Source organism: Bolinopsis microptera, chromosome 12 (genome assembly GCF_026151205.1).
Source record: "Bolinopsis microptera isolate Bmic1 chromosome 12, MBARI_Bmic_1.0, whole genome shotgun sequence".
In the NCBI taxonomy this organism is placed as follows: domain Eukaryota; kingdom Metazoa; phylum Ctenophora; class Tentaculata; order Lobata; family Bolinopsidae; genus Bolinopsis; species Bolinopsis microptera.
The window spans coordinates 6,730,198-6,802,286 of record NC_087083.1 but is presented as its reverse complement, the minus strand read 5'-3'; the positions used below and the strand labels follow the sequence as shown (position 1 = coordinate 6,802,286).

The 72,089-nt window shown below is 37.5% G+C and overlaps 2 protein-coding genes across 16 annotated transcripts; one reads left to right on the top strand and one right to left on the bottom strand.

Moving 5' to 3' along the window:
• The first annotated feature begins 15,770 nt into the window (after positions 1 to 15,770).
• LOC134824014 (fibroin heavy chain-like) lies at positions 15,771 to 44,786 on the top strand. Of its 14 annotated transcripts, none has more exons than XM_063835649.1 (12): positions 15,771 to 16,808; positions 17,584 to 17,616; positions 19,659 to 19,692; positions 20,670 to 20,757; positions 21,105 to 21,187; positions 39,145 to 39,239; positions 39,441 to 39,550; positions 41,154 to 41,268; positions 41,486 to 41,779; positions 42,535 to 42,689; positions 43,793 to 43,895; positions 44,160 to 44,786. In XM_063835649.1, the coding sequence occupies exons 1-12, from the start codon at positions 15,791 to 15,793 to the stop codon at positions 44,351 to 44,353; spliced, it is 2,322 nt and encodes a 773-aa protein (XP_063691719.1). In that variant the 5' UTR covers positions 15,771 to 15,790; the 3' UTR covers positions 44,354 to 44,786. The 14 variants fall into 14 exon arrangements, with proteins under 14 accessions (XP_063691719.1, XP_063691717.1, XP_063691724.1 ...); XM_063835647.1 differs by having other exon boundaries at positions 41,486 to 41,800; XM_063835648.1 differs by having other exon boundaries at positions 15,777 to 16,808; positions 43,784 to 43,895.
• A 5,471-nt stretch (positions 44,787 to 50,257) lies between these two features.
• On the bottom strand, positions 50,258 to 59,714 carry LOC134824012 (uncharacterized). Of its 2 annotated transcripts, XM_063835645.1 has the most exons (19): positions 59,564 to 59,709; positions 59,368 to 59,471; positions 59,092 to 59,236; positions 58,782 to 58,915; positions 58,070 to 58,236; positions 57,794 to 57,887; positions 57,404 to 57,589; positions 57,169 to 57,265; positions 56,962 to 57,049; positions 56,696 to 56,813; positions 56,238 to 56,340; positions 55,756 to 55,841; positions 55,547 to 55,656; positions 54,666 to 54,853; positions 52,564 to 52,710; positions 52,220 to 52,340; positions 51,766 to 51,977; positions 51,326 to 51,526; positions 50,258 to 50,913 (listed from the first exon to the last, which is right to left on the bottom strand). In XM_063835645.1, exons 1-19 carry the CDS (start codon positions 59,681 to 59,683, stop codon positions 50,890 to 50,892), a joined length of 2,445 nt encoding a protein of 814 aa, XP_063691715.1. In that variant the 5' UTR covers positions 59,684 to 59,709; the 3' UTR covers positions 50,258 to 50,889. The 2 variants fall into 2 exon arrangements, with proteins under 2 accessions (XP_063691715.1, XP_063691714.1); XM_063835644.1 differs by lacking the exon at positions 50,258 to 50,913 and having other exon boundaries at positions 51,102 to 51,526; positions 59,564 to 59,714.
• Between the last annotated feature and the right edge of the window lie 12,375 nt (positions 59,715 to 72,089).

Sequence of the window (72,089 nt, the reverse complement as noted above, 5' to 3'; positions counted from 1 at the left end):
GGTGAGTTGTCACATCACTGCAGACTGCAGAGTGCAGTGATATAATAACTCACATATTAGATCATTGCAGTGGTATATTAAATTAGCTGGTTTTGACACCGTAACAGTGTCACACACAAGACGTGTACCTTTAGTAACGGTGTCAGACGCAGTAACAATATTCTCGCACTTTTTACGTTACAAACTGTAGCACCGGCTGAAAATTCTAAACTTCTTACATGATAGTAGTACAAGTGAAACTTTATCTTTTCTTATCTCATAACATGAGAAGAGAAAAAGATAATGTTGCATTTGTAAACTATCATTATTATAGATTATCATCATCCGCCCTACATAAATGTTGCACCCCAACCAAATGATCGTTCTTACGTTTATCCGGTTCTACTGATTACTTTGTCCCAAGAGATATAAATAGTGTGCTAGTAAATGGCCCTCTGTACCACTCACAATTGTTAACTTTTTCAATCTTTGACCATTATTTTATCTTGATTTATGACAACCGTAATGTTTTTGTTGAAGTGTGAAGCCTTTTAGTTACTCGGAATATTTCGTCATTCGTGTCGATCGTAACTTCGTATAACAACACTTTTTAGTGTAACAGTACTACATTTTATATTTTACAATCCTGTTCTAGCGTTCTGTTTTAGGTTCACAATATGTAATCTATCTATTTTTTTATGAATGTGATTTGTTATGTTTGGCCTGCCCAGAAATGATATATACTCCTTATTGCTCTATTGGCCATTATGAGCTTCCAGGACATTTATGAAACCCTTCGTGTTTAGTAACTATTCTGAAACTAATATACACCAATCATACCCTTATATGGCCATCACGTGATATGATCACCACGCGAAGGAGATCTCAGCCGCGAGTATTTCAGTCACGCGACGTACATAATTCAGTCATGTGACATGAATAATTCAGGAACTGTATGAGTCGTAATGTGGATATAAGAGAGACATCATGAACTCAAGCTGTCACACACTCACATGAGACAGGTTCAGCTTCAAACCTATTAATCTGCATATAAACCCACGTGTAAGTCTACGTGTCACGTGACAAAGCCAGATTGTCACGTGACAATCTAGCTTTGTCACGTGACACTGATACTGAGCTCTGATTGGTTGAGATTGCAGTGAAGCGGCTGATTGATATTAGTGTTCAGGCTGAGTGAGAATAGGGCTGGAAGGTCTAATAAACATGTGTAAACTTGTGCGTTGTTGTTTACATGGTGAGAATACTGTTGTTTTGGGTACATTATTTGAGCGTGTTGCTGTCACGTGTTAAAACAAAATGTGATTTGCCCCCACAACATGTTGCTATAACAGCACACTGCTGATTTTATTACACCACATTTTGTAGTTCTCTACAGATTGAGGAACTTGTCCCGTCATGATTCGTATTCAATCTTTAAAAGTAGGAGCTTGTACAGTAGAGTACTAGTACTACTAGTACTCTAGTAACTAGTAGTCAGATGATAATTAGATCATTGGAAACATGTTAAACAATCCCTTGTTAAACGTCGAATTAGTCCCATTAAAGTGCTTTACCACAGCCGAACTATGTGTTACTATATACTATGTTTATACAGTAAAACTCCCTACTTTAGGGTTGTACTGTACTTTAACAGATTCTTCTTTAACCGATGACTCCCTTTATTGCTTCTTCAAAACGTTTCTATTCACTTTTATTCTAGCGTGACTCTCTTTTACTTAGGTTTTAGTTGAATAAAGAATAAATTTTAAGTATGACCCGTAGTATATTCTCAAGGCTGGCCCTACAAAACAAATTCTGGGTTGATTACAATATGCTCTACAAGAAAACACTTCCCACTTGTCGAATGTGAAGTCTGGGGTAAAATATACTTGTCCAAAGCTGATCACATAATCCCACGGTGATTTCAAATATTCAGCACCCACTAATTAACTGTGTTTGAACTAATCGATTCTGCCCTGCGAATCCCAGTGCTGCTAGACTGCTAAACACCGCAGAGGACTGACTGTTGTTTACTCCTGATTGTATCTAACTACGAGAGTCGGCTTCTTCTAGTGGAATGTATGTAACATATAGTTACAAATAAGGTCCGATAAGGTAGTTGCCTCATTGCAGCGTTATTGCACACAATGTGAGATGTCTATATGTGACTAGAAATGAGAGCAATATACCTTACTAGCTGGGACGATTCAGCCCCGATACCAGCACGCACCACAATGGTATCAGTCACATGACTAGAACACGTGTCTATCACGTGTTAGCCACGTGACTGCGGAGTTTCTGTCACGTGACCTGACTGTGACATAAGCTCGCTGATTGCCTTGCAGCTACATTTGTGTTGTTGTAGTTGATACTATATGTGCCCACTTAAATCTGCTTCTATTTTAGTAAATAGTAGCAACCCTAATTGTTAACATACACTGTCCTACATTGCTTACTAGGTAACATAACAGTTACCTAGTAACTAGTCCTTGTTCTACATTACTTATTTCATAGGTAAGTATAGGTAATTGTTAGCTAGCTTATAGTCCAATTCTCTACACAATCTCACTTAGAATTAATAGCTTTAATTAACATATTTACATACAGAACCCCCTCTAGGCACAGCTTATAAACAATCCCTTCCAAATTACTGGCTAGTTATTGACTAATTGATTATTCGTACACTCGGGGCGCACATAAACTTGTAAAACAAGCTTGCACCAGCATGACAGTGTACATAAGAGCTTGTACATTTCTGGATTATTAGAAGATTTCGGTAATTGGGCTCGGCACCTGGGTGCGATACACAAAGTACCGTATTTTGCGAGTGAGCCACTGCCTGGTAAAGCACCGTATACTCAAATATAATATGTTTGTACTGATCCACTCTTAGCCCTCATACTTTATGCTGACGTTAAAATTAAATGTGCAACGTTATTGTTATAAAATGGTTTTATTGTTACAATTACGTTACCTGTTATATTTCTAACGTCTTTAAGATAGGTATAAGTAACGCTCTAGTAATTACGCTCTACGAGTGTGCAATCAATCTTTTCGCTTGTGAGTTGATATCAGTTGTCTCTTATCAGTAAATAGGTAATTGCACTGCCTTTTACTGTGCAGCTTTGCTATACACGAAGTATACACAATATGGAATTTTCGGTCAGTACACTTCACGAACTGGAGAAACAGATTGAGGACTTATCAGACTCGGTTTTAGCGAATCTTAATTGCAGGAAACTAGAGGACCTCACTCATGACTTGTTCAAGCCAAAAGGCGTTACAAAGGATGTAATAACCGAAATAGTTTTGAAGATGGGGTCTATGATATGTAAATCGAGAAATGTTTTGAGATCAGCAGCAGAGACGCTTGACCAACAGAAATCAGAACAGATAAAAACTCAGAACGAGCTCATCCAATGCAAATCTGGTAAACTAGCTTCAGTGAAGGAGACAGTGAAAACAGAAATGAAACTGTTTACAGATGTTGTGAAGAATAACAGCGTAGCTTCTGATATCTCTCCAGCTAAAATCAAAATGGCTGTGAAATCGGCGATTACAGAAGATGATCGGTCGAAAAACTTTATCATCTTCGGGGCCCCAGAACAGCTCGAATGTGAAGAGCAAGAAATGAACGAACGGGATCTCGTGGGTGATATTTGGGGTTTTATGAAGTTCATTGGAAGGCCGACTATAACAAACATTGAGAGAGTGGAGTAAAGAAGTCTGACAGCCCTCGATCACGGCCGATAAAAGTTACTTTGCGAGATCCTGAAATTGTACGTGAATTTCTGAGCAGAGCAAAAGTCTTGAAATCGGTTGATGTGGCAGACTACAATTTCAACTACAACAAACTCTACTTATCTCCAGACAGGTCGCAGGATGAGCGAATCTCTCGCCAAAAGCTCGTACAGGAAATGAAAGAGGGAATCAAGAAGGACCCGAGCAAGAAATATTACATTAAAAACAACAAAGTTTGTGTCGCTGAGTGACTAATTATTTGAGAAAGTCAAGCATTTGTGTATGTGTGTGACGTTAATTTCATAGAGTTAAAACTTTTTGTATAACTGAGAACAGAGGTTAGAGGAACTACTGATAAGAGTATGATTAGACTGTGTTGCGTTATCAGTTGACTTTTTGCATCACTCTTCTAGATTATACGTAATAGGGTAACTTAGTTATAGAATAGGATTTTAGTTGTTGCAAGCATTGCACTAAGGTTTTAAGTTAGGTAAGTAGGCCACGAACTGTTGAGCAAACTGGGCTGGAAGCCCAAGCAATATGCAGTTCTGGTCTTGAGGCTATTTTACAATGTTTTATAACATGTGCTTGCAACTAGATCTTGAATGTCGCGTGCCCCACGGGGATTTGATTTATTCATACAATTTATTATATATTGGTTCCAAAGCCCTTATGGGTACCAGCAAAAACTGGTTTTCAAACAAAAAAAAAAGGAGTAAACACTAGTATACTAGTAAGTGTTAGTAGAGTAGTGTTAGAAACTAATATCAGTAAGTACTAACATTCTCTCGCAACTACTCAACTAGTACTATCGTTAGTGATTATTTGCGTGGCAAGATTGAACGAGTTTATAGCTGTTAGTGTTGATTATATAATCTCCCAATACATCCTAGTAATAGGAGTATTAGCTCTGTCATTGGTAAGTAGTGTTACACTAACCGTCCAAGAATTTGTACAAATTGACTAATCATCCAGCGAATAATGTTGATATTTGATTAAAGTAGGAATAATAATGCCGCATACTTGCATATCTCACGCCACTACTCACAGTAACTGTTTATTTTATACTAACTGTTAGTCTTATCATTACCTTATTTGGGCATCACGTGTTTTTATTAGCTGGAAGTGGATATACAAATAAATACCATTTCCCTGCAACACACACGATAATAGTAATACACGGCTAGATATGGTGCTTTTTAAGTTTTTAGCACATACATACTACTTGTTTGTCAAGTACTCATCAGGTGTTACAGAGTTGTTACAGAGTTGTTGCACTGTTGTCACACTGTTGTTACACTGTTACCTGTCATTATAAGGACCGGGGTGTGTTCTGATTCGATCTCTGCTAATGATCAGAAGTTGCACCTTAAGTTCTAAATTCTAATTTACATCCTGTTTGGTAGGCTCTATAGAAGCTATGTATCTAATTTCAATATTAACTCCTTTTTATTCATACAGCAACGTATTGTTCTGCTGTAGTAACGTATTGTTCTGCTGTAGCAGGATATGTCCAATAACTGCACTAAAATAGAATCCTCGCATAATGTGCAATAGTTTCACGATCATAGCTGTGACTGTGATCGTCGTTATTTCTTTTTCCTTTGTCAGCTTCGCAAATTTTTTGATACCACCATCTTTGCTAATTTTAATTATGCCATATGACATGTAGTGTTATATCTTCAAGGATGCGGGGTACAATAATTATGTAACTTTAAAACTCACGTTCTCTATACCTCCATGAGGATCCCCACCCTATCAGTCATTCGGAGAAAGTGGGCTGATATTACGAACATGACGTCATCACACTGACACGTGACGTCATCACACTGACTACTGACGCTAAGTTAAACGCTTGACTGTTCTGCACAGCAAGTATTTACTCTCCTTCTCCGCTGTACATGCTGCTGTTAATTGAATAGTTTCCGCCTCTCTCCAGTGATTGTCCAGAGTGTCTCATTTTAGTGACGCTTGAAGACACCACAGTGCTCATTTTAGTATAACATCACAGCTTGGTGACGTCATATTTAGACTGGTGACGTCACATTTAGCTTAGTGACGTCATTGTAAGATTATGTAATTTTAAAAGGGTTTCTTAAACCGAGAGTTGAATTAAAACTGTCTCATGAATTAGGTTGAACAAAGAATACCGCGTAGATTAAGAGGGCTCCGTAGACTGTAAGGTCCATTTAGTAAAGTCATATAGGCAGAGCAGAGCAGTAAATAGAATGAGAAACCATGTCCAGGTTACATTAGTCAGAAGGGATCAGTACTCTTGCAATTAACTCGGAGAAAAGACCTACTACAGCTCTAGTGTACAGTCCTACCAGTACTACTGTTCTACTGTTGGTCCAATGTTCATGTAATACCTCGTTTATAGGGCTCTCTGGAGCTCGTAATCATATTGTGTTCCCAACTCTGTAGTTGGTGGTTGTTAGAGGGTGTTTCTACTGTTTACCGGGTCTCTATAATAAGGGTTCTTTCTCCGTCCGACTTTGGTTTTTTCAATATATGTTACAGAATTTACACAGTTACAACTGCGGTTATGTTATTTTACGGTGATAAAATTTTAATATGAATATTATGTTGTTTTGGATGTTGTGCCAGTGAATCCTATTTCTATTTGGGTAGTTCTCATTTGCCCTCAAATGAACATTTATTCATTACCATATCTAGAATATGTTTTTGAGAATTTCTGGTTTTTCCCCTTCTTACTATTTGACTGCTGGGGTTTCAGTTTTTCATTGCAGTCATTCGCCTCATTTTGTAGTTCTGTGCCGATGTTAATTGATTTTTTTTCATTTGTCCGTATAGCCAGGGATCCCCTTTCAGCATTGACTATACCTGATCAGTATAGTCCAGTATAGTACGTGACCAGTAACACTAGTAAGTGACCAGTAACACTAGTAAGTGACCAGTAACACTAGTAAGTGACCAGTAACACTAGACAACTACTGGTTACCCTTGTTACACTAGTAAGTGTTGATCGTCCTTTAAAGTTGTTTGGTCATTTGCTTATTTACCACATTGAGACATTGTACATCTTATCATTGGTTTTAGTATCTGGTAACGTGCGTTTACTGTAGTTCAGTAGTTGTCTGGTAGTTGTCTAGTGTAACCAGGGGTAACGAGTGTAGTTGTCTAGTGTAACCAGGGGTAACCAGTGTAGTTGTCTAGTGTAACCAGGGGTAACTAGTGTAGTTGTCTAGTGTAACCAGGGGTAACTAGTGTAGTTGTCTAGTGTAACCAGGGGTAACTAGTGTAGTTGTCTAGTGTAACCAGGGGTAACTAGTGTAGTTGTTTAGTGTAACCAGGGGTAACGAGTGTAGTTGTCTAGTGTAACCAGGGGTAACCAGTGTAGTTGGTTAGTGTAACCAGGGGTAACTAGTGTAGTTGTCTAGTGTAACCAGGGGTAACTAGTGTAGTTGTCTAGTGTAACCAGGGGTAACTAGTGTATTTGTCTAGTGTAACCAGGGGTAACTAGTGTAGTTGTCTAGTGTAACCAGGGGTAACTAGTGTAGTTGTCTAGTGTAACCAGGGGTAACTAGTGTAGTTGTCTTGTGTAACCAGGGGTAACTAGTGTAGATGTCTAGTGTAACCAGGGGTAACGAGTGTAGTTGTCTAGTGTAACCAGGGGTAACTAGTGTAGTTGTCTAGTGTAACCAGGGGTAACTAGTGTAGTTGTCTAGTGTAACCAGGGGTAACTAGTGTAGTTGTCTAGTGTAGTTTCTAGGGGTTCCCTTTCATGCCCAGTCTGCTTTTGCATTTATTAGTCAACGCTGATTTAGTATTTTGTTTTGGGTATTGTTTCAATCTAGTGTCTGGTTTTCGGCATTTTTTTGCCTTCAGCAGGAGACTGGAAACTCTTCTTGGTGTTAAGTTAGTGGTTTGAGTTAGTAATTTTCAAGACACTTTATCTTTATTTTCAAGACACCTTTAATTCGATATTTGGCAACTGTGAAAGTCTGCCATTGATTTAATCAACATTAAAACGAGGAGTCAAATGTTTTCTTCGCTGAGTCTTAATATACCTCTAGTCGAGATGTCATCATCAGTATTTAAAAGTCTGAATAACTCTTCAACTGCAGTTTTCTGAAGAGACTGACAGACTGAATATACGTCAGTGTATCTTCTCTGACAGGGCTCAAGGTCAGTTCAGTGCTCCTGTACTAACATTAAACAACCTGTTGTACAGTTAGAGTCGCTCCTGGACATCACTTCTACTCCAGTTATAATACAGTCGTCTCCTCACCGATAACAACTGCGTCATAAAATTCAATAAACTATCGAATGTAAACCTCTGACTAGGAGGAGTAGATTAGATACTAGATGCAAGTTAGGGGAGATATCTAAACCTGCGTGATGTGTCACGTGACAACCCACGTGATAGCCCACGTGTTAGCCCACGTGCAGGCTCACGTGGAAGGGTAGTATAATTGGGTGACCATTAACACGGTCTTGCCCTGTCAACTGCAGAGCTCTCCTCTTCTTTCTTGACGTTGCACACTCCGTTTAACACTTCTCTCTCGTCGAGAACTCAGAGTATAGTTGGAGTCATGTGACTAAAATTCTCCTTTATGATTGGCTGGTTTGAGTCACGTGACTAGAATACAGCTTCCTGATCGGCTGGTTTGAGTCACGTGGCACATAAGAACGGTTTTGACATGTTGATTCCTCATTGTCATACCGCTTAAGACGTTTCCTTGTATTTTCTTATGAGCATCGGGGCTACTGATTGGTATTGTTAAAAGGGCTAGTGATAAGTGGCCATTGGTTTCTCTTCCTTTAAATAAGTTTCCCTTCCTTAAACCTTCCAAGGGGGCCACATTTCATCAAGAGAAGTGTTGGCAAAGCATACATATCGTAATATTGCATAATTATGAATAATTATGTGGACCCTACAGTCCACACCTAACAACAGTACTATCAGTGGATGATATAATTATGAATGTACCAGTTAATATCAGTAACAGGAAGGATTGTGTAGTCGGGCTTCTGGTTTGAGCATGAGTGTAGTGCTCCTTCATAAATATCTTAGATACTTTGGGTTCCTTTCACCCTATCATGTTATCGTCTACCGTTCATGAAATGTCGTAAAACCGCTATTTTGAGGTTTATCGGCGCCGATTTTAAACTGCAAATTGTTCGTCTAAAAACACTTTAAAATTAATTTGTTTTGCATTCGTTCTTTTAATTTTTCTAAATCGTATTTCTGTAGTATGACGTATGTTGTTTTTAATTTAAATTAATTTTTTACAAATCTTTGTTTAATTTCCGTAAAAGGTTTGAGAACGTGCATTATAGATCTGGAATCTGGATACTCCTGAGGAACTGACACGTAACAACGACCGCTTCCAATATCGAACAATTAAAACTCAGAATCTTTCTCTGTGTTAAAACAAATATGGTTTCCCTTCCCACTAATATTCAGTTCTATCGAAATCGATCAAACTTCACTTCAAATAACACTTTGTGTTTGAGCTGGGAGATGTAATATTCCTCCAAACTTTATCTGGCCTTCTTATGGAGTTACCAAATTTGTCAGAGCCTTTCGAGATAATCCGGTAATCGGCCGATTTTTACAATTTGCGAATCAAGAATTAAAAGTAAAGCCATCGTGCTCGTGTGGGGAGCCCTGTGGGCTTGGTTTAATGCTGTGGTGATGAGATGCTGTCGTTATGCGGTCCGGTTACTTAGCTCCTTTATAAATATCTTAGATACTTTGAAAATTCGTTAAGTTTCCAATGTTCGGGTGTGTTTGGAAACATTACTAATTCAGGAACTATTCATTTCTTGCGTTTGTCATCTGGAATGCTGAATGCATGCATCCTGAACGGTATTTAAACGGTATCAGGTATTTACTATATATTATATGTTTACTGTCTCTATTCGCTGCATTTATCTATTTGCTATAGTCTCTATTCGCTGCATTTACTTATTTACTACAGTCTCCATTCGCTGTTTTTAAACTCTATATGTATTCATTTCTGGGTGAACTCTCTATTTTGTACTAACCTCATTACGCTCATTTGAAAATGTAGTGATTCAGTGTCGGACAGATTCGATCTAGTTTTTCTAAAGTTTGTACACGTCTTATATATATAAGTACACGTACATATTTATTCGCGAGTCATGTTCTAATTTTTCCTTCATCGTGATATTTATGAAGGAGTTGAGTGGTTTAATGGCTGCTTGATTTGAGTAAACGGTATTTATTGCTGATTGGTATTTAGCAGAGATGTCATTAATTTGCAAATGGCTTATAACGTAATAATTTGGAGGTATTGTGAATTAGTGACATTTTTGCTGGCTATTTCCGTTAGTTTAAAGTTCTTAAAGCTATCCTGATCGCGACTGCTTTTACTCAATGTCTGTTGTACGTTGAGACGGAATAACATTTAGCCCTTTATGTAAAAAAGCCACACTTTTTTCTGGCACTGAATAAAGAGAAACAGCTGACTTCTGCCAAAGTTTTCAATATTAATACCAGCTGCACCTATATACTATATATTGCTAGGTAATTGACGAAAAAAACTGTACTAATTTAAATAATACGGCTTCGGAAAATAATCTGTAATTTCTGGCTAGGTTTGCACTTCTTGAACCGCCCTATTGAATGAAGCACAGTCTGTTAACCACTAGAGTAGCTGGCAACTGCACGGTACACTATTAGTGTACAATACTAGTGGGAGAACGAAGAAGTTTCTCCTGCAGTTCTGCCCAGTTGTCCTCTCAGACGTGACGACACTGTGGAACTAGCCCTCACCCATCTCCTTATATGGGCATCACGTGGTCTAGTTTCCACGTCTTATTTGCCAAACTTGACACCCGTCTACTTCTCACCACTGTGGGTTGCATGCGGAGGTACGAGACTTTCTTCCTGTCTAATAACCCTGTTTAACTCATGTTTAATTCTTGTTTTATTCCTCTGTCAATTGTTTAAGCGAGATCTTAAAGAATAACAACAGGACTTTCTACAATCTTCCTGTCTATTGTCCTTGTTTTGTTCTTGTTTAATTCTTGTTTATTCCCATGTTTAATTCTTGTTTAATTCCTGTTTAGTTCCTGTTTAATTCCTGTTCTTTTGTCGACTGTTTTAGCGAGACCAATGAAAATTTAAATAAACCCATTATAAGCAGCTGAAATAGAACCGACCATTCAACCGATTTCCTACCCTGGCTATAGCTATTTGAAATTTGCTCGTTAGTCTTTGGTTACGTTCTTTAAAACGGAGGTTGTTAGATCATGCGGGCACTGTACAATCTAAACTATAAAATCATACATCTGAATATATTGTCAGGTGATAGATTCTAATTATTAACCGCTAGAATCTAGATCTGGTCGCGTGATATATTCTAATTATCAACCAGATCTAACGTTATATATTTTATTTACTCTAGTAAAACGTTAGATCTGGTGCAACCTAATGCTTCGTACTCTTGATCTCGCTACTCGAAGTCTAGATCTATAGGTTTCTATAAATACACTGTATAACTTAAGAATATACACTAACAGCCGCTGATCTGGGTATTTGTATCGTTATGTAATGTTCGGTTTGAGATTTTAGTCTTATTGTTGTCTAGAATTACATAATTATCCACGATTATTGTATCATTTTTCCATAAGGATGAGTACCACCGCATTATCTTAGAATACTTAAAATTAACGTAATACTTGAATACAAGTTATCATTGCTCATGACCTGTTAAAAATCAAGATAAGATGTTAAAAATTAATGGTTATTTTTCCCAAAACATAATTAATTGGTAGTACTCATAAATTGACGATAATTAATTTAGATAAGGGGCCATCTACTTAGGACGTCCGACAAATAGCGAGAGGGGGGGGGGGGGGGGCGGTTTTGGAATTTCGGACAAATTCGGACAGGGGGAGGGGGGGGGGGGTGGTTTCTGAAAATCAGGACGTCCGGAAATTTTGGAAGAATTAACGTCCTAAGTAGATGGCTCCTAACATAATTATATTATGTACCTCATGGTACTGATAATGGTGACGCCATATTTCATACCTTATTGGATTCTACTCTGAAAAATTCGAGTACGTTATTTGGTAGCCGTTTTCGCGGTATTTTTTCTATAAGCTTTGTGGAGTACACGTATATTTGTATTTGTATTTGATGCAAGATATTATTTTTATTGGTTTGTCTCCGTCTCCTGTCAGCACATGTATGTATCGCTTGATAGAATACAATATATACTGGCGGGCATTTTACCAAAAGTTGTGGTTGCCAGTATTAATTAGGAATGGTTTTTTTGCTGTTGATTTGTAAAACGGCTTGGAACACGTTTTTTTGGCTACCGTCTAACTTAAACGTACCAATATTTGTGGGATTCTCTCATTAAAACTCGCGATTTACAGCCGCACTTAATTCGGTATAACGTATGACTTTAAAGCAACCAAGAAAATGGTTTTCAACAATTAAATCCAAAACAAGAATCACTTCCGCAGAATACGTCGCATCAAATCAATTAACCAAACGTCTCGCTAAACGTTTAGAATCCGTTAGTTTCCTGTAGTGTTAGTCACTAGTTATTAGTTTTTATTGCATCACGACACTTGGGACTCAGTAAGAAACACGTATCAGCGCTTGTGAGCTAGATCTTGCTGTCTTGTTAGTATTAGTACTCAGTACAAGTAGTAGTGATAATGTCACTGCCTGGCTGGATGCGAGGGAATAAAGAACGGAGGGGAACAGAGACACAGAGACACATGAAGAGGAACTCAGAGAGGAAAGTGCGGGTGGGACTAAAAGTGAGACGAGCCCGTAAGTACATTCTTTGTGATAGCAGCTAGTTTAGCCATCGTGACGTCATCATGCATCAAGTGCCGTCATCACACAACTGCTAGTTTAGCCACTTACTCAGGAGAGATTCGTAGATTCCTCTACTGGGTCAACTTACAGTTCGACCGCTCTTGCAGTATCGCTGCTGCCTTATTCATACTCCAGTCCAGCAAAAAATCTCCATTAGGGCAGCTGTAATTGCTCACAGATGGGTTATCTGAAAACAATCAACCTGTTGTAGAAAACAAAGTTTACCGTGTTCCCTTAATCTCATAATGAAAATTGTGCTCTTCCTAATATCTTACAAGGATACATGCGTCAAGCTACCTTATATGGGCATCACGTGTCAAGCTACCTTATATGGGCATCACGTGGTCTCCCAATATTGTGTAATGCAAAACAGCGCGCAATCACCTACACTTGAACATTTTCTCTTAGCTCAGACGTTCAACTGTTTATTGTGAGCGAACTGTGCGTCAAAAGGTTTTCTGATACGTCAAAACATTACGTTTGATTTTTGGCTGTCTCTTGACCACGTGATGCCCATATAAGGATATGATTGACTCTCTTGTACCAAATATGGAGCTACCAGCATTAGAACATGCGCTTTATCGTCAGCTTATTAGTCAAACTCGCCACTATTCGCCAACATTTGCCTTGCAGCTTGTGATTAATGATATGTTAGCAATATCTACATATTATATCTAGTGTGTGTGCAACAATAAACGTATCTAATTAATTAGGAAGTTACTCACCAAATCAGCAGTGTTGCAGAGCACACTATTGACTCCACTGCTGGAGTGTTGCAGAGCACGCACTATTGGCTATTGACTACACTGCAATAGTATTGGAACAGTCGCACACTTCACTGCTTCAGTTCTGGAACTTCAGTTCTGGAGCTTCAGTTTTGTGTGTTTTACCTGATCACGCCATGTAACTGTAACTGTAAAGTCTTTACTACATTCTGCATTTCCCTGGCTTAGTTCACACTAGCAATGTGGGAGGGAGGGAGGGGTGATCTTCTTCACACATTCCTTATGGAAACATTATGTGTTATGGAAACGTTATGTGTTATGGAAACATTATGTTATGCTGTTATGGAAACACACGCACTAATCAAACCCACATTCCTCAGTTCCACTGTTAGTTAGTTGGGTCTGTATCTGTGCACGTAAACAGGTATTGCTTCTAATAGTTATACAGTTATCTTCATATAATATTAACTTATTGTTCATTATCACGCATGGTGTGCACTATACGGTAATTCGAAGTAAAGCATTTTGTTTGTATGCGAAACAATTTCCAAATGGATACTGCGTAGAAATAAAATGAAATTACGAATACGTTGTTGTCCAAACTGGCTCTAGATCGTGGATTCGATTTTTCAAAGATCAGTTATTTTGAAAATATTTATGAAAATATTTATTTTATTAAAACTCGATTGGCGTTCTTCTCTCGGAGAACAGGTGGCCTTCTAACCCTTTTAAGCTATTTACACGGCGTTATGCCTGGGTCAGAGTATTATTTCATTAACAAATTTTTTTATTTACTAAATTCTAGCTGAATCATTGTTGCTGTAATGGTTTAATAGAATTATAGTCTAGGTGAGGATTGCTCTCAATCTACACAGCCACAGCTTGATATACCAAACAGTCGTACCCTGGAGAGAGAGAAAGAGAGAGAGAGAGAGAGAGAGAGAGAGAGATAGAGTTATTATTATAGGGAGGGAGAAGGCAATTCACAAGTATACGTTGTTTGGGCATTAGTTGAGAGCCAGACATCAGTTCTCCAATATGCCACATTTTAATACAAGTCACTACTTGCCGTGTTCGTTATCAGTTTCGAAAGTAATGAATTATTGACACATTAAGAAATCATATTACCAGTTTGCTGATTATTTTATCTAAAATATATTATTATTTCATAATAAACACGTCAAACTGTCACAGCTCCTTCACAAATATTTGTATAGAACCTTATAACGTCTATACTATTTGTCAGTTTAAACCTTGAACGTTTAAGTGGGATTAAATACTGCATACTATATACTATATACTATTCAGTATATAATACTGTATACTTTAGCTAACCCCAGAATATAGTTGGCTTGTCATTTTGATCTATTTACAAATATCATTTGATTGAGTTAGTTTAGTTTATTCGGTATAACGTCTGACATTTCACACACTATGTAGGGTATTACGTCGGAGTTTGTATATAATGGTTGCTACGTTAGCATATCATACAGTACCTTAGTCCGCTAATATTGGGGCGTTTCTATCGTTTAGTCAATCCTACCAATTGGAAGTTGACACTAGACACTAAACGCAATAATCAGTTGCCTGTTAGATCATAATATTCTTTTGAATTTTGAACAGCTCTCGAGCAAAGCAAAATCGAGCTTTTTTATTTTATTCTCTTTTTTTCTTTTATTAAGCTAAATTTACAAATAATGTTGTCTAGAATGTTTTTCTTGCCGTAACTTGACGAAAGCAGTTTATATTCTGGTACATACCAATTAGCATGAAAAGCCAGTTGTACGGTATATTACTATCAGTGAGGTGTGAATATGTAAGGACAAAGTTTGTTCTATCTGCCTCGAAGTAGTGAGTTCGTTAATTTATCAAATTAGCAACTTCTCGGCTTCCACCACACTTACCACCATGTAAGTAAGTTTACCTGTCAAAATACAGACTTTTCTCGCTGAAACACGTAGCTCATTGCATTCCATTGGTAGACCGCTATAAATTCCGCGTTTTACGTGTTTTAATTTTTACATGCTCTGAAAAGTGCTGACTTTTATAGGTTTGTATCTCTAACACGCACTACTCCACATTGTGGTCTGACTTCATTGCTGTCACAACTGCTCTTGACACACTTGTCTACTTATATGGGCATCACGTGGTGATCACGTGGTATACATAACTCCTTATATGGGCGTCACGTGACTCCTTTTGACAGACTTGCTGGATCTTGGTTTAGTTCTATCGTATAATCCTCCTAATATAATTAATACTAATAGTTACTGGTCATGTAGTGGATCCTTATTCCTTGTTAGCTGATATCGTATCACGCGCTTTTAATTTGTTTGTGCTGACATAAATTTGTCAAAACTATTGTGATTCTTATCCAATCTCAATTACGTTTTAATTTTCCTTCCTCGTTTTTATATTTGATCGGTTTTATGTTGCTTGATTGAATACGTTTGGAGCAATGTTTTGAACAGTTTGATTAACCTCCCTTACTTCACAGTGTCTCCTGATGTAAGTGATGGTATTAGGAGCTGGTGGTAAGAATGACAAGAACGCTAAAGGAGGAGGAAAGCCTGGTGGGGTCGGAGCCGGCAAGGGGGCGGCCGGCAAGCAGCCGGGGAAACCTGGCGGTATAGGTGCCAAGTCTGGGGGAATGGGTTCTAAATCAGGTGGAGGAATGGGCTCTAAGCCCGGAGGAGGGTTCGGGAAACAGTCTTCATCCTCCTCAAAACCAGGAGGAGGTCTTGGTGGAAACAAGTCATCAGGAGGACTAGGATCTAAACCAGGCGGAGCAGCAAAGCCTGGAGGCTTCGGTGCCAAGTCATCATCCGCAGCAAAACCAGGTGGATTTGGTGCTAAAACTCCTGTAAAACCTGGGTCTGCTGCTAAACCTGGTGGCCTTGGCGGTGCAAAACCTGGGGCTATGGGTGGAGCCAAGCCTGGAGGCATTGGAGCTGCAAAACCTGGTGGCCTTGGAGCAAAACCTGGGGCTTCAGGATCAAAGCCAGGTGGCATGGGTGCAGCGAAACCCGGTGGGATCGGTGCAGCGAAACCCGGTGGAATGGGTGCAGCAAAGCCTGGTGGAATGGGTGCAGCAAAACCTGGTGCAATGGGTGCAGCAAAACCTGGAGGAATGGGTGCTGCAAAACCAGGCGCTGCTGGTGCCAAGCCAGGAGCAATGGGAGCGAAACCAGGGGCAATGGGAGCGAAACCGGGAGCGATGGGAGCGAAACCGGGATTAGCGGGCGCTTCAAAACCTGGACTTGGTGCGAAAGCTGGTTCTAGTAGTGGGATTGGTGCCAAAGCTGGCTCATCAGCAAGCAAACTTGGAGGCGGAGTAGGAAAATCAGGTGGTCTCGGGGGAGCTGCTAAAACTGGCGGTATCGGCGCAGCGGGTAAAGCTGGAGGTCTTGGAGCGGGGGCTAAAGCAGTTGGAGCTGCTTCTGTTCAGAGTACTGTAAGAACTGCAGTGGCTCTGAAAACAGCACACGATGTTACGAGGGGGATGGCTCCGAACAAAAACAACGGTAGTGGAGGTTAGTGATCCTTTCTATATAATAGTTTATCAAACTTTACATATGCAAGCAGCTAAACACTTATTTTAAAGGTTTTTTACTGAATAGCTAAAGTTAGACATTAATTTCTATACCTTATCATTTTGTATTATCTTCAATTGAGTCTTCAACCTCCGATTTTAACGAATTTTATAGCTGAAAATGATTTTGCCGACCTTCCATTCGTGGATCTGATTACAGCTGAAGATACTGCTTTTATATTTTGATTTGATCAAATAGTAGAGATACTGCAAGTGTGGTAGTTGTGCTGGCTTTGAGAAGTGTGAAATTGAAAGTGAGCAAATTGAACAGAAATTATAATATAATGAGAGAATGAGTCCTTCGAACACAGCAGAAGTTTATAGTAACCCAAGCCAGTGAGATACGTTTCCGACAATTGTCCGGTTTGTATCCCTAGTTGCCCCTACCAACCCCTAAAAACCCTTAGGAACCCCCAGCAATCCCTAGCAACCCCTAGGAACCGGCAGCAACCCCTAGGAACCGGCAGCAACCTCTAGAAAACCCCCAGCAACCCCTAGCATCCCCAGCAACCCCTAGGAACCGGCAGCAACATCTAGTAACCTGTAGCAACCCCTTAATACCCCTAGCAACCCCTAGCAACCTCTAGAAAACCCCAAAGCAACCCCTAGCAACCCCCAGCAACACCTGGAACCAGCAGCAACCTCTAGTAACCTGTAGCAACCCCTTAATACCCCTAGCAACCCCTTGTAACCCATTGTGAAGATGTTGTAACCAGGTGGAGGGTTTGGAGGACGAGGTGGTGGTTCACGTAAGTTCGCTCCTTATATGGGCACCACGTGGATTGTGTGTAGCTAACAGTGGCACTAACAGTAGCTTAAAACAGAGCAGAGTGACTGTTGCCACTCTTAATGTAGCATATATCTAACAGCAGCCTTTATCTCTTTAATATCTAATATCTTATAGCTATACAGCACTAGTATGTTGATTTAATCCTCCAGCCGAACCTTGATCTATGTGGCAAGTTTGCTGTTCAACTTCAACTTATAAACAAAACCAATACATAAAATATTTCTACATTAAAGACATAGAGTTTCATTAAGCTAATATAAAATCACACTGCAGCTTTAATTTAACTTCTTTAGACCCTAATTTAAATTCTATAGTTTATTATCACCAATTATTATAGTACACAAATTATATATCGACGGTAAATAACCACAAATTATCTAAATGTTTTGTAGTACGGAAACTTCCCCAGATTTAAAACACTATAAAATAATTGGGATGTTGCCAAGGCGCCTGAGCGGTAATGGTTAATTAATGAAACCACAACACTTATATCAACTGTTAATTAAAAATGAGTTTAATTGATAATTCGTCACAGTTTCTCCCCTAACCAGTAGGCGGAACATAAATAGTAGAAAATGCTGGTAGACTACCAAACTGTGTTGTTTATTTCGTCTGCATATTATAACTTGTATCCCTTGAATCAGTTATGTGAGATGTTATCATGCGGTCATCTCTTTTTCTTTACACAGTTTCTAAGTCCAGAGATCTATCCTACAACGAGAGGTCGTCAAGAGATGAGCGTAGTGGTCACGGTCACCATGGTAACCAAAGTAACCGTGACAACAATCGTGACTCTAACAATCGTGTCTCTCCTGGCGGGAGGAAAAGTGAGTAGTCAGTGAAACGCTTCAAAGTGAAATCTATAGTGAAATATGATAGTCAAAGTGAAATCTACAGTGAAATAGTCCTGAGTGTGGTTCTGTTGTGATCATCATGTGTTAAATGTGCATCTACTCATTTAACGGTTGATATTCGTAAATTGTCTGTTTCGAGACCGCCGACGAGTCCAACTCGGCGCGCGTCTTGGTAGGTTATAAACCTACAACTACTCATCTGCTATATACTAAGTCAGATAGTACTGAGAGGAGCGTGTTATGGTCCAGTATCTGAGAACACTAACCCAATATGTGACCCTGTTGAGAATGTGTGACCATGTTGAGAAGTGAGAACACTAACAAACTATAGAGGTGTGTTGAGAATCAGGAATACCGTGTTGAGAATCAGGAATACCGTCCTACTAAAAGTAAACTAACTGTGATTTGCATGGAATTTGAAAAACTGTATTTGAATGCTATGGAAACATAGAAAATAATGTACAAAAAAGAAATCTAATCGCAGCATTTATATAAATCTCACAACTTCCCTCATATCTGAAAGTGTAATTCTGATTAATATCCCTAATTGGATTGGTGGTGCACTTAGCACCTATCTTATACAAACCTTATATAGCGCGGCGGGTATATTCTTATTGTAATCACAAAGCTCGCTACAACGTTTTTACTTTCATTTATTCAGTGTAATCATTCAGCTCGCTACAACGTTTTTACCTTTATTTGTATACTTCACTTGCAAGCATCGTATGGGTAGTATTTTGATTTATATACTCATCACTACTAATTTTTACCTGCTTGTTCCTTACTACACTGTAAAAAGCCCTCCGAAGACCGAAGTAAAATGCTTTATTACTTCATGGAGCTGGAAACCCGAACCTGTGATGGTAAAATGTTTCAGTCATCACTTTTACAGCATTATACAGTTATGGATTCATTTCTGGTTACAGAGATGAAATAATTGATTCAATGTAGCATCTATCTAATCAGCTAATTAGCAAATACTCTGAATAGCTAATTACCTAATTAGCTAACAAGCTTTTAATCGTCCTTTTTCAGCTATGATTGTTCACTGTTACTTATACTTTAATATACCAAAGCAGGTATGAACTAACTAAGCATTACTAACAAGTTTTTACTTTTTATTCTAAGATTGTGTTTTCTTTTTCAGACGAGAGAGACGAGAGAATGATGAGAAATGCGAGGTTAGTAGTATTTATGAAGGAGCACACGTTTTATTTGTTGTAGTAGTTGATCTAAAGGACGCTGGATTACTTATATTTTAGTGTCACTGTTCAGAGCGTAGAAATTAGTTTACCAATATTATTATACTCAGACACTGTGGAATTTCTATAAATTCTGCAGATTTATCACTTCTTGCTAGACAAAATACGGTTCAATGATACCGTAGAACAGTAGAAAAGTAACACAGTAAAACAATAGGACGCCCTACAAAGTAACAGGATAACTTACAAGACAGTAGGCTCACAGCTTCAAATAAAGCTTTAAAGCAGACAATAGACTTTAAACATTAATTCTATTAGTATAATTCCTTATAGTCATATAATAATCAGAGAGTATTTATACAGACCACACTTCCCTACTTTGTACAGCTTTATCAGCTTTAAAATTTAGAGGCTACAATACGGCTACAGCTATACGAGTTTAAATATAAATAGTAAATAACTTCGATTTACCCGGCATTTTTAGATAAAAAATCGCATGGGCGTCGGTTGATCGATTCGTGTGACAACCGTAATTTAATTTGTAGTTAAAAAATAATTTAGGTGTTAAAAAATAATCTAGAAGTTAAAAAATAATTTAGTAGTTAAAAAATAATTTAGTTGTCAACAAATAATTTAGTAGTTAAAAAATAGTTTTTCCCTAGTTTCACTAATGGAATGTTCATGGGGGGAGCTTTAACAAAGTTACTGTGGAGAACTAGAAGGAACGGTAGATTGACTGACGCTCCTAACAATCCGCTGGAGAGATACGACTTACACGACTTACCGTACGAGACTTACAACAACTAGAATTACACATTACTTACGCTGACAACTTACTGAAACCTTACATTTGATTGCTCCTCATGCTACAATTACTAAGCTGACTTTCACTAAGTAACAAATAAGACACTATACGACGCTCTTGTGACTGTTTTATTAACCTCCTATATTTTCAGTCAGAACTCTGGTGGTAATAACGATATGCCCGGGGGCACCTCTAGAAACATTGCACTCTCTCAGATGGACCGATTAGATCTCACAAAGGTAAACAACTTTTATCAGCTACCATGATAATCAGTTACCATGGTTATCAATTACCTTGATAATCAGTTACCATGGTTATCAGCTACCATGGTAATCAGTTACCATGGTTATCAGTTACCATGGTAATCAGTTACCATGGTTATCAGCTACCATGGTAATCAGTTACCATGGTAATCAGTTACCATGGTTATCACTTATCAATTACTTTGATAATCAGTTACCAAGGTTATCAGCTACCATGGTAATCAGTTACCATGGTTATCAGTTACCATGGTATTCGCGCCTGATTAACTTTCGTCTGTTTCTAATCTCTAAAATGTTGTATCTCTAAAATTTCGCATCTCCAGATGACTCCTAGAGAGCTGATGATGTTAGAACGTCAATACGGATCAGGCTGGCTGAAAACACTTGCTCCAACTCAGTTTAATAGGTTTGTGATCATACTTGAATAGTTAGCATGATTTTTTTATTCATTAATCAATATTTCTATTTAATGAGAGAAGCTATTACACTGGGAATATTGGAGACTCAAGTTGCAAGTTGGGAGAAGAGAGCTCTTCAAAACTCCACATTCCACCTTTTGGGAGTTCCCCTTAATTTCCAGAGAAACACTAATGTGTAGTCATGTTATAGTGTAGAGTGTAGACTAGTGTTATACCCGTAACAGTGTGCATGCTCGTCACAACATGTCGACAAGTCCATATTAGAGGAACCAACAGTTACTCGAGGGATCAGCTTTAGAAGACAGTTATAATGTTGCGTGTGGTGACGTCATAAGTTATGTGACGTCATAAGTTATATGACGTCATAAGTTATGACATCATAAGTTATGGTGACGTCATAAGTTATGGTGACGTCATAGGTTCTGACGTCACTTGTCTATTGATATTAATATTATTAGGTCATAATTACTGATACAATGTTCTACTATTGCACCAAATTAAATTGGCGAATATTGTTAATTTTGTAGCTGAAATCATCAAACAACTTGCATCATGCCCGCGTGCATTCACATTTTCGAATAACGCGATCAACCGCGAACGCGAAACAAATTTTGCGTCAAAAACAGCCTTTTAAAAATGTTTCACGTTATAAGCGCGTGTCTACAAACCTATTGAATGGTCTAAAAGTAAACATCTTTATGCAAGAGTCATTTTATATAATTTTAAAATTAAATCTTATGACAGCGATAAGCAAAACCCCGAATTACCACGCTCAAATTTACCGCGCCCGATTTACTGTACCCCGATTTACCTCGTTCCGATTTACCGCAACCGATTTATCACGCCATAATTAAGTGCGCCCCGATTTACCACTTTCTCCAAATGCGGGCTAAATAAAACCCAATACGTGTACACTGTACAATTAAACCAAGATTTACGGCAGACCTTGATTAGGTAATACTGCGGCTGTTTCCTTACCTCAAATACCTCAGAACACGCATTGTTCTTTTTTCAACGGGGTTATACTAATGATGACAGCGGGAACTACTAAATAAGTAAATACGAGTTTGGTAACCATGGTAAATCATTGGTTCTAGATCCTTTGCTGATAGTCAAAACTTATGTTACAGTGCAAATATGATCATATAAAATACAGTTTACATTCTTCGAAATTTAATTTATATTTTCTTTGATCGGATCACAATTTTTCGAGTGCTAAAGTTAATATTCAATCTTTGTACATGTTTTCATAATTTCATTTTTTTCGTGTCATATCTACAATAATATAATTTACGACATTCTATTTTGTCGACTGTTCATCTCATTTTGTGTAATCTGTCCTAAGGCTAAATAGAATAGTAAAGTCAGTATAGTACTAGTAGAGTAGTAGCTTAGTAGGTAGTAAATATTAAATAGTAACCACCCGACGGCCGACACTCTTACTACTGGTTACCGACACTGTTACTACTGGTTACCGACACTGTTACCACTGGTTACCGACACTTTGTTAAATGTCTCGGCTCTGTTTGATACTGGTACTTGGTAGGACAATAATCACAGTGCTGGCAAGCACGACCGTTGCATTTATTGTGGGTATACTATGTACCCCATTTACTATTATACCCCCTTTACTATTATACCCCCTTTACTATTATACCCCCTTTGGTACACGTTACAAGCCTCTTTCGTGCACGCGAAGCGTGCACTCCGGCCGGAGGCGGCGGCCGAAGGCCGCCGCCTCCGGCAGGAGTTTTTCAGGCATTAAGACTCATCGGAAGTCGTTCAGCAGATTTATTTTTAGTTCAAAACATTCTAATTTGATGTCAAAGATGACAGGAATAAAAAATAGTTATGTTGAGATTTTTAAGAAATTTGCATAAAATACTCGCCAGCACTGTTATACGAAATTCGGTAAAAAAACCCAAAATCGCCATATTCAGGTGCCTTAAAAACCATGTTAAAATTGAGTTAGAGATCTGAAATTTTTCAGGGCGTCTAGGCGTTGACCAAATCGACTGCAAAAAAAGTTTCAAGTTTCAGGAGCATCGGGAAATAGGTTTTCTAGAACCCCTGTTTTACGACAGATTGTCGTGACATAGATAGATATACATATATATTCAGGGATAGACGCTTTGCCAGTCAATTGTAGCCTGTATTTAAGTGTCCATAGATTCAAAAGTATAAAAGATACAGCCATTTCCGACCACAGGTCTTGCAAATAATTGTGTACACTTTAGTTTACATTGTATAAAAAAATTATTTGACGTCATAAACACCCCTTGGTGACGTCATCAAGTTAACCGTTTTTAAAACTTGATTTTTGACAAAGTAATAACTTTTAAAATTAATTTTAAACCATTAAGAAGTAATTTTATTCAAAATCTGAGGAAATTTTTACCTTAGATAATTGTTCAAGCATTCTGAAAATCTACCGGAAAGTTTTTTTAGCTTGCTCCTTCATAAAGATAATCGTCATTGAAGTTTGTGCTTTTTTGAAGAATTATTTTATAAAAACGTCAATTTTGCGATTTAGTATTCTCTGGTGTTGGGCCATGCCTTGGGTTGTGGAGCTCAGTTCTGCTTCCTATAGGTATAAATTGTGCATTAGGCTAGTTTTAAAGTTAAAAATCTAAAAGTTGCACACGTGGGGACACGCCCAAATTGATAGAAAATTGCTAAAATCACTGAAAATTGCTGTTTTCGTCATTTTCTGTCAACTTTAGAGTGCCGTTGTGATTACAGTTCTTCTTGAAATACTTTGAAACTTTGCATGCTTATCAAGCTATATATAAAACAACTACATGCAAAAATTTACGGCGATTCAATATTGGATGCGCACGCAACGTCCGCTCAAATTTTGCACGTGCGAAAGGTGAGAATTTTGCTCATTCGTGATTTCCAACAAATTCTGCTTTGCCACGACAGTTTAATGTCATTATATATGAATTTAATGCCAACTTGAATGAGGATTAAGTGGCACATTCAGTCAGTGATCGACCGATATGCTTCCATAAACACAAGGAAATGTTTTTAAAGGAAAAATTTCGAAATCGTTGAAACTTCCTCCTTATTAATGAAGATATCAGTTTATATTTCGACTTTATAAAGTACCCTGACATTATAATCAAAAAGAGATGATATTTTACCAAAACCCATAATCATGGGTAGAGTGGACCGCTGCCAGTGTCTCTCTCTCCCAACAAAAGGAAATGATATTAATTTGATTGACCGTTCTCAAATGCAAAATGATACCGAGAATGAAATCGGTCGCTCGCTTTTCCCATCCATTTACAATTGTAATAGATTAAGAAGAACTACCCAAAGGCAGCTGTACTCGGCAATGAAGATTCAATAAACTTCAGCTTGTTCAATAAGTAATAACTACCACCCTTGTCCCTTACCCCGAAATACTAGGTATCGACCCGAACGCAACCCAAAGAGATTTTTACAGCATCTGATTGATGTAATCAATCGAAACTTATTTATACATTTCGTAAGCCGTGAATGAATGGGAAAAGCGAGCGACCGATTTCATTCTCGGTATCATTTTGCATTTGAGAACGGTCAATCAAATTAATATCATTTCCTTTTGTTGGGAGAGAGAGACACTGGCAGCGGTCCACTCTACCCATGATTATGGGTTTTGGTAAAATATAATAATAACGATAATTAATAGTACTATGTTAAATGCTTGTTTTGCATTGAAGCCTGTAAAGATATACCAAAACTTCCATATATGAACCTCATGTGACCTCACGTGACGTCATATTGGAGTTTAACTGACAACTTTTGTGTTTGTTAAACATTTTCACGGCGGTAGTTTTGTCTAAATTGGCGGGTACCATTAGTAATTCTGTCTAGGCTGTCATGTTGTGGCTGGAGGGGCGTTCTAGAGAAATATATAACTGATACAACAGTGCTTCAGAAGTGTAGTTACCAGGGGTGTAGGAAGCGGGGGGGCAGGGGGGCCATCGCCCCCCCATGAAATCTGGGCAAGGGGCCAAAAAGGGCCAACTTTTAAATTAGGTTTCTAAAAAATTTTCGGGAAAAAAAATTTTTAAGTTAAAAATTTTTAAAGTTAAAAATTTTCTAAGTCAAAAATTTTCAAAGTTTTCTTGGAAACTACTTTTGTTCATGTTTCATGCTACCCTGATCATTATGAGCCAAAAATATTTTTTCGGTTTTCGAAGTTCGTACGATTTTGGACTCGAGGGTTCCCCTTTGTAATGCGATCTCGGAAGGCAGGCCTGCCCTTCGCAATACACGCTCGGAAGCGGGAGCTCTGCTTTCAGAGGTACGTATCGAGAATGACTCGGACCGAAAATTTTCTAAGTCAAAATTTTTCAAAGTTTTTCTGGAAACTACTTTTGTTCATGTTTCATGCTACCCTGATCATTCTGAGCCGAAAATATTTTTTTCGGTTTTCGAAGTTCGATATACGATTTTGGACTCGAGGGTTCCCCTTTGTAATGCGATCTCGGAAGGCAGGCCTACCCTTCGCAATACAAGCTCGGAAGCGGGAGCTTTGCTTTCAGAGGTACGTATCGAGAATGACTCGGACCGAAAATTTTCTAAGTCAAAAATTTTCAAAGTTTTCTGGAAACTACTTTTGTTCATGTTTCATGCTACCCTGATCATTATGAGCCGAAAATACTTTTTTCGGTTTTCGAAGTCCGTACCTACATTCGGAAGGTTGTGGATGTGATACTGATTGGTTTCATGTACTAATTGTAGAAAACGTGATATCTGCCCACAGATTTGAAGCAAAATACGCAAATTTGGTCCTCAGATTTAAAGGAAAATGCGCAATTTGATGCAAAGAACTGAAAAAAACGTGAAAAATCGCGATACCGCACATATTGCAATTTTCTTTTATCCTTACCCTCGAAATTCAGGCTTTGGCGCGTAGCGCCAAAAAATTTAGGCTGTGGCGCGAAGCGCCAAAAAATATTTAGAATTTGGCCGCCCCATGAAGAAAATCATTCCTACACCCCTGGTAGTTACGGCTTAAATACCTAATATGGGTAATTTTGAACCCTTCATTGAGTTAGTTTCACGAATTGGCTACAAGATTCTGCCCTAAAACAGTTTGTTGCAGTTGTAAAAGCTCAAAATATCACTTATATTATACAATGAATAGTAAAACTTTACAAATTACTATCAAACGAATTCTTTTTGATACGAAACTATATAAGTGCAAATTTAATTTTAGTTGATGTTGAATCTTTGTTCCTACGTCGACAAATTATTATACGTAGCAGCGACTTATTTTTTAGTCCTTTATTTTATTTTTATGACTTGCATGGGCCGGAAGTATGGTTCTTTAAATTAATTTTCAAGTATGCTAGATCCAAATAGGCATATATTACAAGTATTATTTTGGTACCAGAACTATATTATTTAAGTACCGTTCCCATCATTTGTCCTTAGAAATTTAGTACTATCCCTGACTTTGATACTCGGATATTTACTCCGCAAGCAATAACATCATCAACGTTTGTAGCAGGTAGCTCCACAAATCTCAGCTTATAGAATCAAATTAGTAAAAACCCAAATCCTATTAAGCTATAGACTTATAGAATAAGTTAACCGCCGCCATGTTAATCTAATTCTTAACTTATAGTAATCTGCAATAAAGTAAAAATACAGGCAATTAAAAACTGCTAATATATCGATATCGTAGTGTAAATTCACACTGCTCCCGATATTGTCCTGTATGACTAATTCGCCATGATTGTAACACATGATGGAATCGATTAAACTGTTAATCGGAAAATAATTGGCATTTTGCCAACTTTCATTAAATTTTTTGTATTTCAAATTTTGATTGATCTGGATTCTAAAACATTTCTCAAATTGACTGTGTTTTTCCAAATCGTCTTTATATTTAGCGTTTTAACCTCGTGTCAGAGGGTTTTACGAAAAGGAAAGTTATTGCTTGCGGAGTAAACTCATTGCGTCGTTCCTACGATAGTTTGCTTTATTCCGGGCAATAAAAAAATCTAGAAAAGTATGAGAACTAAGTCTAATGCCGTGTTACGCAATGATTCTAGTTACACAAACTAGATGAGATCATCTACAGCTGTGTAAGCAGGGTCAACTAAAAGGGGACAATTAGATAGTGCTACAGCAATAATTTTATTAGTTTATACCACATAATATCATTAGTTTATGCACATAATGTTATTTTGTTTATCGTAAATTTTGCTTGCCCCAAATTTAATCTAATATTGAATTTTCGCACATACATATAACAGAGAAACGCGTCATAACTGTATAATTATAGCTTTAGTTGGTGCTCTTTATTTGTCTTTTGTAAAGCCACCATCGTTCAAAATGGCTGCAAATTTTTGAGTGGAAAATCATATCATCCTTGATCCTATCACTAATTGTAATAAGTTATTTTAAGCTAAGTAGTATAGGAAATAAATAGCTATGGAATTCTTCAAAATGTCTGTTGTCATGAAGAGTTATAGTGAAAAAGTGCACCAGTAAATATTGTCGCTAATCTGATTTAACACGGAGGCCCATGATTCGTGCTGGATAATAATCCATAATTAACAGTGCAATGAGCATAAGAGGCTATAATATTTTGTTAAACGTGAGTCATGAATTATCAAATTGATTTATAGGATCAAAATGATTTTATAAAAGTTGACTTCCGTTGTTTTTTCATTTGTATTAATCTTGTTATTTTTGGGATGGAATCAAGTCTAAATTTTTTAGCAATTCTCTTATTTTTAAACTTACACCTTCCTTATACTTCTTGGAAATCATTTTTAAATACGGGACAAATCTGGTTTTGTCCTCTCCCAACGTTTCTTAGCGTCTATACTCTGAAGCTGAAATGTCAGTTATTTATTTAACTTTTAAGGAGCTTGCGAAGCTACTCAGAGAAGGTCCACTTTATCATAACCTTATTTGGGCATCACGTGTTATGTGCCAGGTCCGGACATTGTGTGACACTGTGTGTGACAGTGTGCGACAGTGTGTGTGACATTGTGTGACACTGTGTTATGTGACAGTGTGTGACAGTGTAGTTCGTTCCAAGTAGCTTTGGAGCTCCCTTAGAGTGCCGTCTTAGGAGCTCTCTTATTTTTCTATCAAGCACCGACATCAGCCACTTTCGTTTATCAGTCGCATCCGGACTACTTACGTACTTAGAGGCTTCTTTAATCAGTAACGTCCTACCTGTCATACTCACGGTAATCAGTTTTCCCGAAGTTTCCGCCTTCAGTTTAATATGATGAAGTTCTGAACTCGAATGATCGTAACATTAAAATGACCTTGTTGTAAACTTTAAACGTTGTTAATTTTCGTCAGTGATTCCTGCTTACATTCGGATCTCAACTCGGACCTAATTTAACATGATCCACTGAAATGTCCCGTAAATTATTTTTGTGGTGACACCATACACAAGTTTAGTAACCATGGTAACTAGTGGCTACTCAGTTGATTAGAGTATTAGTTTCAAGGCACCCATCACTTCTAGCCTCCTCTTACAACGTGCCGTAACGTTTTTTCCGTTATTAATCCAACTTTCTAAACTATGATTCACAGAATTACGCCACCTTTTAAACGTTTCATAGCGACTGTTACAGTGATGCGACCTCTGAAACACATACAATCCTTGACAAGCTCTGGTGCTTGTCGAGCAGACAAAGGGTCCTGGCACCAATCAGGGCACTGGTCTCACCCTGACTAGCCAATCAGAGGACATGAGCTAGTCACGTGATAGTCAGGTGTGTTGTAGGGGGCCGGTTCTGATTGTTGTTACTGCATGTTTCAAAACAACTTCCTACTCTTCTCCTCCTCTCTTTCTGCTCTTCTCCTCTTTCCTTCTGCTTACTGTGTGAACTTTGCTATGGTCTTGCCTTCTGGTCAATGAGGCAATAATGAGGCGGTTATTTAATTTAAAATTTATGTTTTTTTCAGTTTTTTGTTTGTTTGTTTAATTAACTTCCCTTCTTTTCCGTCACGTCCAAACAATCATTATTTAATTTGATCTCTCAAGGTCACGTCTGTTTCACAACGGTAGTACTTTCCTTTTATCACTATTTATACTTCAATTTACTAACGATCAGCACAATCTCGTTACCATTTACCAACTATGCAAGTTACAGCTACTTTTTTACTTTCTAGTCTATTCTTCTTTATTTTTCATGCTCTCATGATCCCAATTTCTAGTTCATTTTTAGATCATTTTCCTTCGACTTTTTAGCTTTTAAATTAATACCCTAAACAACTCTTCACCATTGCCCCTCCATCTAAGTGACTGTCAATAATCCTTAAATGTCGTCATGAGGTGATTCTGTTAAGCTATGAAATCATAACGTTTTTAAAGATAAAAATAAACGTATCGTAATACCTTGTTCATAACAGAAAACAGGAAAAAAGGGGCAGGACTCTAACCATTTCGCTTTCTGAATACGTACGTAACTTTGTGTCTGGATTCTGGAAGAAACTGTTTTAATCCTGATTTCTAGCCTAATTCCGGTATAAATCCTGAGATCACTTTAAATTAACTTTTTGTGATATTGTAAGTGATACAGTGCGATACTGGGTATCACTGATACCGTATGCCTCCTCAGTCCTGGTTAACTTCCTCCGTATTTCATTAGCAATTAGAACCAGCTAAGTAAAGCAAACCCTTAATTTTACACTCGCCCCTTTCCCTCGCCCCCTCTTGCTGTACATTGTTTTTATTTGTTTTGCTAAGGGGCTGCTAAGGAGCTGTGGGTCTCACTGTTTATGCCGTCTCACAGGATTATGTTCCCTAACTTTACGTGATATTACTACGCTATAACATTTGTAGACTAATATCTTACATTTCTTATTGTAGTTTCTAATGTAACAGTCACATTCCAGTTTACACTGTAATAGACATCTCCTTCAGGCTTCAGAGCTGCAGCTTAGCAGGCGATAGTTTTTCAAATCTTCAATAATATGAGTTTATAGGAAGTCGCTTGAAACAGTATGTGACCCAGTTAATTATTGTGGGTAAAACAGTGTCTTTTGTTGTCTTTATTGTAGATTTTATATTATTTGTGATCTGGCGTTACTGGGGTCTATGTGACAAATTTCAAAGTGGGCTCTGCAGCTTAAAATATGTATTTTGTGACAAGTTAAGCACCCTACAGGAGACAGTGGACGATCAGTTACCAAGTTTAATACAGTTATAGGTTTAACTCGCTCAAATCTGCTCCTCTATAAGTTATCATTGACAATGTGGAAAATAAGCTGCTGATAAGATGATAGTTGTGTAGACTATTGTCATCATATAAAAACTGACCACAGTATCAATTCTGACCACTTTGTGAGGTAGTATGCTTAATATTCGTCAGTTTCCAATTCTGAATTACCAAGCGATATCATACTTAAGTAGTTTAACAACAAAGTTTAATCACAACTTACTAATCTGTTTTGAGACAGAGAGTAAGGTTAACAATTAACGTCAGGGGTAGATTGTATTGCTTTTAGTTTGAACCTTTTTCTTATCGTCCCTCATTTTAGGATTCAACTATTTAGACTGATGTATCAGTTATGACGGTTAGCGGGTTAGATTAGACAGTTAAAATTTCTTTATTCCGTTTATAAAATTTCGCTCATTTTGTGTGCAATATGCTCTTTTCACACTTTCAATCAAATATGAATGTTTGCATTTTGAAAATTGTTCGTTCCTGCTACTAAAGCGCTCTAATCAATTTATTTTACTGCTCTCAAAACGCCCAATATTTCACACTTCCTAGAATGCTGGACGTCATTGACTTGTTGGAAAAATATTGAACCTCAAATTAAACGACCACTTTATAACATGTCGTCCTCGTTGCCCGACTCTTAGTAAGATTTGATGGAAGCCGGATGAGTTGTTTACGATATCTCCTAATAATTTTAAGATTATAAAATGAATGAGATTAGACACGTTATGCTAGAGAACAGAGTCTATCCTAATGTAAAGTTTATTAGTGGGTAAGGGGAGGGGAATAGTGAATTATAGTGAATTATCAGGCTACTTGTTGCCATGTTTCACCCCTATTTCCTCTCAATTAATAAGATTTAATGTGTCCTTGTTATTCGGCTTGAGTGCACAGTTTGTTTTGTGTTATTCTCTACTTTGTTAGCCCGAGAGTTTATCAGTAATGTGACAAATTTTCTGTTTTTCAGCTAAATTCCTTTGTTTTCCTCCACTGATGACCCAAGATAGACCACCAATAACCAGTCAGTTATTTAAACTTTTAAGCAGAAGAACAGGAAAGAAGGAATTGCAGTGAATACTTTCCAATGTCACCAATAGAACAGTCGATCAATAGAACACAAGTCACAAAATGTTCTGTAAAAGAACTACCTGTAATCTACCTGTAATCTACCTGTAATCTACCTGTAATCTACCTGTAAACTACTTGTAATCTACCTGTAATCTACCTGTAATCTTCCTGTAATCTTCCTTTTGTACCCAGGTGGGTTAAAAGTGGGATCCACCTAAAAACACCAGATATAACCCAGTGCTACTGTTATATGAGTTTTAACAAGGTGTCATTATAACATGAGGGATCTACCCACACTTAACCTGGTTTACACTTGAACAGCCACTTCTTTAACAGGTTGTTTAGCGCGGGGATCTTGTACCCTAAACAGTTACTTAAATTAATTACTTTAATTACTTTAATTAATGTAAACAGTTACTTAAATTTACAGTCTCTTAGAACAGCTGACTTTTTAGGAATTTTATTTGCAAAATTGTTACAAATTAATGTTATCTAAGGCCTTTTGGCAAGATATTCTTTACTTCACTTCTACTTTTAATAAGTTCTTCGCTTCAGCGCCTTTTTAAAACTACACCCTCTACCATTCTACCAACCACGTGTACCAGTTATGTGAACTAAAGAATCCTTTTGTTTCTACTTTTATATTGAATTTTACCCATGGGACTTTAAATACTTGCCAATATTATAGGTGTCGAGTTCTCTCTTCCGTTTGTTAACTATTTTGACAATCTCAATTGCAATAACAATTCAAACAAAAAAAGTTTTTATAAAATATTTGAAAAAGTTTTCAAGTTTTCATTTTTACACCTACGTCGAGTTATTATGATTTGGATTTTCTGTCAACAAACGTTAACTCACTTTGTTAAATCTACCCTACCTGCCTGCTTTTCCTCAGTTGCTTTCACTTTACTTTATGTAATCTTTCTCATCGCTATGATCTTGCTATGAACTTATTTCGACTGAATTGTTATAATTACTTGCTCCTCTAGTACATACTTTCTTGTAGCTGATTTATAGAACGTCTGATAAATCTTCCCTCTGCAGTACCAAGTAACAGATGCTCGACTAACTTGAAATATGCCGCCTAAAATGGGTGGAAGAGGAGGGGCTGGCATGAAGGGAGGTGCAAAAGGAGGTAAGATGGGTGCAGGAGGCAAGATGGGCGGTAAAATGGGCGCTAACAAGATGGGTAGCAAGGCTGGTGGAGCAGGTGGTAGGATGGGTTCTAAACCCGGCGGTGCTCCTAAATCAGGTGGTAGTAAGCCAGGCTTCAGTGGATCTGGAGGAGGCATGAAGCCTGGTGGGGGAGGCATGAAACCAGGTGGTGGAGGCATGAAGCCCGGTGGTGGAGGTATGAAACCTGGTGGAGCACCAGGAGCACCAGGAGGGATGCATGGTGGTTCACTAGGAGGACATGGTCCAGGAGGAGGAGGAGCTGGGAGACTCTGTGTACCGGGTAACAAAACAGGAGCAGCAGCAGGTCAACAGTTCGGGGGCAGATCTCCTATCCCTCTCAGAGCTCACGGTCAGATGCAGCAAGGTGGTGCTGGTCTCATACCCCAGTATCAGGCCAGTAAACAACAGCTCAGATCCCAGAACATGGACACAGCAGGGGCTCTAAAGCCAGCTAACGCAGTGCTGATGCCTGCTGACAACTTCAGTAGTGGCAGTAAGGCACAGCCTCAAGTAGCTATAGGAGGTAGTAGAGGCAAGGAGGGAGACTCCAAGATGAAATCTATATTTGGCAAGGATAAAAAGGGAGAAAACTCCAAGTAAGTAAGAAGTTTATTTATATTTTTATAATTTTCTTTCGCTTAAATTAACAAGAAATGTATAATAAATGTGTGTAATTGTGAAGAGAAAACGTATGTTTGCTTTGTCTGTTAGCATCGCGAAAGAGAGAGAAGTTGTCAGTGAAAGAACGCAGAGAAAGAGTGGTGAGGATGAGAACTTAAAGTCCTCAGTAGTGTGGTGTGGTGAGGAGAGACTCCAGTGAGCATTTCCCTTTTACACCTGAGCAAGTGTACACAATTACAGAACGAAGGATGGTAAGAAGGGCAAAGATGCAAAAAAACCAGATCTGAAAAAGGGGCGAGACATGATGTTGATAAAGGGCAAGAAGAGTAAGGGTTACAGCTCCGGGAACCAGGGAGGGAAGGCAGACAATGATAACGATGAGAAGAAGAAGAGTGGGTGGAGTGTAGGTGACATGGTGAAGGGAGCAGTAGCAGGCTCTCTACTCACTGGGATGAAGCATAAGAAGGAGGGGAAGATGGAGGCGACGGAGGATGATGTACATAGAGAGCTTACCATGAGGGACCTGGAGAAAATGAAGTTCCAGGACTTCAGGGATCTGGAGAGGTTGAAGGTCGGGGAGCTAGCGAGGTAGAGTTGCATGTTTATATTGTGGACCCTTATTTTATGTGTGTGCATGAGATTTGTTACTCCACGAATGTAACTTGAAGTTATTTACCTGGTTAGTTGTTATTGAACCTGTTTTAGTATCTTGTCCCTGAACCTAGAGGACCTAATTGTTCTTGAACCTAGGGGACCCTCTTGTTCTTGAACCTAGGGGACCCTCTTGTTCTTGAACCTAGAGGACCCTCTTGTTCTTGAACCTAGTAGACCCTCTTATTCTTGAACCTAGGGGACCTTTGCATGCTACTGTTCTGACAAGTGCTATTTGCATGCAGCTTGTTAAGAAAGTGAATTGTTTTGTTTTGGATGATATGATATTACACTTTTCAATCACTTTGAATAATTATGAATTAAAATAACATCATCATTCATCATAAAGTTTTACAATTCAAATGAAATGTAATACAGTCTACTTTATACTGCTATTTCTGCATACTTTTGTCGATTAAGAACCGAGTATATTTCTAAGAAAAACACTCAGTAACGTTATTGCGAGCGAGTTTAGCTAGATAATCGTGCTTGTGAACCACATGCTATAAGTAGTCATTGTATTATAAGCGCACTGTTTTTCACGTTATCATTTCTCTCTCAGTCTAATCTTACACTAGTTTTTGAAATTGTTAGTTCTCATTTGATATGCCTGCCCCAAAACCTGGTGGAGCGAAGAGAGTTGGTGGAGGTGGCGCTAAACGAGCTGGAGGTGGCGGCGCTAAGGGAGGCGCTAAAGGCGCTAAGAAAGGCGGCGTCGCTAAAGCTGGCGGCGCTAAACCTAAACCCAAAGGACGCACTATTGGTGGGGGGATATCAGTGAACACGAGGAACTCCCATTTAGTAGGGAGAGAGTCCATCAGTTTAATTAAACCGCTAAACAGTCAGTACAGTCGGGGACTTTCCCAGAGACTCTCCAAAGAGAGATCATGAGGAACCCTGGCATTCTCTCTAGAGATAACCTAGCAGGTCCCTCCTCTGGGGCCGGGTTAATAAGGGGGCTCTCTGTGGCTACTGATAGAATGGCTCTGGACAGAAGTATGACTAACATCTTCATGGCTTGTGAAGATAACAGTAATGCTAATTTCGGTCTTACTAAAAACACTAACAACTCAACGAACCTCGTAAAGAAGTTCGACGGAAGCTCTATGAACTTATCGAGAAAGCCAAAACCAACTCCTAGTCCAGTTAATAGGTCTAATAGTCCTGCATCAAATACTTTAGGTAAAAATCTACAAAGCAATCAAAGGGAAAAGATCCAATCTAGATCACACGTGGATTTGACAACTTTAGGTAAAAATTCAAAAGAAGCAGACCCTCTATTAAAAATAGTCAAAGTAGTGAAAAAGTCTATCCTGTCCCCTATTATATCACTTGAAAGCGTCACCAGCTCCAAAAACAAACACATTGACCTGGAGAAGTGAGTTTCACTCTTACTTTTGTTTGTTTTTAATACTATTCACTGCTTTTAATACTATATTCTTAATAATATTTACTTCATTTAATATTATATTTAATAACAATAACTACTTTTAATATAATTTTTAATATAATAAATTACTAATTCTACTATCAACCACTAACCATACTATTTATTAACTAGTAATTCAACAAAATAGTTATACAATATTTTCAAAAATGACAACTGTTGGACTGAACCACAAAAAGAAAGTCAATAACAAAATGAAAGATATTTAAAATTCTAAAATATCATTCCGCGTGTTAACTACAAAAACAATCAACAACATCTCACTTGGTCACAGAACTGTGCGGGTAAACATTTTTTCCGATTTTATTTTATTTTATTTTTCCAAATCCAATTTCTATCAATAAACGTAATGGTCTTGTTATGGTATCCTATTTGTTTTGTATTAATGTAAACGTTATCTAGAAGCTGCGGATCAGTGTTTATGGTTCGTATTTTGCTCAGTCATCTTAAAGACGTTAAATAAGAGCATTTTATGTTTCATTTCAGGTAATTTCGCGAAAGCGAATACCCAATTTTGGTGTATTTGATTCCGACGAAGATTTCTTAAACTCGAAATTTTAAAACTCTCGCGCGAAACAGTTAACAGATAAAAAAAGTATGTTACAATATCAACCCACCGCACACCGCAAATTTAATAATTTAGATTATGAAAATATACGACTTTTTGTTGGAAAATATACAGAAAATGCTTTAAATGATTCATTTTTCCAATCAATTAATGCCACTTGCCTCTTCTTTTAGTGACGTCAATAACTGAATGGTTATATTTCTTTCATGCCTCAAAATACAATATAATTCTTAACTTTTCTGAAGAATGGTTATATTTCTTTCCTGCCTCAAAATACACAACATAATCATTCTTTGTCATAAAAGAAACCGTCAATGAGATCAGAATTGAGAATAAACCGTTGTTAAGTTTAACACAGCAATGTTATACGCTAAAATTTAAGCGTGCTGCAACTGTTCTTCTCTGGTCTGCTACAATTGTACCTGTGTGAAGTGCACTCTATTATTATATTATTGGAAAGTAACCCAACCCCAATCCGGAAACTAGTGTACGTTTAACAAGCTATATCTATAAGAAGACCTTCTGGGCTCCTACAAGAACGTGATGTATTAAAGATACAGTCGTCCTTTTACATGCAGGATTTTAAACCAAAGTTTAAAAACGCAGCAATGCACAACAAATACTGTAAACGAGCTGAGACTTAGTTCTTCACATGCACAAGTTTCAAAACAATACAGTCTTGTTAACTCTCATGATCTACTCCTTCATCAACAAACTTGTTATCTGATTCGCATAATTTGTGTATATTTTCCAGTATCTCTCCGCTTCACATGACTCCGATACTCCGCCCCGCATTGCCTCTCTCTCAGATTAACATGACACCTTGTACACAATCACCTTGTTGCTGCTTATTCTGAGGAAAGTTCCAGATGTGATCAGCACGTGATATGTCAGTAATCTCACTACCACACAACAAGTTCTCCTTTACCAACCCCTCAGTCCGCCAGATCCTCCCCGTTAGAACCGGCTCCAGACCCCGCTCCTCCACTATTGGAGACGCTCCCAGACCCCGCTCTGCTAGCAAGAGAGGGCTTGGTAATGGTAGTCATGACAACCCCCTCATGGGTCGGACCATGCATCGCCGCATGGTCAGATCAGCTCCCTGTCTGCCTCGTCACGGCGGCAGAAGAGGAGGAGGAGGAGGAAAACCTAAACAAGGGCTAGCTAATGGACTGAAGAGCGTGGGAGGGAATGTTAAAAGTACACCCAGACCAAAGTCACGTATGCCAGCTACTCGTACAGCGGCTAAACGTGGTAATATCAGTTCAGGCCACATCAAGACAGTGGACCACTCTTTCAAGGCCCCTGAAGCAGATAAACCTGCCTTCCAGCCCCCTGAACACGTACTAGCTGCTGCTATCATGGCTCCCGTCAAGGCACAGAAACTAGCTAAACAATGGGCTGCTAAAGCCAAAACTAAACCGCGGACTCCAAATAAAACACACAAAACAGCTGCTCACGGTCATCAGGGAGTTAACACCGCCGAACATGTTTACTCTTTTAAAGAGCCTGACGATAAACCTGAAGATGAGTAAGTTTCAACCTGATCTGTTACTGTGGCAACAGTCTGTTACTGTGGCAACAGTCTGTTACTGTGGCAACAGAACGTCCTACCATAGCAACAAAATATATTTATAATCTGTCTGTTACTATAGTAACTTGGGGGAGGATCACGAATTCTAACATACATCACTAATTCTAACATACATGATCTGTTGTGGTTGAATATCAGAGAGCAGCTTATGCTTAGTTTCCTTTTTGGACTGAAGCCAACTTGTTAAAGAGTTAAAGCATCAGCATGCAAAAAACAGTTTCTATTTCAGAATGTATCAATAGTTAAAAAGTTTTTCGCGCGTCCTTCAATTGTTGGCCACCATAAAGACAAAAAAACCTATTTTTCGCTGCTCGATAAACTGTCTCCCATTTTTTATCAATAAACTTTCAAATTGTTACACAAATACATCATTTTATTTCAAAGAAAATATCGCCGAATGACCTTACATGCCTTGACAAGTGACCGAGTGTATACAAAATAAGGGACACCGAAACACCAGTTGACCAGTAAACTGATCATAGCAATTACATCGGGCCCTAAATGCACCTATAAGTGAAGCGATGCTGCAACCAAGGCATGCTAGGTTTATTCCATTGAACTAATAAGGTTACAGCCTAAAATATAAATATAATAAATAACAATGTACCATAAATCATAATTATAAACACACTTTATTTAACATATTTTATTAATTATACTTTTTATCAATTTATATTTAGACAATATAGTTACATTAAGGTAAATTGTTTAACTGTCAGAGGATGTTATATGGTCGTTTAGAACTGTCCAGAGGTACTTAATTAAATGGGTTTTAAACACGGATGGCCTTGAGATTTCCCTTAATTCATAAGGGAGTTTATTCCAAAGAATGTGTGCTCTGTAAAAGTAAGACTTAGATATGCCTGAACATCTGGTCTGGCTTGACGTAAGGTTTTGTGGAACTTGAGGAGAAATGTCACTAATCATACTGAGATCGTCTAGATGTGATCGCCTTAACCTACTTCCCATGAAACGTCGTAAGTAAGGTGGAAATGTCACAACTGACATGTCATAAAAAATATTATGAAAATATAATATATCCTTGTAATCAAACCTTACCGAGAGTGGAAGGATATTTAGTTCCTTACACGCTATGAAATACCTTTTTTTTTTGTCTCTAAGGCTCAAGTAAATATCATTAAGGATCCACTTGATGCCTCTTTTTTGTATCGATTCAAGTTTCTCCACCGAGGTTTCTGAATGAGGCCGCCAGACAATTGTGCAGTGTTCGAAATGACTTCTAACCTGAGATAGATAGAAGGCCCGACGTTTTTTAGTGTTCTTGGTGAAGTAACATGTTCTTTTTAGAAGGCCTAACCTCTGACTAGCCTTAGAGTATATCATATCACAGTGATGTGACCAATCTAACTTACTATTGATATGTACTCCAAGATCTTTTTCAATGTCTGTGTATTCGATAGCCGTTTGTCCATTAGGACTATAATATCTCTACAGTCTACATTCAGTACGTCAGTAACAATGCTGATCCCTCACTTACTGTATACTGTTCAGAGAGATAGAGAGTAGGAAACCACCGTTTTCCAGAAATAATCCTCTCTCTCGAGATGAACACATAATATGGACAAAGTATTAGCAGACAAACTAAACTAATTCCATTGCAGGATCCAGAATACGGTTGGCGGAGCAGCGCTCACGAGCAACACACCGACAGCACTTAGCTCCCACATGGACCCTCGCTTACTACAGGCTGCATCAGGTAATTCTCGCTACAGTTATTATTGTATTGTACAGTTATTATCTTCTCAATATTCCTTTAATAGACCTTCCATGTTTTGTAGGTAGTATTGATAATGAAATGGAGTAGCCATGGCAACCGTTAACATGGTAACTGCTACCCTGGCAACTGTTAATATGGTAACTGCTACCCTGGCAACTGTTAACATAGTAATTGTTGCAGGTATCCAAGGTGCTGGTTTGATGGGAGCCCAGATGTCCCAGATGTCAGGTGCAGACTCTGATATACCAATGGACGGAGAACAGACCCCCAACTCTGCTGATCCGACCAGAGTAAGTTATTGTTACTATTCATCTCTATACTTGTATAACTATAAGTATTTAGCACCCCTTCATTACTGCTCCCTTCAGCCAGCAGGACGAGGTAGTCAGGGGACACAGTGCTCTCTGTGAGACAACAGCATTTTAATCGTTAAATTGTAAATCAGGAAACATAGTTTGTTTGTGGGCCACTCACTCTACCACGGTTCCTAGGTAAGGAGGTCCACCAGTAACGGTAACGTAATAATCAGGTAGGTGATCTGGAGATTGGAAAATGATACAAATTTAGGCTAAGGTTTCCGGTTCCTTATACTGTGGCGATCTGCAGTGCTTGAGTCGGTTTCGGCACCTCTTCGGTAGGATTTGGTTCATTAAAAACATCGTGATCTTGGAAAGAAGTCTAACTAACCCTGTCCCGCGTCACCACTAGGGGGAAGGAAATGGTTGTTCTGGCAACTAGCTGCTTCCATTTTAGGTGCGAGGTTGGCGACCGATTTGGCACCAACATGAACAAATCGTCCATGAAATTGGCTAAAAATCTGCTAAAATTAGCAAAGATAAAAGCAAGCTAGACAGCAACTGGATGTTATTTAAAAGGTGCTAATCACGGCACCATGGTGCTAACTAACATGACAGGTGCTTTATCCTTGGCAGACGGGGAATTTCCAGTTAATTGCTAATTAGCGCAGTGGGTTTTGCTGCTTAAGCTCGTTAGTCTTTAGAGGAAACCATTCACATTGCAATCTAGTGTTTCCCGTGGTCGCGGATAATTATTACGTGAAACGTTTTTTGCGAGCATAATCTAAATCTTTTTTCCATACTGAAGCTTCACAAATTGTTTTTGTGGTAAATAACTAGTTCCTTTTTATTGCAATCTTGGTTTAGTTCCTTTCCAAGTGTAGTAGTGAAACTGACGCTAATATCTAGTACTCATCTCCACAAAGCAACAATGGCTGACAAAAGTAACCTGAACAACATTAACCTGGGTAACAGTAACCTGGATATGGATCCAGCTGTAAGACGATTTCTGGAGGCCCATAAGAAACAGATCGAGAACTATGGAGAGTTCTCAGATAACGTACTGACTGATAGCAACAAAGTCATCAAGTCTATTATACAGGATATGAAGGAGATTAGGAGGAAATCTTTTACTGCTTTGAAAAAAGACGTTGATTTTGTGTACCACGAAGTTTCTAGTAAAGGGAAGGGCCATGCGTCTGGAAACTCAAATAGTTGATCACAGTCGTAGAGACTTAGAGAGAATCAGAATTTAATATCGTTTTATAGTGTGATTTTTTGTGATTTCAGTGGAACTGTTTAAGATTGTAAATATTTTGATACAAAGAATTTATACTATCAATGACATGGATAGGAGTTTTAGATACGTGTCGTTTATTTTATTCATCTATTTTAGGTAGGATATTCAATATGGTTTACGCAAAGCATTGACCAAACATTATTATACGCATGAATAATGCGACTATACAAATTTCCACCAAATCAATGGTTATAATGGCACTGTATGAAAGTCTAAACCGTTCTCTCTTCGTTAATTGTCATCACCACTCCACCACTCACCACTACACGACCAGTAACTACACACACCCACCCCCAGTTTGACGCGGGTGTACTAGCTACACACCCGGAGCAGATTGGAGAAGGGGGACAGGAAGGTGAGATGTACGACGAGGAGCGAATACCTTCAGATCCCATAAGGGTGAAACTCATCGGTTAGTCGCATTCTTTAGTATTTTAACTAATGTTTATACTTAGTTTAAGTTCGGTTAACAGTTAAACTCCGTAGTAGAAGAGTTTAATACAGCAGTATTTATTAACATGTCATATTTTGTAGTAAGTGAAGCTCTCTATTATCGTACTTCGTATAACACCCTCACTGTTAGTTTGTATTTAGCATGTGCGCGTGTCGTGTTAACAGTGGTATTCTAGATGCTCCGGCTGATCAAGTGGATGGGAAACCTGTTGCCCAGCAACCAGCCCACCCACCCACTCTCCTTCTTCCTCCGCAAGCTTCCAGCGCCCCACCTCCAGAGGATCTGTCGTCGGTCCCGCCTTCTCCTGGCCCAATGTCTCCTGCAATGGCGCCCCAACTCAGTGTTCATCCTCAGCAAGTGCCTCAACTTGGGGGCCCTCCCCCACAAGACCCCCAGTTCGGAGGACCTCCTTCTCAACAGATGAGTGCACCTGCGTACAGTTACGAGAGTTACGACTCTTCTCCCTACGGTGAGACAGCATCTCCCTGCGGTGAGAAAGGGTTCACACTTATTACTCTAGTAACCACTTCTAGTAACCTAGTAACCAGTTCTAGAAATATAGTAATCGTAGGGAAAACTTAAACTTATAAACAAAGATTTGCATGATTCCTGCTGACAAGGTTTGTATTTTGTAATAGCCTTATTGTTTGCACAGCACCAGTACACTTGTTTTGTTTATTGTAGGTCATGTTCCTTGACTGTTCCAGCAAAACAACCAGTCTACCAGTTATATCAGCACTACTTCACACCATGTTTATTGTTTACTTTGAGCACCCTTCATGTTATATTCAGTGATAAGAATAATACTTGGTAATTTTATTTGGCACCGCCTCCGCAAACTTTTGACTGATCACCAATTGTTTATTCGATTTGCGCTACTTGGTTAATAGTACCAATAGAAATGGTGACGATTGCTCTGGTGAAACCTTATGTTGAAGTACTAAGTACATACAATTAAATTGAGATCCTTGACTGGAATATTTTGAATACCTTCCATTTTTGTAGTTGTCGATAGCTTAATTACCTCAAAAATTATGGAAATAATATACAGCATCGCTTCAAATAACAATTTTTTAGTTTTTACAGAAAAGAAGACGTAGAAATAATAAATGTATACACAAGGATATATTTTATCCACCTAATTACCACCTAATTACCACCTAATCACCACATAATTACCACCTAATTACCACCTAATTACCGCCTAATTACCGCCCACTGCAGGAGAGAACCTGTATAACCAACAGCCAGGTTACGACCCTCTACAAGAACAGTACCACATGAACGCTCCACTCATAGATCAAGGAAACCCTGAACACATGTTCTATCAGCAACAATTCCCCAACAATTATCCACAGAACCACAAAAGTTATTACCATGTGAGTAGGATGTTTCATGTGTTTGAACACTATTAATCAATTAATTATTTAATTGAGCAATTTATTTATTTATCAAATACTCTGCCAAAAACAGCAACTCAAGATTAAAAAAAGCTTTATACTTTTATATAATTGCAGTAATGTAAATGCGTTTGATTTCAAATTTTATGGTTTAAGCACATTTACTTCTTATATTTTTCAAAGCACACTTCAGATTAATTGTTTTTGTAAAGCAATTCGAGGGTGCATGGAAGCAAATCCTTGGAACAGCGATGTTAAAATATGAAGCAAAGCTAACGTTAGGGACATTTTCGTCACTCATGTCAACCCAGGGGTGTAGGAATAATTTTCTTCATGGGGGGTCAAATTATAAATTTTTGTTGGTGCTTCGCGCCACAGTTTGGATTTTTTGGCTCAGAATCTCTTTTTTCCCATTCTCGGCGACAAATCGCGATTTTTCACGTTTGCTGCGACAAATCGCGAGGCCTGTCTTCCGACATCGCATCACAAGGGGAAACCCTCGAGTCCAAAATCATATCGAAGGGTAGGTGCGGACTTCGAAAACCGAAAAATACCTATGTTTTTCCGAACATTTTTAGAAACCTAAATAAAAAAGTTGGCCCTTTTTGGCCCCTTGCCCAGATATTATAGGGGGGGGGGGGGGGGGGGGGCGATGCTTCCCCTGCTTCCTACACTCCATGCCAACCTAGATGGTGTCACTTCTTTAGAACTGATTGTGGCCACATTTTGGTAACAATAGCAGCATCTCTACCTAACCGGACTATATTTGATCATTCCACTCAGAACCTGCCCAATTGTAAGAAAGTTTTACTTGGCTAGTATCATTTGCAAACCTTTTTTGTTAGCTCCTACCAGTCTAATCAAGCAACGATAACAGATTAAAGCAAATAAAAAGCACAAATAGCCTAAAAAGCACAAAGCAAAAGAGCCCGTTTAGTGATGATAAGAGACTAAAGCATGCAAAAAGCACCAAGCAAAAGAGCACGTTTAGTGATGAGCACTAAACTCATTGCCCGTTTCTATGTGAATGACTGATTGTCGCTGCTAGCCCTTACATGTGTTATATCCCCAAGTTTTATCAGATGCAGAACCCAGAGAGATACAACTTCACTAAAGCAGTGCAGAACTATGACAGAGAGGCCCAGAACGACGGAATGTATTGTTACAGCTGTGTTATGTTTTTTGGTGAGTGTTGGTATAGCGCTGTTCTCGAGAACCCTATATTTTTGAAAACTCTGTTTTTCTTATTTATACAGCTGGTCGTATTACAAATTTTCAGAAATATCGAAGGCTAAAATTACATGTTTGTAGATCTTTAGAAGGTCAAATAACATGTGGTTGTTTTTTGCGTTCTAATGTCAATGACTAATGAGATGCTGGAATTGCTTTATTCAGTTGAATTATAATATTAAAAACACAACTTTTTATAACCTTGAAAACAACTTACAGGAGTGTTGATGATAGGAGTTGGAATAATAATGATCATAGTAGAGTTATTCGACCTGTTCGGACGTCACAAAAACATGCCACTAGCTATAGCTGGGGGTGGTACACTAGCGCTCGGCATCATTATCTTAGCTTCTGCTATGTTATTGTGGAGACGGCGGCGGTCCAACATCAAGAAGAAAGCAGCCCACGTGTAAGACACCATACAGCACGTGCTTGTGAAGGAGACAACATTCTGCACGTGTAGTGAATTAGGTGAAAAATAAACGGATTGACAGCCTGAAGCTCAAAGTTGGAGAAAGTGGAGTAAAACAACTGATCATGACCTCTGATACCTGATATTACTGAGGTGGAAATATTTTCAATGCAGTCAGCTATAACCCACTTTTACCAGAAGTATTGAAAAAAATCATTTTATTTGTTGAGATTTTGCAAGCGAGATTGATCATTGAACGTGCCTAGGAATTCAGGACTACTAACTGTTTTAATCGTTACTGGCTAGCGATTACGAAGAGATCTCTCTCCCTTTACGAACTATGAAAATCTATAAGCAGAGTTGCACTTCTTTTTATTACTTTTACCTGCGGACTGGGAATTATATTTGTTAATCAGGAGTAATATTCCTCTTGATGTTAACTTTTAAAAGAGCTTACCATTGTAAAGCTTTTAGTTGTACTATATCTTGCTGTGGCATTTATCACTGCTTTCAAACCGTCAGTTGATGTTTTTACTCAAATTCACGCTTTTTCGAAGTATTCATTTAATGCGAACACGTTTTGTACACTTTATATGATGAAGAAATTGACAACTTATTCCTTCAATTCTGATAAAATTCATATTTTTATTTCACTATTCGTAGTAAAAAATACGCGTACTTTTTGTTTAAAAGTTGAATGAAATGATGTTACAGAACAGAAAATGATAAAAATAACATTAAAGAAAATTTAAGTAAAGCTAATTATTCCATGCATCATTGTTTCAAAAGCACGATATCTATTCTAATTATCTAAAGCACATGATTTAGAATAGGAAAAATCCAGCAAATAATATATTGTATTCATATTTCCAAAAATAAGCATTATATTCATACACTAACAATAAATATTTTATCGCACTTAACATATACATCAATTCAATATTCCAAATTCAAAATTTGAATTAGCTGGAGTCCTACAAGTACAAAAAGTTCCTATACGTCCCTCAAAAAACTCCTGTTATTTCTCTAATGATATCACTCTACACTTGATCAATGGCCCCAGAATTTGAAAGCGACTGGATTTGACATATTTTTAGCGCTGATTCCAAGCTTCTGCATGTTTTGTATTTTATATAATAGGCTTAAAAGTTAAAATGCTTCCTGACAAGTGAAAAACTGTTTTTATCACACGGTTGTTTATCATAAATGATAAATGTAGTCAAATTTTTCATCGAGCTTTTGCAGATGCTTGGGTTAGAGATTGGGTTACACAGAAAGCGTTAAAGTTCAACCAACTCTCCCACGAGTTTGTACGCTGGGTTGACTGTAATGGACTTGCACTCAATCTAAAAAAGATCTGCTATATGCATTTCGGTGTTAGTAATAGTAATACTGATAATACTCCATTCTCCAAATATTCATATTGCGGACACACAATTAGACTGTTAAGGGGAAGCACGGTTTCTTGGCGTTATAAACATAATGGATGAAAAATTAACATGGTCTAAGCATATTGCAGCTGTTAGATCAAAAATGATGCGGTATGTTGGAATTATGTATAAAATAAAACGTCACCTACCGATTCAAATAAGGCTACAGATATATCAAAGTTTTGTTCAATCGCACCTAAACTTTTGACTTTGTTCAATTGTATGGGGGTTTGCAGCAAAAAATCACATTGAATCACTCTTCTCACCACAAAAACAGGTCATCAGGGCAGTATAAGTATGGTTACATTAATTACTTTTACAATTCTCATGCATCGAATCAAGCACTTCCGTAGTTCAGTCCCTCAACAAATCCTTATGACCTTCCCAGAAAATGCACCCACTGCAGATCATCGCTGTTCTTTAAAAGGATCTTTACAGTTACTCTCAATTTATGCTGTAAATGTTAATGTAAGCACCCTACCCACACTTTTTTTCCATAAACCTTTTTAAATCGGCTACAAAACCCATGCTCTTGAGTCTTGAACTTGCAGAGAGAAAATTACGATGACACATGGCCCAGTTTCTTATTACATAACATTCCAGGACTGAGGACTAAGAAGATCACAACGGGTTTGACATTTACTGAACGGTCATATTAGTTTAACTAATTAGTTAATTAGTTAATTAGTGATATGATTATTATTACGTACAATATATTATATGATATTAGAAAATAAACTATAATATATGTTTGCACGCAGAACACACTGAGCACAGACTAGTGGCAACTAATATTAACGCATAAGCCACACATCCTAAATTCCAGGTTCGCATTAATTACACTGCCACATTCCCCATTATCACTATTCTCTTATCAGCACAAACCGTAATTGATTTTAACAATCACAACACTTTATATTTAAACTAATGGCATAGCAATATCTACGATATCCTAATAGTCAAGGATCTGACGACATTCCCGTCTATATAACTTCCGCCCCGGGGTTTGAGACTTGGAATACCTCAAGGGACCCATTAGAAACAAATTTGACTTGGGTAGAAATTTTGGCTATGGTGCAGTTTTGCGCAATTGACCACGCCCTTTTTTGGCGCTTTTGCAACTTTAGAATCAAAATAACTCCGCTTCTAATTGGAATTAGAAGCTCAGCTTGGCTTTAAAGTTGTTCAGAATCATCACATTTAGGGGGGTAGAGCATAATTTTAAAGTCAACAGACATCGGGTTGTTGAGTTATGTGACCACACCCTTATTTACCCTCGCGAGTCGTGATTTTCACACTAAATACGAGATATCTCGGCTTCTGATCGAGCTACGTGCTCATCCTGGGCATTAAAATGTTCAGAATCATCCCATTGAGTAGGGTAGAGCACAATTTCAAAGTCCTCAGATGTCAGGTTGTTGAGTTATTAGGCCCCAACCTGTTTTTACGCTCTCGCAGGTAGCGATTGCAGCGCTTAAAATCAAAATAACTCAGCTTCCAATTGAAGTTAGGAGCAAAATTCGGGCAGCAAAATGTTCACAATCATCACATTGTTGTTTCAAAGTCCTCAGACGTCAGGTTGTTGAGTTATTAGGCCCCGCCCAAATGTTTACGCTCTCGCGAGTCCCGATTCGACGCTTAAAATCAAAATAACTCTGCTTCTGATTAGAGTTAGGAACTAAACTTGGGCATGAAAATGTTCAGAATCATCACATTGAGTGGGGTATAACGTAGTTTCAAAGTCCTCAGACGTCAGGTTGTTAAGTTATTAGGCCCACACCATAGTATTTACGCTCTCGCGAGTCGCAAGTGGACACTTAAAATCAAAATAACTCTGCTTCTGATTAGAGTTAGGAACTAAACTTGGGGATAAAAATGTTCAAAATCATCTCATTGAGTGGGGTAGAACGTAGTTTCAAAGTCCTCAGACGTCAGGTTGTTGAGTTATTAGGCGAAACCTTATTTTTACGCTCTCGCTCTCGCGAGTCGACACTTAAAATCAAAATAACTCGGCTCCTGATTAGAGTTAGGAACAAAATTTGGGCATGAAAATGTTCAGAATTATCATATTAAGTGGGGTAGAACGTGGTTTCAAAGTCTTCAGACGTTAGGTTGTTGAGTTATTAGGCCCCAACCTGTTTTTACGCTCTCGCGGGTAGCGATTGCAACGCTTAAAATCAAAATAACTCAGCTTCCAATTGAAGTTAGGAGCAAAACTCGGGCAGCAAAATGTTCACAATCATCACATTGAGTGGGGTAGAACGTAGTTTCAAAGTCTTCAGACGTCAGGTTGTTGAGTTATTAGGTCCCATCTTATTTGTATGCTCAGGCGAGTCGTGAGTCGACGCTTAAAATTAAAATAACTCTGCCTCTGATTGGAGTTAGCAAGTCAACTTGAACATACACATTTTTAGAATTATTGAATTGAGTGGAGTAGAGCGTGGGTTCAAAGTCATAAGGGATCAGGCAGTTCAGGCTGTTGAGTCACTAATACTTCTGTTTATGATCTCATGTATCAAGTTCTAATACTTCTATTTATGATCTCATGTATTGAGTTCTATTTTTCTATTTATGTTTGACGAACTAACGTCGACCTTATACGATAAATAATGTAATTATTCTTTCTTGTTCCTGGCCAAGATGAATTGCTCACAACTGCGATGGTAAAAGTAGTTTGAAAATTAAATTAATAACCAGAAAAAGTAAGTTTTGCCCAGAGCAAACAGTGAATACTCTCTAAATCCCGTACAACCACACTCTTTCCCACTCAATGTGATAATTCTGACCATTTTTATGTCCACGTTTAGTTCCTAACTCCAATCAGAAGCCTAGTTATTTTGATTTTAAGTGTCGACTCGCGACTCGCGAGAGCGTAAAAATAAGGTTTCGCCTAATAACTCAACAACCTGACGTCTGAAGACTTTGAAACCACGTTCTACCCCACTTAACATGATAATTCTGAACATTTCCATGCCCAATTTTTGTTCCTAACTCTAATCAGAAGCCGAGTTATTTTGATTTTAAGTGTCGACTCGCGAGAGCGTAAAAATAGGGTTCCGCCTAATAACTCAACAACCTGACGCCTGAGAACTTTGAAACCACGTTCTACCCCACTCAATATGATAATTTTGAACATTTCCATGCCCAAGTTTTGTTCCTAACTCTAATCAGAAGCCGAGTTATTTTGATTTTAAGTGTCCACTCGCGACTCGCGAGAGCGTAAATACTATGGTGTGGGCCTAATAACTCAACAACCTGACGTCTGAGGACTTTAAAACTACGTTCTACCCCACTCAATGTGATGATTCTGAACATTTTTATGCACAAGTTTAGTTCCTAACTCTAATCAGAAGCAGAGTTATTTTGATTTTAAGCGTCGAATCGGGACTTGCGAGAGCGTAAACATTTGGGCGGGGCCTAATAACTCAACAACCTGACGTCTGAGGACTTTGAAACTATGTTCTACCCCACTCAATGTGATGATTGTGAACATTTTGCTGCCCGAGTTTTGCTCCTAACTTCAATTGGAAGCTGAGTTATTTTGATTTTAAGCGCTGCAATCGCTATCCGCGAGAGCGTAAAAACAGGTTGGGGCCTAATAACTCAACAACCTGACATCTGAGGACTTTGAAATTGTGCTCTACCCTACTCAATGGGATGATTCTGAACATTTTAATGCCCAGGATGAGCACGTAGCTCGATCAGAAGCCGAGATATCTCGTATTTAGTGTGAAAATCACGACTCGCGAGGGTAAATAAGGGTGTGGTCACATAACTCAACAACCCGATGTCTGTTGACTTTAAAATTATGCTCTACCCCCCTAAATGTGATGATTCTGAACAACTTTAAAGCCAAGCTGAGCTTCTAATTCCAATTAGAAGCGGAGTTATTTTGATTCTAAAGTTGCAAAAGCGCCAAAAAAGGGCGTGGTCAATTGCGCAAAACTGCACCATAGCCAAAATTTCTACCCAAGTCAAATTTGTTTCTAATGGGTCCCTTGAGGTATTCCAAGTCTCAAACCCCGGGGCGGAAGTTATATAGACGGGAATGTCGTCAGATCCATGACTATAACTCAGTCCCAAACAAACTAAGCTGTAAGCGCGAGTCTTAAAAGCTGTTGGTAGCACAGTGTGTTTTATTTTTTGTTTCAATCAATAAATCATCCTTTTCCCTTTTTTATTTATCAATTGTGTGCAAAAATTTTGTTGAAGATTTTATCTATTTATGTTATATATTTATAATTATGTAATAAAGTTATTATATTCGTAAACATTGACTGGCTATAATAAACCAGTCCCCAAACAAACAAAAGTTGTGTGATAGCAAGCGTAGAGTGATTAATCCCCATCCCTCTTATTATCTAAAATATGAGTTGCAAAATCAACTTACTGGAAAACGTAGCATATCAGTCAGTAAGTATAATACATGTCGCTAAAACTCGGAGTGATTAATGAAATAATAAAAACAGTTGCAATTCCATTACGAATCGTAAAAATTCTTGTTATCCGGTTATTGCTTGCATTTTGAAATATTTTGTAATAGGTTTATCAGTTAATCATTCAAGCTGATCTGCAATGAAAGTAAAAAGATGTTAACACTATAAACTGTACCCCAACAGAAATTAGGCTGACTCATAATTTAAATAACTGATTATATAAGATTAAATTCGAGTTTTATAAAAAAAAAGAGTACATGCTATGTATCCCAAATAGTAACTGCAACACTCATACATATTTTTCATGGGCAGTTTAGCATATTTCTCCTTCGTAATATTCCAAATGAATCTGCATGTGTCGCATCAGTTCAACTGAGTTTAGTTACTCATCACTAATATCCCATAACATATACAATATAACATTAACATACACAACGAGTATAAGATATTATCATGGCATCACAGAGAAAGGAAGGTGCAGATAATGAGGTGGTAGAACATGTTGAAATGAAGGTGTCGCAGATAGTGTAACAGCGCCAGCGACACGTGACACATATAAATATATATGCATGCATCTTACATATAGCTTTTAGTAAACCTAGAATCAGAAGGTAATTAGACCTCGTTATGATTCTTCTTGTTGAATGATGTTGATTCCTTGGCCTCTCCTATCAAGCCTCTGTTGCCAGGAACGTCTAAGAAAAGTATAACAAATATACTCTTATGAAATACGTTTTTGTCAGCCTATTTCTTGTAAATGATTAAAAAACCCTCATAATGAACTTGTATGGGATGCTTGTACATTTATTTAAGGGTTGGTGGTCAATAAAATATTTTAAAAAGAATGAAGATGAAAAATTGTTTGATATTTTGATTTATTTTTGATTAAATAAACAAAAATTGCCTTAAGTTGACGATCATTATTTCTCAGTTGAGATGGTAGTACTAACAACCCAGTACATGGTACTAACACAGACTTTACATAATCTACAAAATAAACTAAAATACTAAAAAGGTGAGTATCTACACATCCTCGACTGCGTTAGGATCAGTGTCGACAGAGAACTTGACAACAGGGTTGTTATAACTCAGATTCTCTGTACCTACATCTTTCTCAGTGCCCCCAGCTTCGTTATCCACATCGGCTACTGGGGTGACTGGTGTCTTGATTGGTTTCTTGAACTTGTTAATTGCATTCTGAGTCAAGTTAAGCTTATTTACTGCCCCTGACATTGTCCTCACTGCATCGATTCTTTCCTTGTTCTTTTTTACGTATTGTAGGTAACACTCACGGCATGGCTTGCAGATCTGAAATATAATTAAAAAAGTAATAAAGTGTCACTGATTTGCTAATGTTTAAGACCCAGAGAGCAATTCTATTCCCAGAATAATAAGACATATACTGTCTTCAATTTATGCTATATTCAAGATAGGCTTGATTTATGGATACAACACTGATTTTCAGTATTGAACATTTTCATGTTTAGAAATATAGCAGTTACAATACTTGTATATTAAAAAGTAAACCATTATAAAGAAATACATACCTGTACCACTACCATAGACATCATCATGAGAGCAAAGCTGGCAAACAAATGCCAGAAGTCGTGGGTGTCATAGAAACCATTGAGGAAACACTCGGCGTTCTGTTCCCGTGATCTCCAGGGGTATATGGACTTGTCAGTGACAGAGAACACGGTGAAGAATATAAGAGATATCACAACTACAACACACCCGATCACTACATACAACACTATACCTGTGGAAATGCTTTATGAGCATTCTGATCTTATTAATATTTGGATATTAAACTTAAACATTAATTATGTGTTGACATTTTAAAAACTCATGAAAGTTGAATCAGTAAAATTGCATAAAGCTTATAGCCTTATTCGCCCTCAGTTTATTTATTTCGTTTTCGTTTTTAGCGAATCATAATAAGCTATATTTAGAATAATTGATCGCTCTAAAAAAGATGAAATTGTACAGTCATGCTCGCACCTAAAAGAACTAAGCACTGCTTTGAGACAGATGTCTTGCTTTCTTTTATCTGCACAGTTATGTTAACGAAATGTTGCAATACTGTGTAGATGGTAGGAATAAAGAACACTCCGGTAAGTATCTGCAAGGGAATATAGGTTTTAAGGAATAATTTCGTTTGTATCTGTGAGGGTATAATACTCCGAATGTAATTTTTTTAAATAGATTCAAATTAACATTAGGGGAGACTAGATACCTGTTCAAAACTGAGCTCTATTATCAACAACATATTATACATTGTTCACAGTATGGACAAGTCAAGTTATCCAGTTATTACATTATTAACCTTATTTGGCGTAACTTACAACTTGTCCAAAGATAAGGGCTCCCAGGATGAATATAGAGAATGATAACATCTGTAGGAGGGACATTACAAACCCAGCCACCACCACACCACAGTACCCCAGGAACATTGTTACCTTGATTATCTTAGCGTGCCTCATAAAGAACGCCTGAGAGGAACATGTTACTGGTCAGTGATGTTTAGTAGGATTATCACACTGATCACTGATGTAAACTTGTAAAAATATAGCTCACATTTATTTTTGCTTGCCTTAAGTTTTTCCTGAACTCGAATTAGCTTATAGTATATTTGACCAAAACCCATAATCATGGGTAGAGTGTACCGCTGCCAGTGTCTCTCTTTTCCAAACAAAAGGAAATGATATTAATTTGAATAACCGTCCGAAAATGCAAATTGATACCGAGAATGAAATCGGTCGCTCGCTTTTTCCATTCGATCACGGCTTACGAATTGTAATATAAAGCTTATTGATTGGAAAAAGCGAGCGACCGATTTCATTCTCGGTATCAATTTGCATTTTCGGACGGTTATTCAAATTAATATCATTTCCTTTTGTTTGGAAAAGAGAGACACTGGCAGCGGTACACTCTACCCATGATTATGGGTTTTGGTCAAATATCATCTCTTTTTGATTATAATGTCAGGATAATTTACAAAGCCGAAATGTAAACTCATAACTTCATTAATATTTATATTAATAATTAGGAGGTAATTTCATCGATTTCGAAATTTTACCTGACTGAATATGGCACTTTTTACTTATTCAAGTTGGCATTAAATTCATATATAATGCCATTTAAATATCGTGGGAAAGCAGAATTTATTAGAAATCACGAATGAGCAAAATTCTCACCTTTCGCACGTGCAAACTTTGAGCGGACGTTGCGTGCGGATACAATATTGAATCACCGTAAATTTTTGCATAGCAGTATTTTATATATAGTTTAATAAGCATGCAAAGTTTCAGAAGATTTCATATAGAACTTGGATCACAACGAGACTCCAAAGTTGATAAAAATGGTGAAAACAGCAATTTTCAGTAATTTTAGCAATTTTCTATCAAATTGGGCGTGTCCCCACGTGTGCAACTTTTTGATTTTCAACTTTAAAACTAGCCTATAACACAATTTAGACCTTTAAAAAGCAAAATTGAGCTCCTCAACCCAAGGGATGGCCCAACACCAGAGAATACTAATTCACAACTTTTGTGTTTTTAGAAATTATTCTTCAAAAAAGCACTTACTTCAATAGCGAATATCTTTATGAAGGAGCAAAGTAAGAAACTTTTCCGGTAGATTTTCAGAATGCTTGAACAATTATCTAAGGTGAAAATGTCCTCAGATTTTGAATAAAGTTACTCCTTAATGGTTTAAAATCGATTTGAAAAGTTGTTACTTTGTCAAAAATCAAGTTTTAAAAACACTTAATTTGATGACGTCATCAAGTGATGATGATGAAGATAAATTATTTTTTGATATAATGTAAACTAAAATATAAACAATTATCTTTAAAACCTGTGGTTCAAAATGACTGTATCTTTTATACTTTTGATTCTACGGACACTTAAATGTAGGCTATAATTGACTGCCAAAGCGTCTATACATACATATATATAAGTATATATATCCTTCACGACAATCTGTTGTAAAACAGGGGTTCCAGAAAACTCACTTCCCGATACTCCTGAAACATGAAACTTTTTTTACAGTCGATTTGGACGAGGTCTAGACGCCCTGCAAAGTTTCAGATCTCTAACTCAATTTTAACATGGTTTTTAAGGCACCTGAATATGGCGATTTTGGGTTTTTTACCTAATTTCGTATAACATGCTGGCGCGTATTTTGCACAAATTTCTTAAAAACCTCCACATAACTATTTCTTATTCCTGTCATCTTTAACATTGAATTAGAATGTTTTTTACTTAAATATACCTGCTGAACTACTTTCGATGAGTCTTAATGCCTGGAAAACAATAAAGGGGATATAATAGTATAGGGGGTAAATAGTATTGTGAATATAAGGGCGACGGTAATGCTTGCCAGCATTGTGATATATATATACTCGTGTGGTTCAAGTACCTATAGCTGCTTCGAGTATACTTACCACCATTTTAGGCATCTTCTTAGTATCTTCCATGCCATCCACTTCATCCAGACAAGGCATTTCCGGAATGCTTTTTGGATTAAAATAATCTGGCCAGAGGTCGAGCTTATAGGAAGCCCATAGCAGTATTCCAATCCACCAGGCACCAAATACTATATAGAAAGCTGTGACGAACGGCACAGGCAAACCTGTCAAATAGGATTGCTGTTTAATGTTCAGAAATTAAGAAATAATGCTTTTAAAAAAAATAAAATAAAATAACATTGTATTGTAAAGATAAAAAATTTTACAGGAGGGAGATAATCAATTTCCCTTCATTTAGATTCTTGGGATATTCTACGAACAACAATCACTGTGTCGACCGATTATAATGTATACACATATATATTATATAATGTATACACATATATGTGTATTGTGTATGTATACACATATACAATCAAATGATATCAGCTGGAAATTCATGTGGTGCGTGAAATCCATGTGGTGTGTGACTGATCATTTGATCAAGAATTGAGTAGTGATGTTACAGATCAAGGAGCACTACTAGATAGTAATAGTGTTGTAACAAATCATCATACCATGCCACGTCACTTCTATGTTGAAAATATTGACTACGTTTGCTTGTTCGTCTATGGGTAAACAATATAATTCATGCGTATGGATTATGGAAGACATAACAAATGTAATAATAAGTTAAAAAACATTCAACGGAATTGTTCTGGTTTAATGAAGCAAGCAGTGGGGTTTTTATATTATACTTCTGGCGCATTTGAAGCAAATTTTTTGTTTTATAATTTTCAGTTGTCTAGATCTTTTTAAACTTGAGTTAAAATTTCAAATAAAGGTAATTTACTGTAAATCTTTGAAATGCTTCCAACCTTCAGTAGCGATCAAGTTGCCAATGAAGTTGAAAAAATAGACAGGACCAACAAAGAAAGCAAAAACTTTTGGGGTTCTTATCGCTTTGTGTTTTGCCACCTTAGTAAACCTGGGGAGATTTTCAAATTATAATTCTTCGAATGTGGTTTTCATTAAAAAATCATCTAAAAATGTCATCCTAAGACTTAATGAAGATAAAAACACTTACCTCACATCACACTCCCGGATAGAGTTTCCCTCGAAGATAGCTATGATCATTATGATGGAGATCACAAACATGAACAAGGTGTCGAACTGGGGGATGTTAGGTTAAGCAGTTGGAAAACTTTTAATTTTCTTTCGTATTCTCTGAAGACCCACGATTTGTAATTTTTAATAACACTGAAATACTTAAAAACATTTTCTAATAGCTGAATACTGCTATTAGTATTAATACAATTAACAACAACACAACAATGGTGAACCAAGCTAGGAACGAGGGGCTGATCTCCTTTTCTTTTGCGGTGCGGCCACGGTCCTTTCGGTACAGATTTCCCTGCAGTATAGTCGGGACGCAACCCCAGGCATATACACTCGTGTTATTTTCGCAGCTCTAATGAAAGCCACTACCATTTACACCATGGTTTGGTGATACTGATATTACTAGTAGTACAATTAACAGTCTTAACAAATGGTTTAAAATGTGCGAACCTGGAAGATTATTTGACTAGGACAGATGTGGTACAGAAGTGATCCAAACCCTTCACAGATAAAGGCCAGTCCAAAGGAATAAGGTATCGAGTAGTCGAAATGCCTGAAGTTATACAGAAAGCTCATTATGGTAAGTGTAAGTTTTAGTCAATAAAAGGAAAAAGTCTGATATATCAATTCATTTCAATAAAAATGTCGGTCAGTAAATATGAATAAACAGTTTGAGACAGTTTTGTAAAATAATTTAAAAATAAAACTGATTCAGTATACTTTGTTGTAAACTTTTGATCTGTCAAATCATTCATTGACCAGTGGAAAATAGAAGCTCTTGAGGAACTAATTCCTCTTTACAAGGAACAAGGGCAACAGTTTTTAACAAAGAGTGATGATAATACAGTTATAAAAATATTGTATTATCACCATTATAATATTTAAAATGATCATTATTCTATACTTACTCGTGACCATTAGATCTACAGTACGCTTCAGAGATGGAGAAGTAAACTACAAGAATAACTCCTTGCACCATGAAAGGAAGATTACTAGCTATACCGTTCACCGATACATCGTAGTAATCTGAAGTGAGCCATCTTAGTGTCAACCAACTATAAACTTATAAATTTCAGAGCTAGTTTTGAGCGGATCATTATATTTATCTTAATTCATATTTACAGTTTCATGAGCATTTTTGGTATAGTCCTTTTGAAAAATTATGGTATTTTACCCCCATAAGGTCGGTAACACTTTTCGTTGTAAAAGCAAATGTCTCTGTCCCCTGACTCTTGCATGTCATTATATTTAGCGTGTACTACCTGAAATGGAAGCACTCACTGTTATACTTCAAATTTCCGTATTGCAAGCAATGGGGAAAGTATACTGATTATCTTTCGTACAAATAGTTTTACCATGTTCTCCACGGTAGTGAACGTACTTGGAAAGCACTGACGATGAGAAGACACGCCAAAAGTGCTGTGAGATAAGTTAGTCCCTTCTTCCCCGACCAAAACCAATTCTTTAGAGTTTCCAGCCTTAATACAGAAATTAAAGTTTCGAATTTGGATTTAAATCCTTGACCTAAAAAGCCACATCGAAAATCAAATTATGGTACAATCTATAAATGATATATTGCAGTCCAAATAATCTAATAGATCAAAGTGTCTTCTTACCAATATTTGAACTTAAGGCCTTCATATTTGACGTTCTCAACGTCAAAGATTGCTCGAGCCAACATAGGAATGATGAGTCCAAGGAAAGAAACAAAAAACAGTATTAGCACCCTGTTAAGGTACTCGTAGTCATTTACAATCTTTATCTTTAACGTCACTTGTTTTGCTCGTATATTTGAACCATGACTGTTGGGAAGGTTGTTTCGATTGTTATGATTCATAGCTGACAGCTATAACTGTCATTACATTTGCAGCTCAAAATAAGTTTTACATCTCAGTAGAGCCTGAAGTATGAAACAAACATCATTCAATTGTACAGCTCATGTTCACAACACATATGTCATGTTGTAATTGTGTCTGTTTTTGCTGGTGATGAAGGAAACAACTCACCTGGGGTCCATGACAACACCAACAAGCCACCGTCCAGGTGTAAGGGCAGGTTTAGAGGCACTGGATAATGTTATTTGACCAAATGTAGAGAAACCTGTGAAACAATCCCAGCTGTTAAGTAAAGTAATTTTATGCAAATGCAATTATAAAGAATTGTCGCCATTCTTCCACATATAATAAGACAAACGAAGGACCGAGGCAATGAAATGATGGAGCCTGTGATTGAGCTGGAAAATATCATTCAATTTAAAACTGTAAACAATATTTTGATCCTACTTAATCGGATAGCTCCATCAAGAGCAGCTTTAGGATTGGAGTAGAAATCTTCCAAGTTAGCGGTATTATTAGTCACCATCATCTTCCCTACTAGTCGCTTGTCCGACAAATCCGTTTTTTCTAAATCCATGAACTTATCATCAGACTCTGCTGAGATCTCTACATAACTGAAAACACCCAAATATATAATTAAAAACACAAACATTTTATCTCACACTTTATTTTACTTTGGGCATTCCAACAGTCACATTGTTACACAAGTGTAACCAGCCAATTACAGCCGATTCAATTATACTGTTATACATTAGGCCAGTGACGGTTAAGGTAGTGTCTACCATAATTTCTTCGCCCGAGACTAATTTAAAGATTTATCCCTCACACCCGATTTCTCGGGTATTCGGCTGAGAGCACCGGGGGGCTGCATAGATCACTCGAAATCCTTAGCTGAGCGTCAACGACGCTCACCTCATGGCTGATAGCTCAGCTGGGAATCGAACCTGCCGTACCTCGCGATTAACAAGCAGGAAGATTTACCAACTGAGCCACGCAGCCACTAAATATATAACTGGCTATGTTAGGTAGACATAGCAAACCTGTGTTTTGTTGATGTACTAAGAAATTTTATAAAAACAAACCTTCCCCATATAAGCAACACACTGATATGATATGTTACCAAGGCATAAACATGTTATCCTAATTTATAAATCCCTACCTCCAATCACTCGTACTTTTAATATCTTCTTCAGTGAGAGTGAAGGTCTTTACAAGCATAGTCTTTCGTGCAATGGTACCATCTACAGTACCTTCACTGTCCTCCATAACTATATCTGTTTCTTCTAATTCCAGCTGAAAATTAAAGGTTCCAGCACAAGTGGAGAATACAATTTCAATGCGACTATGACCTTTCCTACAACCGTGACAAATAAAGCCAAGAATGCACAAACAAATCATTTGGTATTAAGCTGATAAAAGGAATAGTGAGCATTTCGCCCATTACTCTGAGACATGGAAACAACAATTACCTTGATTTTGAATTCAATTCCTTGCTTCCCAAACACTTGTATTTTATACTCTTTCGCACTTTCTACATTCTGTGGTTCTGAGTAACGAATAGTTTCCGACTCTCCTCCACAGATAACATCTTTGTATATCACTGTCATTAATGTACTGAAATCATATTTTGTTAGCTCTTTTTTCAGTCACATTGCTTTGATTTTAAGTAACACTGGTCTTAAATTTGGAGGAATAAATAATTTTTTACAGTTTAAAAAGTGCACAATACAAGTTGTAGCAGCAACCTGAATTCGTATAGCTTAATCTGAAGATAACTTGTATCGTCACCAGTATTTTCACAGCTGCTTGTTAAATGAAAGACTGCATTTCCTTCATCTGTATCGTCTAGCTGAGAGAGGGAAGTTTTTAAAATTAATTTGGAAAAAGTTCCTGCAAAAATTGAAAAAAATTTGTACTTATATTGATAATTTCTATGCTTACTTTAATGTATTTCTCGTTATCCGTATCGTCGTTAATGGTTCCTTCAAACTGCCAATTGTTGTCAGCTAACACGGTAGACCAGGAAATAACACCGACCAACAGCAACAAACTCATTTTCATTCTTCTGTTCTCTCTTGAGTCAGAACGTAACTATAATATTAGTAAAATGATTACCATAAATTGGCTTAAGTTTAATGAATGCTACTCAATAGTAAAAATAGATTCAAGTATATATTATCTCGAATAAAATATGTAGAGCTAGTTCATTCATAACTACCAGTACCTTATCGGACCTTATTTGACCGGAAATTAAATGAACGGACATAATTATGAACGGACATTAAAATGAACGCTCGAAGGCATTCGAAACCATCAAAAATCCAAATTTTGTCATCTTTTTTTTGGCGTTTTTAAAATTTTTCAGACAATGAGCAAGAAAGGCAGTCGTTAAGCAGTAAAAATGTCAAAATATCTGCAGATCAGTGTCTATGATTATTGATTATAAAAGTTGTGTAAAAACAACAGATACGAAATATGACCAGATTTTATGATCATACTCTGCTGACGTAACATTGTTAGCACAAAACTTCCCAACTTCCCTAAAACTTAGACATAAAAACTTAGACCACTAGACATAAGTTTACCACTAGACATGTAGAGTTAACCACTTGACACCCCAATCAATGTCTGGAAAACTGCAAACATTCAGAAGACGATACATAAAGGCCCCCTTATCACTTATGAACAAAGGCAAAGATGAGGAATAACATAATACGTATATAATGTTAAATGTGTTAGGCATAAGGTTAGTTAGCAGTTAATCTGTTAAGTGAGATTTGGAACAATCAAAAAATTGACCAATTGTTAAGACAATCAATTTATATTATAACATTATATCTTACCTTTGCGAACACAAAATGGACAAAAACTCATGAGGGTTATATTGCCTCACGTTGTAGGCTCGCCACGTATATTATGAGGTTGCGGCTATATCGTGACTTTCACCCTAACACCACTAAGTGAAACGACGATGGGGGTCACGATGTGACACAATAATGGTAAAGCTGAAATACTGAGAACAACTTTTTCACTTGAAGAACCGTGGAAATTTCTGCAAATTAGCCACAATTTTCGAAATTTTTGCTGCAATTTGCCACGATTTTGCAAGTTTGGCTTGTCGCGGCGCCGCGATTTTTGGCCTAAATAATCGCGATTTTCTTTTGTCCTTGCTCATCATGGGTCGATGGTGCAATGGTTAGGGGCCATCTACTTAAGCCTAAGGCGTCCGCTAAAATCGCAGGTTTTCATACCACCCCCTTCCCGGTGGGTCCGAATTGTCAAAACCACCCTCCCCCGGACGTCCGGATTTCCAGCTACTTTGAAGAGTAAGAATAAAACCGACTCAAATTCATTATTAATAAAATTCAAATATTTGAAATAAAATTCAAAGAGTTGAAATAAATGGGACTTTTTTGTTAATTCTTCCAAAATTTCCGGACGTCCGGATTTTCAGAAACCCCCCCCCCCCCCTCCCCCTGTCCGGATTTGTCCGAAATTCCAAAACCACCCCCTCTCTATTTCCTAATATGACGAACACTGTGTCTATGAATATATTTAGTATACCTTATCGGACCTTATTTGGACGGACATTACATAAACGGACATAATTGTGAACGGACATTAACATGAACGCTCGAAGGCATTCAAAACCATCAAAAATCCGAATTTTTTCAATTTTTTGACGTTTTTTAATTTCAGCAAATGATTTTTTAATCCATTTTTTATACAGTAAGTAAGAAAAGCAGTCATTAAGCAGTAAAAATGTTAAAATATGTGTACATGAGCAGTGTCTAATATCACATATCATCTTCATTAAATTCATTCATTCTGTTCATAAATGATATGAAGCTATGTGTTAAAGGGTCTGTCATCAGATTCTTTGCTGATGACACTAGGATTCTTAAGCATATCTACAGTTTGGCCGACAAAGATGTCCTGCAGGATGATCTCAACTCTGTTGTTAATTGGGCTAAGTGCAACAACATGGCCCTTCATGAGGATAAGTTTGAGCTTCTTGTTCACAAGCATTGTCCAAAGAATTCCTTGTTTGATCATCCATTCGCCATCCAAGCTCAAACATATGAAGTGTCTAACGGAAACATGCTGTACCCCACTCAAACGGTGAAAGATCTAGGAGTGACAGTTTCCGCTGATTTGTCCTGGACCCCACACGTCAACAGGATAGCTGAACGCGCAGGAAAAGTTGCTTCTTGGGTGCTAAGTGCGTTCAAAACGAGAGACAAAGCCACCATGATGACTCTGTACAAGTCTCTCGTTAGAAGCCATCTGGAGTATTGCTGTCCTCTGTGGAATTGCTCTAAGAACAAGGTTATCCAACAGCTAGAAGGGATTCAGCGTACGTTTACATCGAAAATAGATGGCACCCAGCACCTCGACTACTGGCAGAGATTAAAGGCCCTAGATCTGATGTCATTGCAAAGAAGAAGAGAACGGTATTTAATCATCAACATGTGGAAAGTTCTGCATTGCAAGTGCCCTAATGATATTGGTATCCAGTTCTCGGTGACTCTCAGACATGGTCAAAAAGCAGTTGTGCCCAGTATAGCTAAGTCCAGCAGTCAACGTAATCAAGCACTACACGACAACTCATTTGCAGTCACTGGACCTCGATTATGGAATGTAATCCCAACACATATGCACACCATCGAGGATCCTATGCATTTCAAAGTAGCTTTAACGAACTTTGTGAAGTCATTTCCGGACGAGCCTCCAGCTCCAGGATACAGCCGTCGGAATGGAAACTCCTTGCTTGATTGGAGTGGTGATAAAACAGTTTCTACACTGTCCGGGGGGGTCGACTTTTTCGATGGCCCGATAGAGGATTCTATGAAACCCTACAAAGTAACAAAGTAAGTAAATGGGTTTTCGTGCATGAAATAGTCCATGCTTAAACAAGCATCAGTGATTTCTAGATTTGTGGAAACCTTTTTTTATCAAACTACCCCGGTCCTGCATTTCAGTGTTAACTTTTAAAAGCCATTCGGCGTGAAGTGGTTTTATCTTAGACAACTTTAGGTTAACCTTAACATCACGTGGAGCTTTCCTAGCACTGTTTCATTACCTCCCCTCAGTAATATGAACTATAACAACGTCGGACAATATCCTTGGCAACACGATTTACCGTAATATCTAGAGGCTGGAACAAGTTTGTCATGTTGGCGTGGACTAGCTCATGAACTATGTTGTTGAGTGCCATGATTTCGTTGACTTCTCCGCCAAGTGACCCTTGAAAACATCATATACTAGTAGAGTTTTCTGTGCCTCCAGCAGACCGAGGAGACCCTTTCCGTCGTTAACTTACGGCACAATAAAGTTTTCATAGTTGTTATATTCTGGGTATAAAGTTCGAAATGGAAAAATTTTTGAAAAAATTTCAACGGACTTTAACTTGGACGGACATAAATTGAACGGACTTTATTTGAACGGACATTAAGATGAATGCTAGGGCCTCCAGAGTTCAAGTAATGTCCGTCCAAATAAGGTCCGATAAGGTATATACCTTATCGGACCTTATTTGACCGGACATTAAATGAACGGACACAAGGCATTCAAAACCATCAAAAATCCAAATTTTTTCATATTTACTAAAAAAAATGTATTTGTCCAACTCTGTCCTGCATTTCAGCGTAAACTTTTACAAGACCAAGATGTGGAGGTAAATAATAACTCCGAAGAAGTGAACGAGGAAGCCGAAAATCAAGAAAGTGATCATGCCATATTTAATGTCTAGCGTTCATCTTAATGTCCGTAAAAATTAAGTCCGTCCGTTTAAGGTCCGTTCAAGTTAAAGTCCGTTGAGATTTTTTCCAAAATTATTCCACTGCGAACTCATGTTTAGGTGGAAACTTTTAAATTTCAGTCAATTGTAATTTCTATCATCGGATTCGGACTAAACTATATCATTGGATCAATAAAAAATGAGTTATTTTACAATTTAAATATTCTAAAGTTAAGTATCAGTATCACATTATCATGATTATGGCAGCCATAATCATGATAATGATTCCGATGATAGAAATTACAATTGACTGAAATTTAAAAGTTTCCACCTAAACATGAGTTCGCAGTGGAATAATTTTGGAAAAAATCTCAACGGACTTTAACTTGGACGGACCTTAAACGGACGGACTTAATTTTTACGGACATTAAGATGAACGCTAGGACCTCCAGTGTTCAATTGATGTCCGTTCAAATGAAGAAATAAGGTCCGATAAGGTAGTTTATTCATATGTAGTAATGTTATGCCTGTGATGACTTACTAAGACATTAATAAGTCCTATTGTTAAATCAACGTATTCTCTACTATTCTACAATGTAGAAATGTACAATAAAGTTACCATATACCATATTCAGGACCAAAGTTTCAGTACAAGTTTCGAAGCTTCAAAAATTCAAAGAGATTGGTAAGCTGGCAAAAAAAATCAGATACAAAAATAAAGATATTGACCGCAGATGCTTGATAACACATTGGTAGTGTGTAATATTGTTATGAGATAAAGTGAACATGTTGATTGAGAAGAATTTTCTCTCACAACAGTTTTACGACATAACGCGGCTCAGTACACACAAACTAATAGAAATACAGTAAATTGAACAGCAGACCAGAACCTCTGGGTTTACGTTTCAAGCTTTGTAAACTCTGATTATAACCAGGCAACTGTAACCAGGCAACTGTAACCAGGCAACTGTAACCAGGCAACTGTAACCAGGCAACTGTAACCAGGCAACTGTAACCAGGCAACTGTAACCAGGCAACTGTAACCAGGCAACTGTAACCAGGCAACTGTAACCAGGCAACTGTAACCAGGCAACTGTAACCAGGCAACTGTAACCAGGCAACTGTAACCAGGCAACTGTAACCAGGCAACTGTAACCAGGCAACTGTAACCAGGCAACTGTAACCAGGCAACTGTAACCAGGCAACTGTAACCAGGCAACTGTAACCAGGCAACTGTAACCAGGCAACTGTAACCAGGCAACTGTAACCAGGCAACTGTAACCAGGCAACTGTAACCAGGCAACTGTAACCAGGCAACTGTAACCAGGCAACTGTGACCAGGCAACTGTGACCAGGCAACTGTGACCAGGCAACTGTAACCAGGCAACTGTAACCAGGCGACTGTAACCAGGCAACTGTAACCAGGCAACTTTAACCAGGCAACTGTAACCAGGCAACTGTAACCAGGCAACTGTAACCAGGCAACTGTAACCAGGCAACTGTAACCAGGCAACTGTAACTGAGCAGCAGACCAGAACCTCTGGATGTACTTTTCAAGCCTTGTAAACTCTGGTCTCTGATTGGAGATTTTTAAAAACGTCGCAATCTGCAGTACTCAATATTAAGATTCGCACATTGATATGATACACCAATGCAAAGGCTGAATAGCAGGTAAAGTAAGCAAAGGGCAACAGTTCCTTCTCTAAATGTCAACTTTATTTGTATTGCCGCACCTGAATAAAGTTACACGCAAATACTTACATAGATTACCGTGCGGCTGCTTAGTCTAATTATAAGGAAAAACATGGAATAAGAATACAAGATTAAAAAATCTACTGACTATTGTACTGTATTTTGAATAATGGCAACAAATGATCAAATCTCAGTCTTTCAAATACTGATGTTTAACAGGATTTAAAATATATCTGTTTCACAAAATACGGAATTGCAAATTAAATTATAAATTGCAAATATAATGAAACATATGCAGCAGCTAACTGCTACATTATTTTAAACATAAAATTCATCACAGCTTGACAGTTGACTGGCAGTTTTCACGAGATTGATTACATCTCATGATAAAAAGCTTCGTCTAGTCTAGTATATGAACATTTGAATAAGATAGATAGATACATAAGCAAGGGGAGTCGGCAGCTCTAATCTCAAGTTTACGCATCTAATAGATCATCTCTCAAATATCTAACAACCCGGGTCACCCCGCTAATTCTCACTAAAAACGAATCTATAAGGTATAACATGCATTGCGAGGGTGATATGAGTCCTTTCCGAGAAATGCCCCTTAAGATAATGGGTCGTTCACATTATGATTACGTAGTATGTGAACGACCCCTAATGGTACATTGCTATGACTTATATTCCAGTATGTAGATGTATGTATCTGATTGCATCCTAGCAATAACCAGGGTTGGTGTCACGAGGTCACGATAATAAAAGAATAACTAGTCGAATGATTGATGCTTGACAGAAGGTCTACAATTAGCCGAAAAAGTGGTTATTCATTTGTTACATGTCGCTAAGCAACGTCGCTATTCATTGGTAACATATATCGCTTAGCGACCTAGCTATTCAGGAATTATATACTGTAATAGTATCATGTTTCATGGTTGGATTAGCCAGGTAGTGGTGGTAAGAGAATGAAGAATCAAGGGAAAAGAAAAAAAGATGTGATGCAGTGATTTGTTGAAGATTACAGTTGGAAAACATCGAATAAGAAGGAAACGATTGCATGCAGGATCGCAGTTACAATAAATTATATAAGTATAATAATTATTATTATTTATCAGTATTAAATATACTATACAAAATTAATTCAATACTGTACGTTATACACAAAAGTGAATGTTATAATAGAGATTAGAAAATAGTAATAACTTAATACTAGTAACTAATAGGGAATAAAGACACTAAGTAACTTAATACTATTAACTAATAGGGAATAAAGAAACTAAGTAACAGGCAGAGATAATAACTTAATACTAGTAACTAATAAGGAATAAAGAAACTAAGTAACTTAATACTAGTAACTAATAGGGAATAAAGAAACTAAGTAACTTAATACTAGTAACTTATAAGGAATAAAGAAACTAAGTAACAGCCGGAGATAATCTTGTCAACACTATATACTATTGCTCTGCAAGTACATCGTATTTCTGGCGTAGTGTTATTAATTACGTAGCGAGGTTTTATCATCGAAGATGAATGTAGGAAAAACAAGAGAACATGAACACAAAATAAAAAATCAACACCTGCCTCTTGAGTCTTGCACCACTAAAACTATATAGGTATCTGGTATATGCTATATAGTGATGATTGTAAGAAATTAACGGAAAGTGGTGCCAGCTGGTGGATTCAGGAGGGTTGGGCCCATGACCAAGACAATTAGGGTGGTTGCCTAGACAATTAGGGTTGTTGCAGAGTAAAACAGGTTTACCATAATAGTACAGACAGATCCGTCTGAAAAAATCGATCTATACCGACTCAAGAAGCTTTCTAAGGATTTTGAAGTTTTTGAGTCCAATTAGATGCCCTTTATCGCTGACCAATATTTCCAAACTTTTCCACGTGTCCTAAGGCCACTTCTTGCCACTTTTACCACTTCTTACTACCTTTCTTGTTTGTCGAATATCTTTAGTTGTGAACATCGTAAAATGTTGCGGATTAATCGAGGGTGTTCATCTTATCAGGAGGAAAAGACAATTTTTACGTCAGACAATTAGTTAATTGGATAATTATCAATTAGATAATTAGCAAAAATGAAAAGTTTTTTATTGGCTCAAAATAATCGGAATGGCTTAAAATATTAAAATAGTACCAATAAAGGATTAAACATAAATTTGTCAATGAGAGCCCTAACACCCAATATAAACATGTGTATTGCCGTCATTTTTGATTTTAAGCTTAAGTTTGAGTTTCTAAGATCTTCAGAAGCTGAGTAAATTTCCCATATATACACGCCTAATATGAAATATAAGCGTGACTCCACAGGGTTGGGATTAGCGACACAACATGCCAATGACCTATTTAGCCCGATTCAGTGGCAAAAAACTCTATGCAGTGAAGTGCACACTCAGCCCTCTGTGCTACTGGAGTATAATAAGGGCAGGAGGTTGCTTATTGGTACATGTTTTTGAGAATACAGAAATTGTCCTTACATATATCCACATTGTAAGCTACTAGCCTCTACAGTACAGATATATACTATACATATTACATATACAGTATATACTATACTACAGTAACTAGTAAGCCCGAAGGTTGTGACCACTCAACCACTGCTCCCTGACAGCAATACGACATTCACCTCTGTAAATGGAGGAGAAGACTACATCTTTCGCAAGTAAAAGTAGTAAAAGTAAAACGAAACAAATCATGAAATACAAGCACAGAAAGCAGCCAGTTTGCAGCTGAAAGGGCATTCAGACTGAAAGTTCACGTAGACAGTAACATTACGCCACTGCACGTACAATTAAAACTTTGTAGCGAGCAAGTGAATCCCTTCATCATGCACAATGCACATACGCTATATATATATATATAGCGTATATTATATAGTATATTAAGACGCAATGAAACTATCGGACCACGATGTATGGGTACTTGCCATCCGTTCATAATTATGTCCGTTCATTTAATGTCCGGTCAAATAAGGTCCGATAAGGTAACTTAAAATTCGTGCCATCTTAATTCGTCCATTGTTTTTTAATCAAAATATGACTAATAACCAAGTGTCTTATCAACTGTTTTGAACCTTCTGTATTGATATCCTATTGATTAAGCATATAACTTAGTTTACAAATTTCTGGGGGCTGCGCCCCCGGGCCCCCACCGCAGCTCGCTTCGCTCGCGACGGCGACCTGAACCTCGCCTACCCCTGTTAGACTATATATAGTCTAACAGGGGTATATAGCATAATATATATATTATGCTATAATGCAGACTCCAGCAAGCTGAGCTAGACTGTATAGAAGTACAGAGTAAAACTAATGTAAAGAAGTAGAGAATAACTTACTGGAGTAAGCTAAGTAAGGTAAACTAAACTGTTCACTGTATAGAAGTACAGAGTATAACTTCTGAGCTGTGTGAGTACTCTATACAAGCAATGATCAGTACATTTACATATTACATTGCAAAGTTATAACTCCATCACCATGACAACGAAGGCTGTAGCTGCAGCTACTCGAATGACGTTTTATATTTGTAAAATCATTTTTTATTTGCAAAATCATTTTTTACAATCAAACACAGAAAAGATTTTGACCTTAATAGCTATAATTATGATATATTATATTATATTAGTATATTTGATTCGAGAGGGGACTGCCGTAAAGTGAAAGACCTGACCCTAAAAATAGTAATTAGATTAAACTAAATTTAAACTTATTATACTCACACTAAGCTGAGCCATGATGTTATGCAAGCAAGATATGTGATAAGAACTACTACTACTTCTAAAATTGAAAAAATAAACGCCCAAAAAGATGAAAAAAGGTTCGGATTTTTAATAGTTTTTAATGCCTTCGAGCGTTCATTCGAATTTTTAAAAATTGTGTCCGTTCACGCAATGTCCGATCGAATGATTCTCAGTGAGCCATGGTTAAGGTAACCAGGTAACCAGGTAATACTACAATACTGTCAGGGCATTAAAAAGCAGTAAATAAATATTCACATGTTAAATACAAAAGATAAGTGTTGCAATACGAAGTATAATCATTACCATCAAACTATATTCGAGTTTAGTACTACTACTATATTTTTTATCAAAATCGATTTAAATCGTTATGATGGCTAAAAACAAAGCAACTTTTAAAAATTATTATTCGCCATTTATTAAAAAGTCTCAAATTGAAGAGCGCTACTTTAATTACTTACTTAAGTCCAGGTAACCAGTTTTACAGAACTCTAAATGCTTAATGAACACTTTTGCAGGTACCACCCGTATTCACACTCAGAATTGAGTTTCGTCCGCGTCATTTTCCGATACAAGATTGGGACGGGTTCTATAAACAAACAAACAAATAAGTCCAGGTAACACTTAACAGTAACACGAGTAAGTTGCGAAATAAAACTAGAGTCTCCACTAGTCTGCACTAGAGTACACACGATTGTGTCTTACACCGCAGGGAATATATGGTATGACAACATTTAACAACTATGCAGATCCCTAGCTGATCACGTTGCATATCGCTCAAGCACGATGCAATTTCTATAACAGTAACTCAATAAAGATATGGATGATTCATGCTAACATTGTAAAGAAAATATGTAAAATATGTAAAATATGTAAAATATGTTTTTTTAGATGTACGTCAGAAATGCAATTAGGGGTCAGAGAGGGCAGAAATGAAGGTACAGGGTCAGAAAGGACCGTGAAATGAAGTGACGAGGCCGAAATGAAGGTAGGAGATCTTGCTAGTTACCACATGGAATTCCAGTAGTCAAGTCTCTTTTTTTTGTTTTCCAATATGTTCTCCTTGCTTACACTACTATATTATTTATCAAAATCGATTATCGTTATGATGGCTAAAAACAAAGCAACTTTAAAAAATTATTATTCGCCATTTATCAAAAAGTCTCAAATTGAAGAGCGCTACTTTAATTACTTACTTAAGGGGGCATACCCCAAAACAGTGGTTTGTGCCGTCCAGACCAAATGACCTCATAGGCAGTTCAGTGACCTTCTAGCGCACCGTTTCCACACAAAAAAAAATTATTTTGAGAATTCCCATTTTTGTAATCGACCATTTCCTGGTTAAGAGTGCAATTTTCGGAAAAAATTATTTTGTGGTTGAGACGCTATAAGTTAATCATTTCTTGTGGTATCGGGTTGAAATTTTGTTCGCCGTTTATTCACAACTATGTCAAGGTGTGTGTAAAATCTTGATATCATATCTAAAAAGGCTGGTGTGTTATGAATTTTCAAAGTCAAAAAGCTAAAATTGTCCTTTTCAGACTCATTTTAACAAAAAGTCAGTCAGGGAAGATCGGATTATTTGATGCTTGACATCAAATTGTTCTCTGAATTCTGGCGCAGTTTTTGATGCCCTCAAAATTTTTTTTACTCATTCACCTCCTGATCTATTGAACCTCAAAGCCAAACAACAAATTTAGGCACATTTTTCGTTTTTAATATTTATTGATTTTTCGAAAATTTTGATAGGAATGTGCTAGTGACTTTTTGAAGGGTGCAAAATAACTGCAACTAGCACATTTATATATAAGTTATGAACAACAAAACACCCTAAAATGCTTCCCTTTGAAGTTATGGGAGAAAATGTGATTTTTTATCTGCAAAGCCAAAAAATCACATTTTCTCCCATAACTTCAAAGGGAAGCATTTTAGGGTGTTTTGTTGTTCATAACTCATATATAAATGTGCTAGTTGCGGTTATTTTGCACCCTTCAAAAAGTCACTAGCACATTCCTATCAAAATTTTCGAAAAATCAATAAATATTAAAAACGAAAAATGTGCCTAAATTTGTTGTTTGGCTTTGAGGTCCAATAGATCAGGAGGTGAATGAGTAAAAAAAATTTTGAGGGCATCAAAAACTGCGCCAGAATTCAGAGAACAATTTGATGTCAAGCATCAAATAATCCGATCTTCCCTGACTGACTTTTTGTTAAAATAAGTCTGAAAAGGACAATTTTAGCTTTTTGACTTTGAAAATTCATAACACACCAGCCTTTTTAGATATGATATCAAGATTTTACACACACCTTGACATAGTTGTGAATAAACGGCGAGCAAAATTTCAACCCGATACCACAAGAAATGATTAACTTATAGCGTCTCAACCACAAAATAATTTTTTCCGAAAATTGCAATCTTAACCAGGAAATGGTCGATTACAAAAATGGGAATTCTCAAAATATTTTTTTTTTGTGTGGAAACGGTGCGCTAGAAGGTCACTGAACTGCCTATGAGGTCATTTGGTCTGGACAGATTTGGGGTATGCCCCCTTAAGTCCAGGTAACCAGTTTTACAGAACTCTAAATGCTTATAATGAACACTTTTGCAGGTACCACCCGTATTCACACTCAGAATTGAGTTTCGTAATTTTCCGATACAAGATTGGGACGGGTTTTATAAACAAAAAAAACAAACAAACAAGTCCAGATAACAGTAACACGAGTAAGTTGCGAAATAAAACTAGAGTCTCCACTAGTCTGCACTAGAGTGCACATGATTATGTCATACACCGCAGGGAATATAATATGGTATGACAACATTTAACAACTATGCAGATCCCTAGTTCACGTTGCATATCGCACACGTACAATCCAATTTCTATAACAGTAATTCAATAAAGATATATACCTTACAAGACTTTTTTGTGGCGGACCAATTTGCGACGACCGAAATTTTGGCGGTCCGAAAATATGGCGAAATTGAACAAAAACCGTCACATTTCGGACGTCACAGAAAATAAGGGTATTTTTCATCATTTTTTGTGACAGTAAGCAGTAAGGAAATTTCTGAAATTCGGTAAAATCATGTTCAAACTTAGTCTGTATTAAGACTGTAAGACTTTCATGTTAGCACATACATGTATTTTAATGCAAATCTAAACTGTATTGCTTGTCATTCAATTCGTCATTGGTGTGGTGATAATTTGTCCCAAGATGCCAGAATTTATTTATTTATTTTACTTGATATTACTTTTTAGAAACAAAATAAAGCAGTGAAGGCACAGTCATTGAAATAAGCT

Bases quoted from the DNA above. Each gene is read 5' to 3' on its own strand.
- LOC134824014 (XM_063835646.1), top strand. From the start codon at position 15,791: ATGGTATTAGGAGCTGGTGGTAAGAATGACAAGAACGCTAAAGGAGGA. The intron at 16,809-17,583 runs GTTAGTGATCCT...TGTTGTAACCAG, and splicing joins CAAAAACAACGGTAGTGGAG to GTGGAGGGTTTGGAGGACGA. The intron at 19,693-20,669 runs GTTAGTAGTATT...CTATATTTTCAG, and splicing joins AGAATGATGAGAAATGCGAG to TCAGAACTCTGGTGGTAATA.
- LOC134824012 (XM_063835644.1), bottom strand. From the start codon at position 59,683: ATGAAAATGAGTTTGTTGCTGTTGGTCGGTGTTATTTCCTGGTCTACC. The intron at 57,590-57,793 runs GTGAGTTGTTTC...CCTTCCCAACAG, and splicing joins GGTGTTGTCATGGACCCCAG to TCATGGTTCAAATATACGAG. The intron at 55,657-55,755 runs GTAAGTGTTTTT...AAATCTCCCCAG, and splicing joins ATCCGGGAGTGTGATGTGAG to GTTTACTAAGGTGGCAAAAC.